The sequence below is a fragment of the Phaenicophaeus curvirostris genome, chromosome 34 (assembly GCF_032191515.1).
Source record: "Phaenicophaeus curvirostris isolate KB17595 chromosome 34, BPBGC_Pcur_1.0, whole genome shotgun sequence".
In the NCBI taxonomy this organism is placed as follows: Eukaryota; Metazoa; Chordata; class Aves; order Cuculiformes; family Cuculidae; genus Phaenicophaeus; species Phaenicophaeus curvirostris.
The window spans coordinates 194,924-265,667 of NC_091425.1; the positions used below are offsets into that span (position 1 = coordinate 194,924).

The following is a 70,744-nucleotide window of genomic DNA, read 5'->3' on the forward strand; positions in this document are numbered from 1 at the left end:
TCAGGGTCAGGAGATGGACACGCGGCCTTTCAGAGGCTGCTCTACCCGGGTGAACCGCTGTACTCCTGCTTCCCTCGAGGGAAACCTGCATTTGGAAAACTTGGTCGCTTGTCCTCCCTCTGACGGCCTCAGCGTGGTAGGGAGAGCTGGAGGAGCTCTGCCTGATCCCGTGGCAGGCTGGGGCCAGTCTGGCACAGCTTAGAGCTTGCTGGGCGCTGGGGTGTCGCTCGCAGTGGTGAGAGCTGCTGGGGAGGGGAGTGGTTCATTTAAAGCACGGTTACTTGGAGTTTTTTGTTGTAACAGCTCCTTGATTTTGCTTTGTCAGCAGGGAGAATCTGACAGGAGTACTGTCAACAAGAGCCCCTGCGGGATCCCGACCCCTCCACAGGGAGAGAGGGAGAAGCGACGTGGCGGTGCCCTGCAGGCCAGCAGCATTCGGGTACGTGGCTTTCTCGGGACTCGTCTTTGCTGATCACCGTTGATCAAGTTGACGGCGTGAGCCGGAGTGTTATCCGCTTAGGGTTAGCACGTGCCGGCATCGCGCTTACTGAATGCTGGATCGAGACAACAATACTAGGGTGCCATGGGCTTGGCCAGCCAAACATGTGCATGCCACATGCCATAAACATGCCACACACATGCCAGGCACACACCACACACATGCCACACATGCCACTGCTCTCGTGCACACGCCATGTACATGCTAGGCTTACGCCACAACTCATGCACATCCCATGCACACACCTTGCACCTGCAAGCAACATGGCAAACATGCCATGTGCATGTTATGTATATGCTGTGTACACATCATCCACATGCCACAAGCACTAGCGCACACCATGATTGTGACACACCATCCATGAACAGGCCACACGCACACCATGCACATGTGAGCAACATTGCACATGCTATACACATGCCATGTGCATGTTATGTGCATGCTGTGTACATACCATACACATGCCACGCACATGCTGGCACGTGCCATCAAGATGTCACATCAGCCATGGACAGACCACGCACATGCTCACACACGCCATGAAGGTGACCCACCATCCGTGCACATGCCTTGCACATGCAAGCAACATTCCACACACTGCACACACAGAACATTTGCATTTTATGTATGTGCTGTTTACATGCCATCCACATGCCACTCACACATTAGCACATTCAAAAAAGGTGAAGCACATGCCACGCACATTCCTTGCACACACAAGCAACATGCCACACATGCCATGTGCATGTTATGTACATGCCGTGTACATGCCATACACATGCATCCAACAGACTAACACATGCCATCAAGATGACATCCAGCCATGGACGTGCCACGCACACACCATGAAGGTGACACAGCAGCCATGCACATTTCTTGCACATGCTACGCACATACCTTGCACACACAAGCAACATGCCACATATGCCATGTGCATGTTACGTACATTCTGTGTACATGCTATACATATGCATCAAACACGCTAGCACACGTCATCAGGATGACTCACCAGCCATACACACGTCATACACATTCTAGGCTCACGCTATGCTCACCCCATGCACACACCACGCATGTGCCTTGCACATGTAAGCAACATAGAATCATAGAATCATAGAATAACCAGGTTGGAAGAGACCCACCGGATCATCAAGTCCAACCATTCCTATCAAACACTAACCCATGCCCCTTAGCACCTCATCCACCTGTCCCTTAAACACGTCCAGAGAAGGTGACACAACCCCCTCCCAGGGCAGCCTCTGCCAGTTCCCAATGACCCTTCCTGTGAAAAACTATTTCCTAATGTCCATCCTGAACCTCCCCTGGTGGAGCTTGAGGCCATTCCCTCTCGTCCTGTCCCCTGTCCCTTGGGAGAAGAGCCCAGCTCCCTCCTCTCCACAACCTCCTTTCAGGTAGTTGGAGAGAGCAATGAGGTCTCCCCTCAGCCTCCTCTTCTCCAGGCTAAACAACTCCAGCTCTCTCAGCCGCTCCTCGTAAAGCTTGTTCTCCAGCCCCCTCACCAGCTTCGTTGCTCTTCTCTGGACTTGTTCCAGAGCCTCAACTTCCTTCTTGTGGTGAGGGGCCCAGAACTGAACACAGGATTTGAGGAGCGGTCTCCCCAGTGCTGAGTCCAGAGGGAGAAGAACCTACCTGGACCTGCTGGTCATGCCGTTTCTGATCCAAGCCAAGATGCCATTGGCCTTCTTGGCCACCTGGGCCACTGCTGGCTCATGTTCAGTCGCTGTCAACCAACACCCCCAGGTCTCTCTCCTCCAGGCAGCTTTCTAGACAGACTTCTCCTAGTCTGTAGCTGCTCAGGGTTGTTGTGCCCCAAGTGCAAATTTCCATTCTAAAAGAACAAACTTGTGAACTTTATTCTGGGCTTAATCAATGTGCATCTTTGATTCTTGGAAAGTGTCCCCGGTCTCTAATCCTGGACCCAGAGGGGCCGGGGGTGAGAAGGGACCCGGAAGGAGGGGGGACCCGGGGTGGAGGGGCTGCTGCTCGCCCCAAATGTGCATTTGTTTGGGGTGGGCAGCTGCACATCTTCCTGCCATGATCGCAGCTTGTGTTTCCCTGGAGGTGGTCAGCGTGCCTGGAAAGGTCTTCTTCAGCACAGAGGCAAAGCTGGATGAGCTGAGGGAGCTCCGGTCTGGAGAGCGGCTGTTCCTGCGGCTTCACAAACAGCCCCCGCTCACCGTTTCTAGGGAGAAAGGTAAGGCCGGCACCAGCACCTTCTCTCGGGTGTACTTGGAATCGTGAACCCCGGTGGAAGTCATAGAATCATAAAACAATATGGGTTGGAAGGGACCTTAAAGATCATCTAGTTCCAACCCCCACACCATGGTCAGGGATACCTCTCACCAGATCAGGCTGCCCAAGGCCCCGTGCAGTCTGGCCTTGAACACCTCCAGGGATGGGGCTTCCACAACTTCCCTGGGCAGCCTGTTCCAGTGTTCCACCACTCCCATGGTGAAGAAATTCTTCCTCATGTCTAGCCCAAATCTGCACCTCTCCAGTTCATCCCCATTTCCCCTCGTCCTGTCATTACAAGCCTTTGTGAACAGTCCCTCCCCAGCTTTCTTGTCGGCTTCTTTCAGGTAGTGGAAGGTTCCTAGAAGTCCTGTCTGTGAAGTTAGTCTGTTATTTCTGTGCTGACAGCTGTGGTTCTGATGCACAGTGATCAGCTCTGAGGTATCTTTGGCCTAGGTGTGTTCCCAATGCTTTTTTTTTTTTGTATTGTGAAAATGCCTTTGAAAATGTTTTCAGTAGATACCAGCTTGTGTTTTGCTGGCATGGAAATTAATATTTTATTGGTTAACAGGATTTATGTTGATTCCAACAGCTGTAGTTGTAATTCACAGTAATAAATTCTGAAGTATCTTTTGCCCTGGTGTGTTCTCAATGCGGGACTATTTTGTGCTCAAAATGGTTTTAAAAATAGTTCCAGTAGATACCTTACCAGCCTCTGCAGTGCTGGCACTTTACCTAGATGTGTGTGAGTAACAACACAGCCACACCAAAATAAGATTAACGAAACGAGTCCAGTTCTGGACAGTTTGTGTGCATTTTTAAGGTTGAGTTGTTTTCTTTTAGGCAAAGTGGATCCAGGCGTGTCTCCTGTGTCGCTTATCTGTTAAGTACACAGATTTCTGGTAAATCTCAGCTACTCGAGTCACATTCTCTGCCAGTGTTGAATAATTTTGATAGGAATGGTTGGACTCGATGATCCGGTGGGTCTCTTCCAACCTGGTTATTCTGTGATTCTGTGATTCTGTGATAAGAACAAGATGGATGGAAATCTGCATGCAGGTTGGATTTTATTTGGGAGATCACAGGTGGCCCTGGGCTTTGAGGATCAAATTTAAGCACGATTCTAACAGAGTAAAGAAGTCCCTTTCTCCCAGTCCCCTGTGCCTTGACCAGTTTTGAGGTTTTGCAGTGAATTGGCCTCTATATTCCTTGTGTGTCCCTTGTCCTAGCTAGGTCAGGAGGGTTATCTCCAGGTGTAAGAACAGGCGTGTGTCGGAGACTTTGCCGGACTGAAGTCAGGTCGATAGTAGCGAAGAGATATTTCCATTCAGAAAGAGTAAATTTGTGGACTTTATTCTGAGCTGAATCAATGTGTGTCTTTGCTTCTTGGCAAGCGTCTCACATCTCTAATCCTGGACCAAGTGCTTTCTGGGGAGGGTGGCATGGTTGGCTGGCCCTCTGTCCCTGGGAATGGTCCAGTTTTTTTAGAGCTGCTGAGTTCTTCTGCAGAATACAATCCTTGCACAATTTCGTCTTGGTTCTGCAGAGCTTATAATCAGAGGGATGCCTTGGTCTCTGCTGGTGGCATGTGTGGGTACTGAGAGCTCAGTTGTGCCTGTGATGGCAGTGATGCCTGCTGCTGTGGTTCCAGGATTCACACACAAACAAAATTTGAACGGCGTCTGTTAACAGCTGTTCTCAATCTGTAGGAAAATCAAATTCTGAGACTGTAGTACTTATGCTGAAACTACTTTTTCTTCCAGGGAAAACGCTGCATGAGGTTAAAAGCCTTGTCACTGAGGAACCAAAGTCTTGGCTGGATGTAATCTCTGCTTGGAGAAACCTTCGTGGGTGCGAGGGGAAAAAAGATGTGTTTCAAGAAAACAGATTGCCTCTTAAGAGAAAATCAGAAGAAGAGACAAATATTGTAACTAAAAGGCAGAAAGCGGAACAAGTGAGAGAGTCTGAGGAATGTCAGGCAGAAGATGGAGAGAGTTATATGGTACCCAAGAGAAAGAGCGACCAGAACTGTGGGACTGAAAGCCAGGCTTCCTTAGAAGACCCTTCCAAAAGCAGCAAAGAGGAACCTGTTGCAAATGAGGAATTCGGCTTCAGTTTCAGAGTTTCTTGTCGCTGTAGTGGAGCAATTGCCAAAATACTTACTTCACAGGTATGCTCAAGTATCTCTGTTTTAAAGTAATTTACCAAAGGGGAAGGGAGATGTGTAGTTTCATTTGTAATTTCAGTTGTGTTGTATGTTTTAGAATAATAAACTGCAGGAGGTTTTTCTGTATTTTCTCAACCAAGCCCTTAATCTACATTTATTTTAAATAAGTAGAAATGCTAGAGTTGCTGTTAATTTCTGGGCTCTGATACCCTGAATATTTTTCAGATCAGTGCCTTTTATTGAGGATAAGTTGAGGTACTTGGGCTTGTGGAGCCTGAGAAGTGATCTGATACTAGCTTACACCTACTTAAAGGGCCCTTGCAAGGACTGTGGAGCCAGACTCCTCTCACTTGTGGCAGAGGGTGTAAAAGAGAAAGGCAGAGGCCAGAACTTGCAGGTCGGTGGGCTCTGACTGGGTATTGGGGAGAATTTGTTCCCTAGGAGGGCAGTGCAGGCCTGGGAGGTGTCACAGGGAGTGGATCTTGGCCCTGGAAGAGAGTAGTGGCGTAGAGGACTTCCAGGGGCCCTTTCCATCTAGCACTGATCCCATCTGTAATAACTTTCTGCTAGAAATAACAGCTCTGGAGCGCTGTTTCCGCCTCAGACAGCTGCCCACGGAGCATTCCCCCATGCTGGGAGCATCGCCCCCACGGCTGCGTTGCCAGGCAGGGCTCACCCGAGGAGTGCGCTGACCCACGGCTCCTTCGCCTGGTGTGAGCTGCAGAAAGCAGGGAAACAACCTGAGTGCCCCCGCTCTGCGCAGCCTGCGGGCAGAGATGGGGGCGAGCGCAGCCCTGCCCGTGGCAAGTGCCCCAGAGGCAGCGTGGAGCCCCGTGGGGCAGGACAGAGCCGCTGCCCAGTCCTTGCCGTGGGACGTGGCACCGGCACTCACGGGAAAGTGACCGCGCAGGAGCCGCGGGGCCAGACGAGGCCGAGGCAGTCGGTGGCCTCGCCTTCCTCCTCTTCAGCAGGGTCCCCGGCTGCCCGCTTCCCGCCGATCGGCACCTGCAACTGGCCCAGGGCCAGGCAGAGCTTCATGTGCAGGGCGCTGCCACGGCTGCAGAGAGGAGCGGCACGGAGCGATCTGGAGGTGGCCGAGCCCAGCGGCTCTGCTCCAGCATCCCCCCGCAATGGACAGGGCACTGTGGGCGTCCCTGCTCAGCAGTTTAGCTGGCCCATCCCATCAAGGCCACCGAAGTTCCGTGCGGGACTGATTGATGCTCAGGAGAGCAGCAAACAGCCAAAGCAAGGCACTCAACAAAGATGTTTTGGCTGAGCAGTGCTGCTGGTTGAGAGCTTGACTCTTGCCAGTGCCAGACGGTGCAGCCACGGCACCGTCTCTGAAGGCACTCGAGCCGGTGCCGGGGCCAGTGCCGATTGGCATTCAGTAAATTCAGCTAAGTCTAGGCCATAGCAGGTTTATCTGCTGAGCTCTCATCGAATCATCGAGTCATAGAACAACCAGGTTGGAAGAGACCCACAGGATCATCAAGTCCAACCATTCCTACCAAACATAACCCATGTCCCTCAGCACCTCGCCCACCCATCCCTTAAACCCCTCCAGGGAAGGGGACTCAACCCCCTCCCTGGGCAGCCTCTGCCAGGGACCAATCACCCTTTCTGTGAAAATTTTTTTCCTAATATCCAGTCTAAAGCTCCCCTGGCGGAGCTTGAGGCCATTCCCTCTCATCCTGTCCCCTGTCCCTTGGGAGAAGAGCCCAGCTCCCTCCTCTCCACAACCTCCTTTCAGGTAGTTGGAGAGAGCAATGAGGTCTCCCCTCAGCCTCCTCTTCTCCAGGCTAAACACCCCCAGCTCCCTCATGTTGTAGCATCTCATCCTATGAGAACATTGCTTTGCCTTTTACTTCCACTTAGGGTCCGATGGTACTGACGACACCAAGGAAAAGAGAAAGGATTGGCAAGCCGAAGTCCCTCTGGGACTGCTGAATGTCTCAGCTGACAGTGACGTCGCTTCAGTAGGTCCTGCTCTGGCTGGAGAGAAAGTTGGTAAGAAAGATTTGGGTTTTATTGATTGAACGTGGGAGGATGTTTGTTACTGTTGCTGTCACTTTACATACACTTTGATAGTTAGCTAACATACAACTGCAAGAATGTTTTCCTTCCTCTCCAGAAGGGAGATTAACTCTGTTGCTTCCAAAAGAAAAGAAGGAGAAGGATTCAGGATCATTCTGTGCCGCTGCTGTTGATGAGGGCAGACATGAGCCAAAAGCAGATGAGGAAGACATGTAAGTCAAGCGCCACACGACTGAACAGTTTTCACGAAATGACAGGTTGCATTACCTAAAGTTTTTCTTCTCTTCTTTCAAATTCACAAAGAAAGAAAACTCACCCGTTACACAGAGTCTGCCAATTGAACTTTCATTACTCTGATTTAATGTGTCACATGCCAATGTTGCCATTCATAACGTTACACAGCAGTACAAAACAAATGTCACTTGACACACTGATAAGGAATGGTGAGGAAATTGTGCATCCTCTCTACACCTCTGCAAGGTTCGTGCCGAGAGAAACAAATCCCTTTTCTTTCACCTCTGGCATCACCACAACCAAATGATTGTAAGGGTACAAAGGGCCTTATTTCTGTAGGCTGAAAGTACGTAGCAATTGTGGTACTGATGTACAAAATGACAAGAATAGTGCCTTGCTTATGCTTTCAGTACTCAAAATACTAAATCCTAGAGGAAGAAGAGATTTTCCAGGGTTTTAGATAAGATCTGTACATCTTCCCACAAATCGAGGTAAGCAAAGAAGTTTCAGAAAGCTTAAAGTCACAGGGAGGTGGTTGAGTCACCTTCCTGGAGGTGTTTCAAGCACGGGTGGATGAGGTGCTAAGGGGCATGGTTAAGTGTTTGGTCGGAATGGTTGGACTCGATGATCCAGTGCGTTTCTTCCAACCTGGTTATTCTATGATTCTGTGAAAGCTTCACCTGTGGCTGAAGCATAATTCACATCCTACATAAACATGGCCAACTGTGTAGCTTGGTCTCAGTGGGAAAAGGGGATGCGATGCTGATAAGAGTGCTGGGCTGTTTTTACAGTTAGGATGAGATATCATTTGCCTAGTTGTGGTTTGAGCAGAGAACCAAGCGTTCCAGATCTGAAAATGACCAATGTGTCCACCACAGCAGTGTAATCCTTGCTCACGTGGTTTGTGAGCCTGTGGTGCTCTGTTGGCACCATCCATTGCAACCTATTGCTGTGGTTATGCTTTGACTTTCTTCCAGGCTGTGGCTGCTTAAATTAGCACCTTTACAGCCCCAGAAAGCAGTTTGTGCCCAGCCAGATCAAGGCCACCAAGGGTAGGGACGGTCCCCATGGGCTCCTGGATGCTGGGCAGAGGGGGTGGGTGGGCGGGCAGTGCCCGTCCCCCCCCGTGTCACAGTGCCAGTGCCTGGCACCGCACAGTCACAATGCCCCAGGCAGGTAACCAGGGGCAACGTCCCCTTCCCTCTGTCAGTCTGCCCAGCCTCGCCACCAGGACAGCTGGGCTGGGGACAGCTCCGAGACATCCACGAGGAAGCCCTTACGGAGCCCGTGGAATTACTGGAGGGAGATAAGGGAGGAAGGCTGGAGGCTGGACAAAGCTGCCAGCTCCTCAGGAGATGAGAAGAGCCACCAAGCCCGGGAGGTGCTGGAGGCTAGGAGGTCTTTTCAGCTGGATAGGAGTGGTAAGACAAGGGAATTCCTTCTTGAGGAGCACTGGAGTGCTCCCTGTGTTTTTCTCTTGCAGACTGAAGGTCAGTAACAGCATGAAGCTAGGGGTTCCAGTGCTTTGGAGCACCCACTGGTGCCATACAGGACAGGAGAAGGGTTCTTGCCCCGAAGGCCCATCAGACTGGGAGCAGTTTGCCACTCTTGGAAGCCCCTGGGATGGCTTCAGGTTGAGGGAGAAGAAAGGTCCGGCATCTTCTGGGAGGCATGAGCAGCTTGTGGGATGAGGAGTCAGGTCTTGCTCACATGCTCAGGGAACAGCCGATCACCAGCTTTGGGGTCAGGAAGGAATTTTCCCCTGGGGCAGATTGGCACTGGTCCCCAGGGGTTTTTTGCCTTCCTCTGCAGCATCGAGCAGGACCACTAGTCAGGATTTCTTTAGCCCGGTTTGGCTAGGTTACTGCCTGCTGCTCCTGCCCCATGAAGATGGTTTCTCATGCCCTGCAGCTGCAGGGAGGAAGGCTTTTTTTCCCCCAGGGGGGATTGGCAAGTGTCCCTGGGGTTTTTTTTTACCTTCCTCTGCAGCAGTCAGCACTGCCCCTTGCCAGGTCTTCCTCTCTAGGTTCAACAGTCCCAGTTCCTTCAGCTGCTCCTCATAAGACTTGTGCTTTGTACACTTCACTGGTTTTGTTGGTGTTCTCTGGACACAGTCCAGCAGCTCAATACCTTGTAGTGAGAGGCCCCAGACTGAACACAGGATCTGAGGTGTGGCTTTTTGTTTGGAATTGGATGGGGAGAGAAAACTGGTGAGAAAAGCCGTGTTGATTTTGATGTGTGTGTGCAGCAGAAGTTTGTGCTTTGTCTGACAGTCCCCTTGTAATCACAGGTCACCGACATGAGAAAGAAGACCATCAAATACTTTGATTCTGTGGCGTCTCTCTTCGGAGGCTGCTCTCCCTTCTCAGCCTGCCAAGAACTTGGATTGTGACACCCAAGCGAAGAGATGATGTGTGGTCAATCAGGTCTGTTTCCTGAGTTGTGCGATGGTGAATGGATTGTCCCGCATGTCTGTTAGGATGGGTAACGTGTGCTGCTTCCAAACTGCCTCTCTTTTATGGTATTGGAAAATTCTGCTTCTTTGCATTCCTTAGGAAATCCCTCAGCACCAGAACGGAAGCGACTGTGGAGTTTTTGTCTGCAAGTCTCAACCTCACCCTCCCCTGGCATCTTCCAGCCATTCCATCAGGTCCCGAGTTCCGCAGCAGCTGCTGATTGTGCCTGGAGCAGGGATGGGGGTTCTATCCCTCGCTGTGGGGTTGGTGCGTGGCTGGTGGGGTTGGAGCTTCACAGTGGCCTCGGAAGGGCAGAGCTGTGTTCTCCATCCTTACATCTGGTGTCTGCTTCCTACTTCCCTACACGAGATGCCGCAGCTGGTGGGTTAGGGATACCTGGCCCTTATGTCTCCTGGAGAAGAGGGTTTCCCCCTGTTGATATTTGTGCATATTTTCTGCCTCGACTTCGTGTTTAAAGGATTTTTCCTTTTCTTTCCAGAGTGACATCCTTTACTTCCGCAAGAGGATGGTGTGGGAGATCATCCATCAGCAGCTGCTGTGAGAGATGCACGATGAGAGCAACACTGATCACCTCAGGGTGACTGATAAGGCATATAGTTATATTTCAAATAATTTATTTGGATAGGTAGTAGACACACAAATTTTCCTCTTTAGGCTACGCAGTAGTGGTTAAGGAGGGGTGGTGGTTTCCCCGTTATGGAGGCAGCAACTCTCACTGACATTAACTAAGGCACCTGATGACATACAAGCAGAACGGTGGCTGTGACGGGGAAGAGCCAGCACTGTCAGCCCCCGTCACTGAGATGCAGCACATGTGGCCACGTTACCGACAAAGAGGACTCTCACCCGCGGTGCTGGTGACCCCTGCGTTAGCTGAGCTCATGTGGGCTCCGTGCTTGGCTCCTCGAGGCGAGTTCCCTCTGTTTGCAGGATGGCTACGATCTACTTGACTGCTAAAAACTGGATTTGTGAGGCCCTTCTGCCACGGTTTAGCTGAGGACACCCTAGAGAGTGAGCACTTGCCACCTTCTGATTTTTGGCAGGGGGGGGGAGTTGTCTGGCCATACCTTGTGTGCACAACTTTCTGTGGTTGCTAATACGAAAATAAAAAAACCCTTCAGTTTGCTTTGACTTCTTCCCTGAAATGTGTAACTTTCACTCTCGTTCTCCAGCTCCCTCGGTGTTGCTCACATTTGTGTTTGTGTCCACGTGGTGGTGTTTTTCTAAGCTCTTCTGGAACTCCTCCAGGCTGCTGTACTAGGGGAGACCTGCAGCTGCTTCCCCCCACAGCCAGTGTCCAACTTCTCCTTTAAATCCAGACACTTCATAGATGCGAGAGATTAAATAGGGAGGTCAGAGCAGTGGCTGCTGGGGTCTCCAGTGGCAGCAGGGCCACAGTCAGGAAGGTGGAGGTCTCTGAGCTTGCAGCGCATCAGGAGGTGGAGAGGCTGGAGAGGCTGGAGAGGTGGCCGCTGGAGTGTTCCTGTGGCTGCACAAGCAGGTGGAGGTCACAGAGCTGGTCCCGCAGCAGCAGGGACCCCCACAAGGATCTCGGGTTGTCCAAGGGTCCATGTGGTATTAAGCTCTTCCTGGAGGCTGCTAAGCTGGTTCCAGTGCACTGGGGCTGTGGTGAGGCCACAAGGACCATTTCAGTGAGAGCCACATCTGGCAGCTGCACAGCTGGTTCTCCTTCATCTGGGACGAGCTGCTTGCAGAGCGATGACTCTCCAGGCAGGAGCGGGGGCTGCTGGAGCGGGTCCTGAGGCAGCAGGGCCACCACCAGGCAGGTCTCCGAGCTGGCATCGCAGCAGGAACCCCTACAGGGAGCTGGTGGGGGTTGGAGAGGCGGCAGCTGAGGTTTCCTGAGGCAGCAGGGCTGCTACAAGGCAGGTGGAGGTCATGGAGCTTGCACCACAGCAGCAGGGACACCCACATCAAGCTGGCTGATACGGCTGACAGGTCTATCCAGCTCCGGACGCCAAGTCTACCCAGCTCCGGACGCCAAATCTACCCAGCTCCGGACGCCAAGTCTACCCAGCTCCGGACGCCAAGTCTACCCAGCTCCGGACGCCAAGTCTACCCAGCTCAGCAAGTGGATACTGCGTAGACCTGGCGGCCGGTGCTGGGTAGACCTGGTGCCCGTCCCTGGTGCTGGTGTCACCTAACAGCCATCACTGTCTGCCCCCAGAGCGGAGCCAGCACACCCACTGTTGGGGCCACAACTCCCATTTGTAGGGCCAGAACACTGATCTTATCTGATTTTTTGGGGTCAGAATACCAACTTTTGACCGAAAACGCTAATTTTAGGACAAATGACCAGGTCTCACAGAGTACAGGGGCGGCTTACAGGTCAATCCCTCTGCGTCCGCCAGGTCTTCCCACCTCAGTTCTCCTGGTGTACCTAGCTCCGGCTCCCAGGTCTACCCAGTTCTAGCTACCAGGTCTTTCCACTGGCTGCCTGGGCTTACCCGCTCTGGCTGCCACGTCTACTCAGCTAAGCAGGTCGGCGCAGGGTAGACCTGGTGTCCGTCCCCAGAGCCAGGGACACCTGAGGGCTCAGAAGATGCCCCAAGCAGTGCACAGGTAGCCCAGGGACGTTGTGACTGCACCGCCCCTGGAGGTGTTCAAGGCCAGGTTGGATGGGGTCTTGGGCAGCCTGATCCAGTGGGATGTTCCTGACCACGACAGGTGGGTAGAAACTAGATGATCTTGAAGGTCCCTTCCGACCCAACCTATTCTATAATTCTATGATCTTAGAAGTGTCATAGAGGGCTCAGAGAAGAGCTGGGCTACAGAAGAGTAGAAGTAGGGTGATAGAAGAGGCAGGTCAAAGAAAGGCCATAGAAAAGTTGTATTATAGAAGAATATGGTTGGACTCGATGATCTGGTGGGTCTCGTCCAACCTGGTTATTCTATGATTCTATGATTCTAAGACTTGGATAATACAAGAGTCAGGACATAGAAGGGCCTGAACATAGAAATCTGGGTCATAGAAGTGGCCTTGTGGGCTGCACAGGGAGGAAACCGGCACCGGCAGCCAGGCCAGGCTGGACATGCTCCCTTGGGGAAAGGGATGTCCTTGGAGAAGTGCAAGGGAGCATTTCTGTGGCTGCAGAATCCACAAGAAAGATAATCCTCTTCCCGCAGGTCCTCGTGTGGGGCAGGCTGCTCTGCTGCTGAGCTCAGACTCTCGCCCTGGCCTGGGCAGAAGGGCTGGAACGGAACGGTGAGGACACGGTCTGTGGTGGCATCTGCTGGATTGAAACCAGGAGTCCTGGATTTCCGTTGCTCTTTGTGTCCAGCCTCTCTTCTTGCCCAGAGCTTGTCAGAGCCCAGAGCAGGGCTGTGTGCAGAGCCCAGCGTGGGACACGGCTGGGACCTCATCCCAGTCTTGAGCTTCCTCAAGGAGGGCAGTGAAGGGGAAGGCGCTGATCTCCTTTCCCTGGTGACCAGGGTAGATCACAAGGAAATGGAATGCAGCTGCATCAGGGGAAGTTCCAACTGGACATCTGGAAAAGGTTCCTCATGGAGAGGGTGCTCAGTCACTGGAACACCCCAGGGAAGTGGTGATGGCACCAAGCCTGTCAGAATTCAAGGAGCATCTTGACAATCATCTTAGTGATATGGTTCCATTTTACACAGTCGTGTGAGGATCAGGGAGCTGGACTCAGTGATCCTCATGAGCCCCTTCCAACCCAAGATATTCTAGAAGCCTGTGATCTTCAAGCTCAAAAAATAGTCTGCCCATCCACTACCCATCCCTTGACATTCCTTCTTCCTGACAAGTTCCTCCTTGTGACTCTTTCCTCTCCCAGACATCATCCTAGCTCTCCATATCGTTCTGTATTTGGGTCCTACCGGTACACTCCCTACCTGCATTTGCTCCTCTCTGCACTTGGTGCTTGATCGCAGGCTGCTTAACACCTATTTCTGCACATGGCACATCATCCCCAGACATCACTAAACCCTCATCCAGTCATAAATTTTTATAATAAAAGCAGATTTTGTGCCCATATAGAAATTTCCAGAAACTGTAATAACTTCATGCAATCCCTGTGGGCAGAAGAAATGTCAAAGGGCTCGAGGTGCCCCCTGACTGTAAGGGATTTGTGTCTGTGACGCTGCTGGGGCAACAGAAGGAACACAAGGGATTTGCCCCAGAGATGCTGTCAGCAGATCCTGGCAGGTGCCGAGGTGTGAAGGACCCGTGGTGCCCCCGTACCGTAAGGGATTTTCCTGGTGATGCTGCCAGCGTGTTCCTGGCCTGAGGAGGCTCCGTTGTGTTTTCCATCCGTCCCCAAGCCCTCTCCCTGCACAGGTCCTGTGGGGGCTTGGGCAGAGCTCCTTTCCCAGCCGTGTTCCTGCTGCTGCCCCGTCACCTCCAGAGACAGAACTGACCTCACCGTCCCCGTCACAGTCAGATGTTTCCTACTGGATTCTGAGTTTCTGAGACACAACTGACATCCTAACCCCCTACTCATCCATCACCTCCTCATGTCCTAGGACCTGAACAGGTAAAAGTACGCTTGCCCCACATCATGAAGAATGAACATGGGGACCTTGGTTCGTGGAGGGACATCCAAGTGCTATATTGAGGCGAATTCCCATGTCTTGTTACTTGCAATGAGAAGAGACTTCGAGGCAATATCTGTCCCAGAGATCTTCGTGGAAACGGAAGAAACTGCTCTGTCTACACATTCAGGTTCATCTCAGCTCACAGACATGATGTGTGCGCTCACATCTGATCCGTACAATGCCAAATTGGCCTTTGGTCTACTCAATCAGTGTCCTCTCATGGAAGAACAAAGAAACTCTCCAAGCTGGGGTGAGAGGCCAGTGCTGGGAATGGTGGTTGGCAGGGGTTTCACCAGGATTATTGCCTCTGGGACAAATGCTTGAGTCAGTTCCTGAGAGAAAGTTTAGAAGAAGCCCCAAGCCTTGAGGCTCTGCCCTGAGGAGGTCCCCTTGCTCTATGGAAAGGCTGTTCTGGAGGCAGCTCTGTCCCACAAGCAGCATGGCTGTGACCAAGCTCAGAGCCCTCAGGCCTTACAGCAAGGCAAGGGGGGAGAAGGAGAGTGTGGAAATGGAGAGAGAACAGCTCTGGGGGATCAAGTGCTGGTGCCTGGCAGTGCTGCCCTGCTGGGACTTTCTTCTTTTCCAGCCATGAGCAAAGGAATTGTTCCTGAAGCTCCAGAAAGCCTTGGAGGAAGGGTCAGAGGAAGAGACAAGGTGCTGCAGTGGCTTTATTTTGATTACAATAGTGTGGGTTGTCATTACCTAACCCACAACCAACTCAAAAAGAGTTGAAAACACGATCACAAGCTAAAAAAACAATAGAAATATAAAAATATAGAAGGCAGTAACACCAGCCATGAGTAACACCAGAACTGCTATGCAGAAGGTCAGGAATTTATTGCATCAGAGCTCTGTCCAGTTATAAGTTCCCGCAGCGCATCCTTGAGGTCCTTGTTCCTCAAGCCGTAGATGAGGGGATTCAGTGCTGGAGTTACCACTGCATAGAGAAATGACACAACTAAATTCATGGATGGGGAGGAGAAGGAGGGAGGCTTAAGGTAGGTAAACGTGTCAGTGCTGAGAAACAGGGAGACCACAGCCAGGTGAGGGAGGCACGTGGAGAAGGCTTTGTGCCGTCCCTGCTCTGAGGGAATCCTCAGCACGGCCCTGAAGATCTGCACATAGGACACCACAATGAAAACAAAACAGCCAAAAGCTACTAAGAAACTAACCACAAGAAGCCCAACCTCCCTGAGGTTGGCATGTGAGCAGGAGAGCTTGAGGATCTGGGGGATTTCACAGAAGAACTGGTCCACAGCATTGCCCTGGCAGAGGGGCAGGGAAAATGTACTGGCCGTGTGCAGCAGAGCAGAGAGAAACCCAGCGCCCCAGGCAGCTGCTGCCATGCGGACACAAGCTCTGCTGCCCAGGAGGGTCCCGTAGTGCAGGGGGTTGCAGATGGCAACGTAGCGGTCGTAGGACATGACTGTGAGAAGAAAATATTCTGTACCAAGGAAGAAAATAAATAGAAACATTTGGGCAACACATCCTGAGTAGGAGATGGTCTTGGTGTCCCAGAGGGAATTGGCCATGGATTTGGCGACAGTGGTGGAGATGGATCCCATGTCGAGGAGGGCGAGGTTGAGGAGGAAGAAGTACATGGGGGTGTGGAGGTGGTGGTCGCAGGCGATGGTGATGATGATGAGGTCGTTTCCCAGGAGGGCAGCCAGGTAGATGCCCAGGAAGAGCCAGAAGTGCAAGAGCTGCAGCTCCCGTGAGTCTGCGAATGGCAGGAGGAGGAACTGGGTGATGGAGCTGCTGTTGGACATCTGCTGCCTCCAGACACAGGACACTGTCATATGAGAGAAGGACAGTGACAAGTTAGGATAACCTCTGAGCCAAATCAAAGCCATTTCTCCTTCCCCTCCCTCCTGCTCACACCTTGTCACCTTTTTTCAGCCCTTCCTTCAGCTCTGAGCCTGGAGCCCTGCTCGGTGCCGGCTGAATGTGCCGGGAGGAGCAGAGCCTCTGCCCGCTGGCTGCGAGGAGTCAGCCCTGCTCTGCAGCAGGGGACATGGGGACGGTGGGGACAGGGGACACTGCTGGGGCTCAGCGTTGTCCTGGGGAACTGCTCCTGGTGCAGAAGGGCCTGTCAGCATCTGCACTGCCGGGGATGAGGAGCTGAGAAGGTAGCAGGCTTAGAGGTTTCGAATGCCTAAAGGTGTGACGGGACAGGTTTGCATCTGTGAGGGCAGCATAGTGCTTGCGAGGAAAACTCAAGAAAAGCCAAATGTCCTAACGAGGATATCTTAGTGCAGACGAGATAATTAATTCCTCAGGAATGCACTGCCCAAAGCCGCACAGAAGATCAGTGCCTGACTCTGCAACTCCCATCCCCAGAGAGACTGGCAGAGAGAACAAGAGAACAACAGCAACATCTCTGGTTTAAGTTTCCTCTCCATCTCTGATCCTATCCCTTCTCTCTGGAGGTTTTCCTCAATGGAGCTGATTCCCTGTCCCATGCCTTCTCCCTGTCAGCGCTCACAGATCCCATCTGACCCTCTCTGCATCCCCCTGGCCCTACACAAACATCTGCCCGGGTTAAGCTGGACGTAGGGTCTTGTTGATAAGCAGAAAAGGATGGAACAGACTGAGCCTGATGGGTCCAGCAGAGGTGATGCTGCTGCTGTCCATGGGCAGAGGACCAGCTGGAGACATATTCGGAGGCTCCTATCGGACCTGCTGACCGCTCAAGGGTACTGCTCAGGAGTCTCAGTGATTTGTTTAAGCATGAAAGGCTCTGGTTCCATTTCTCCCACCAAATTCCCCAGGTGCAGGGAACTGAAAACACAGAGTCTGGGAAGTTCCTTATCTTTAATGCAAGAGCCCTCCTGACAGATCCCACAGGCTGTGGCTGTGCCGGCTTTAGGAGATCCCTCCAGCAACCGCACCTGCATTGTCCTGCACTCAGAGACTCACCTGGAGAAGGGCTGTGAAGAGTTTTCTCCAAATGAAGCCTCCTCTCTCCTGCCACCCCACCTGCCTTTCCTCTCTCTCTGCTCCCTCCTGTCCCCTCGCTGCCTGCAGGCAGTGCCCTCAGCCCTGCTGGGCTTTGCAGAGGAGCTGCTCCCGGCCAGACCTGGCTCTTTTATGATCTCCTGTCTCATGATGAGCTCCCTCCCTGCCAGGAGCCCAGCCCAGCTCAGCAGCAGAGGAGCAGCCCAAGGCAGCGCTTTCTCTGCTCCCTCTGGGCTCCCTCGAGGTGTCCCTGGGGCTCCAGGGGAACATTCTGAGAAACAGGCTGAAGCCATCCCTGGTGCTTCCTTCATCATCTGGGCAGGCACACTTCTGTCCTGCAGTGTCATTGCTCCTGTTAGAAAAATAACAGGGAATGAGAATCAATTTCTTGTCGCACCATTAGACAGGACCTCAGAAAGGTGACAGGGAACGAAATCATTTCTCCAAAGTAGGAGGATCTGTCCCACGGAGTGAATTCAGGCATTTCATCCGAGGTCTTTAGACTTGGGGCTGGGAAGACACTCAGCTCCCTTTCCCCCAGACACATCTTCTGCAAAGCTTATGCACACACAGGGTCTTGAAACCCTTGGTCGTGGTTTCCTCATGGCAGGGATGAGTTTGCCTGGTGCCACAGCTTCAGGGCTTCAGCCCTAATGGACAGCAATGCCCTCAGCCAGGGGCACAGGCAGGAGGAGCTGGAGCCATTCCCATGGGAGACAGAGCTGGGACATGGTCACAGAGCTCAGGAGAGATGGTAGTCAAGGACAGCATCTTCCAAGCACTGCAAGGCTCCAGATAAACTGAGTCTCAGCTTGAAAGTCCATTCAAGGACCCATGATGAGATTTTGCTGCTTCAGGAACAGTTAAAGAAGAAAAATACCCTGCGTAGGCACTGCTGGATTTAGAAGGGTCAGGTGTCACAGATCTGAGGTTCACTGTGTCCTCTGTCCCTGTCTTCCCCATCAAGGTCTCACAGGGCTTTGTGACTCATGGTAGGACTCTGGAGGAGTTTGACCAGTAGTGGGTAGAGGTCAAGTCAGGGATCTCTTGGGCAAAAGGAATTCTTCGCAGTCTATGAGACAGGAGGGGCAGCATCGCAGGGAGCTGAGGGAACAGGAAGATGTCACAGTGTCTCCATCATCTTCCAGAGGTCATGGAGAGTGTTGGAACTCCCTGACCGCTGGTACCACTGCCACTTCAGAAATGGCCAGTGGATGAGTAGGGGAGCAAAAGGCTTTGCCCCAGAATTTGTCTAGTAGGATCCCATTTCTGGGTGTCTGAAAGAGAAGGGGATTTTATTTCCCTTGGTAGATTATGTCTCACCATCCTTCTATGACCCAACTCTTCCACGGTCTGATTCTCCCATGACCAGACACTTACATAAGCCACCTCTTCTAGGACGCAGGTTTTCTGTCACCTGAGCCCTCTTTGACTCTAGTGAATCTTCTATGACCCAAGACTTATATGACCCTTCTAAGACTTCTTTATGACCTGAATTTTTTTATGTCCAGACTGCTCTATGACCCTTAAATGACCCAAACTTTCTATGAAACTTTTATGACCAGACTCTTCTATAAACAGCACTTCTCTGTCCCTTTTATGACCTGATCTTTCTATAGCCCAAATCTTCTTTGATCCTTCTATGACCCAACACTTCTCTAAACCTTCTACAGTTGAATTCTTATATGACCCAACCCTCTATGACGCCAATCCTCTAAGATATGAGTCTTTTATGACCCAACACTTCTAAAAAAAGTCTTCTATGACCCAAGCCTTCTGTGACCCAACTCTCCTCTGACTCTTCCGTAACTTTCTATGACCTGACTTCTCTGTGATTCTTCTATGACCTGACTCTTCTATAACCCGACTCCTCTATGACCCGACTAATCTATGACACGGCCCTTCTATGGCCCAACCCTTTTGTGAACCGGCACTTCTATGACCCCTCTATGACCCGACTCAAGTTTCTATGAGTCGACTCTTCCATGACCCAAATATTCTATAACCCAAATCTTCTATGACTCAAATATTCTATGAGCTGACTCTTCTATGGACCATCTGTGACTGGGCTCTTCTATATCTCCTCTACGAGCCGACTTGTCTATGACTAAACTCTTCCACGACCATCTCTTACATGACCAGGTCCTTCTATGACTTAAGCCTTCTATGAACAAACCGTTCTATGACCCAGCTACTCTCTGACTCTTCAGTGCTGTGTCTTTCTCCGATCCAGGTCTTCTGTGACTCTTCTATGACATGAATCATTTATGCTCCAACACTTCTATGACCAATATATGACCAGATGCTTCTGTGATCTGACTCTTCTAGGACCCAACTATTAACAAACCCTTCTATGACCTGACCCCTCTATGACACTCTATGACCTGACTCATATGAGACGCTTCCTTTATGAACTGACAATTCTATGGCTCTATGACAACTCTATACTCTTCTATAATGTGATACTTCTGCAGTCTTTCTATATCCTGATGCTTCTACAACGCACACTTTCTGTGCCTCAATGTTTCCATGAAACTTCTATGAGCAAACTCTTCTATGACCTTTCCATGACCCAACACTGCCAATACCCGACTAAACTCTCACACTCGTATGACTTGACTCTTCCATGACCTGAGTATTCTATGATCCACAATGATTTGAACGTTCTATGAACCATCTGTCCTTCTGTATTGCACCTCAATGACTCGACTCCTCTCTGACATGATCTTTCTCACAAACGCATTTTCTGCCACTCTTCTACGATCCAACCCGTTAATAACCCTACCCTTCTATCCCCCAACTCTTCTGGTGCACGTGGAGCTGTGTGAGAGCCTTGGCATCTCAAGGAACCCTACAGGCCTGTATTTGGAATCACAAGAAATAACTGCTTCCACTTCAATTCAGCAATGTGAGAAGGCTCATGGCACCAACATCATTGCAGTCAAAGCCACATCTGCCTGCCCAGGGCCTGGGGGTCAGGGCTTGGACTTTCTGCTTCACCAAGTGAACCCAGGCTTTTCTCAGCATCACAGTCGCCTGCATGGCGCCTTTGTCCTCCTGCAATCATGGCCTCCAATTCTCGGCTCTAATGAGTCCCTGGGGAGCCTTTGTCACTAACGATGCTCACTGAGACCAACTAAGACTTCAAGAAACTTTGAGCTTTGCTTTTGACTTCTTGAGAGCTTTGTTCCATCTCCTCTCAGCAGCTGAGGTTCAAGGACTCATCAGCAATTCCATCCTGGATCTCATTAACCTACAGAAAGCCTTAATGAGCTCTTTCTCTTCCTGTTGTTTTCTTCAAGTCTTCAAGCCTCGCATGGCTCCTTGTAGTCATTTCCCAGTGTGGTTACAGAGGAAGATTTCAAAGTGCACCTAAGAAAAACGTTTTATCTGAAACTTTCTAGAACTTTCAAACTCATACAATGGTTTGGGTTGGTAAGGACCTTAAAGCCCATCCAGTTTCAACCCCCCTTCCCTGGGCAGGGACACCTCCCACTGGACCAGGCTGCTCAAAGCCCCATCCAGCCCGACCTTGAACCCCTCCAGGCAGGGGGCACACACAGCTTCCCTGGGATACCTGAGCCACGTCCTCACCACCTTCTTTGTGAACAATTCCTCCCTAATGTCTAATCTAAATCTTCCCTGGCCATAACACCATCCCGTCATCCTATCATTCCATGCCCTTGGAAAAAGTCCCTTGCCAGCTTTCTTGGTGACCCCTTCAGGTACGGGAAGGCCTCTATAACATCCCCCTGATGCCTTCTCTTCTGCAGGCTGAGGAAGTTCCAGGAGAAGATCAATATTTCTTTGTGAAATCCCTTTTGAAAGGGCATGGGATTGGTGGAGGTCTCTTGTTAGTGAGGAAGAGCAAGTGTTCTGGTGCCCACGTCCACCTCCTCAGGGCAAACTTCAGCTGGCCAGCTCTCTGTCCGTGCTTCTCCATGGAGATGTTTTTTCCATTTGAGGGCCGAGATAAAAATAGATTAATAGACGAAAGAAAAAAAGATAAAAGGAATATAAAGAGAGACCAAACCCAATGCAATTTACATCACTTCCCACCGCCTGCTTGGGGCAGCCTGCTAAGTGGGTCTCTATTTTATGCTCATAGACAAACCTAGGGAACAAGAGAGCTCAGTTTAGACGTCAACAGGGCACCGAGGCCACGATTGAAAGAAAGGACTTTGGCACTTGACGGCTCCATGAACGCAGCTATCACCTGGCCACGGCTCCTGTGACACCTGGGAACATCCAGCTTCTCGTCCAGAGGAGCAGGATCCTTCTGGGATGGACAGGAGGGGAAAAGCCTTGGCCGAGACTCCAGGGCAGCGGGGGATTCTGCACCCCTGGGGGTTCAAACTCAGCAGATTTGATGCCTCGGGAGAGCTCTTCAGCCTTCAGCACTATTCAGCACAATTTTTAAGGCACAAAGTCTGGTTTTCTATGTCCACAGCTTCCATGTTGGAGACAAAAGCCTCTAACAGGGTTCAAAAGCTCAGTTTTAGCTCCCAAATCCTCCTTTTCAGGCAACAAAGCCTCACTGTGAGGGCTCAAATCCTCTTTTTGAGCCTCTCAAGTCCCATTTTTAGGCTGAAAGCCATCCTGTTCACTACCATGGCATCTTTTTAGGGCAAAGAACCTGATGTCGGGGCTCAAAGATGCAATTTCAGTTTCAAAGCAACATTTGTAGGGCCCAAAGGCTCTTTTTGAAGCTCCAAACTCTCACATAAAGGATCCAACCTCCCCCTTTACAGCCTCAAGCCTCCATTGGAGCACCCAAAGTCCTGCAGTTTTGACCAGAGCTTCATTTCTTGAGGCAACAGAGGAACCAAGAGGTTTGTCTCCTTCGCAGGGACAAAAGACTTAACTTGTAGCACTGCACCCATCTCTTTAGTGCCCCAAGTCTCATATTTAGGGTGGAAATCCTTGATTTTAGGGTTTCAACTTGTCTTTTAACACTTATAGCTTTTCTTAGGAGGCCCATAGTTACATTTTGAGTCTCAACCCTCGTTTTTTAAGTCTAAAGACACATTTCATTGTCCCGGAGCATAATTTTTAAGGACCAAAGTTGATTCTGGATGTCCAAAACCTCAGTGTTATGGGCCAAAGCCTTATTTTTAGCTCCTTTCTAGCTTCCAGAGCTTCCTTTTCCGGGAACAAAGCTTAATTTTTGGAGTTGTTTGCAGTTGTAAAGGCCTAGATCCTCATTTTTAGCCTCTCAGGTATATTTCAAGCTGCAAAGCTGTTGCCTTTGGTACCACAGCTTCATTTCAGGGCATGAAACCCGAGGTCCGGGCTCAAAGCCTCAGTTTCACTTCGAAAGCACCACTGGTAGGACCCAAACCCTCCTTTTGAAGCTCCAGACTGTCATGGAAAGTATCCAACCCCCTCCTTTACGGCTCGAAGCCTCTACTGGAGTGCCTAAAGCCCTGCATTCAGGACCAGAGCTTCATTTCTTGGAAGCAAGAGGTTCTCCTCCCTTGAGGGATCAAAAGACACATTTGTAGCTCCACACCCATCCTTTTAGTGCAGAAGTCTCATGTTTTGGACTGAAATCTTCAATTCCAGGGTTCTAACCTGTTTTCTAGGACCCATAGACATTGTACTCCCAGCAGATATCAGGCAGATTGAAGTCTCCCACAAGAACGAGAGGCATTGATCTAGAGATTGACCGCAGCTGTTTATAGAAGAGCCCATCAGCTGCTTCTCCTTGGCTGGGTGGTCTGTAACAGACTCCCATCACAATATCTACCTTCTTATGGGCTCCTCTGATTTTGACCCACAGGCACTCAACCTCCTGATCGCCACACTCCATCTCAACGGAGTCCAAGTCCTCCCTTACAAAGAGGGCTACCCCGCCTCCTCTCCTACCCTTCCTATCCCACCTGAAGAGTTTGTACCCCACCATAGCCATACTCCGGTTATATGAGTCGTCCCACCATGTTTCTGTGATGGCAACGACATCATAGGCCCCTTGCCCTACGACAGCTTCCAGCTCTTCCTTCTTATTCCCCATGCTGCGTGCATTGGTGTAAATGCCCTTCAGCTGAGCTGCCGAGCCTTCAGCCCTCTTAGAGGGAACAGAGTTTGTTCCCAACTGCCTGGTAACTGGAGTAGCTAGCTCCAGAGTGCCTGTATCTCCTTGAGCACCCCGAGGTGTGTTCTCCCCCACTTTCTGGTTGGTGAGGTACTGGTGGTCCTCACCAGCACACCCTCTCCCAATCACCAATTTCCCTCGTCCAGGCTCGTTCCTGTCTAGCCTGGGCTCAACCCCCTCCCCCTTCACATCTAGTTTAAAGCTCGATTTATGAGCTTAGTTAGGTTTTTAGCAAGGGCATTAGCCCCCCTAGGAGGCCCACATGTCCCACCCTTAGCGTGAAAGCCTGGGGGTGCGTGAGCCACCCCATGATCAAAGAAGCCAAAGCCCCTCTCCTCGCACCAGGCTCGGAGCCAGGTATTAATCGAATTCTTCTTCCTGGCTTCCCGCTCCTCCCTATTTAGCCTTGGGATGGAGCAGAATACTACTTGTGCCCCAGAGCCCTCCATCATTCTCCCAATGGTCCTGAAGTCTTTCTTGATGGCTTTGGCCTTTTTGTTTGTTAGGTCGTCATTACAAGTTTGGACTATCAGAGGATAGTAGTCTGTCTTGTGGACCAGGGAAGGAAGTTTTCTAGCTCCCTCCTTCCCTGATGCCCCCGGTAAGCAGCAGACCTCTCTGTGGAGCGGGTCCGGTCTGCAAATGGGTCCCTCTGTTCCTTTTAGGAGGGAGTCCGCTAGAACAATCACCCTCCTCTTCTTCTTGATGGAGGATGTTTTTATCTTTTTCTGAGGATGGTGCAGCCTAGGGAAGGATTCTAGGCTGTGGGAACCATCATCCTCATCCTCAGGGTTAGATTCCACCTGCAGCAGCTGGTACTTGTTCACCAGGGGGATCTGGGGCTTTGCTGTCTGGGTGAGGGGAGCAGGTTTCCTTCCTCCGGCAGGAACTTGCTGCCCTTCCCCATCTCTTGTTCCCCCAACCGTGCAGTTTGCAGGTGGATGATGTTCGGACACAACAGCCCCAGCAGCCCCTGAGTTAGTGAGAGGGCCCTGCTCCACTGGTCTATCTCTCTCTCGCACTCCCTGACGGACATAGAAGGGCCTGAACATAGAAATCTGGGTCATAGAAGTGGCCTTGTGGGCTGCACAGGGAGGAAAGCAGCACCGGCAGCCAGGCCAGGCTGGACATGCTCCCTTGGGGAAAGGGATGTCCTTGGAGAAGTGCAAGGAGCATTTCTGTGGCTGCAGAATCCACAAGAAAGATAATCCTCTTCCCGCAGGTCCTCGTGTGGGGCAGGCTGCTCTGCTGCTGAGCTCAGACTCTCGCCCTGGCCTGGGCAGAGGGGCTGGAACGGTGAGGACACGGTCTGTGGTGGCATCTGCTGGATTGAAACCAGGAGTCCTGGATTTCCGTTGCTCTTCGTGTCCAGCCTCTCTTCTTGCCCAGAGCAGGGCTGTGTGCAGAGCCCAGCGTGGGACACGGCTGGGACCTCATCCCAGTCTTGAGCTTCCTCAAGGAGGGCAGTGAAGGGGAAGGCGCTGATCTCCTTTCCCTGGTGACCAGGGTAGGTCACAAGGAAAAGGAATGAAGCTGCATCAGGGGAAGTTCCAACTGGACATCTGGAAAAGGTTCCTCATGGAGAGGATGCTCGGTCACTGGAACACCCCAGGGAAGTGGTGATGGCACCAAGCCTGTCAGAATTCAAGGAGCATCTTGACAATCATCTTAGTGATATGGTTCCATTTTACACAGTCGTGTGAGGATCAGGGAGCTGGACTCAGTGATCCTCATGAGCCCCTTCCAACCCAAGATATTCTAGAAGCCTGTGATCTTCAAGCTCAAAAAACAGTCTGCCCATCCACTACCCTTCCCTTGACATTCCTTCTTCCTGACAAGTTCCTCCTTGTGACTCTTTCCTCTCCCAGACATCATCCTAGCTCTCCATATCGTTCTGTATTTGGGTCCTACCGGTACACTCCCTACCTGCATTTGCTCCTCTCTGCACTTGGTGCTTGATCGCAGGCTGCTTAACACCTATTTCTGCACATGGCACATCATCCCCAGACACCACTAAACCCTCATCCAGTCATAAATTTTTATAATAAAAGCAGATTTTGTGCCCATATAGAAATTTCCAGAAACTGTAATAACTTCATGCAATCCCTGTGGGCAGAAGAAATGGCAAAGGGCTCGAGGTGCCCCCTGACTGTAAGGGATTTGTGTCTGTGACGCTGCAGGGGCAACAGAAGGAGCACAAGGCATTTGCCCCAGAGATGCTGTCAGCAGATCCTGGCAGGTGCCGAGGTGTGAAGGACCCGTGGTGCCCCCGTACCGTAAGGGATTTTCCTGGTGATGCTGCCAGCCTGTTCCTGGCCTGAGGAGGCTCCGTTGTGTTTTCCATCCGTCCCCAAGCCCTCTCCCTGCACAGGTCCTGTGGGGGCTTGGGCAGAGCTCCTTTCCCAGCCGTGTTCCTGCCGCTGCCCCGTCACCTCCAGAGACAGAACTGACCTCATCGTCCCCGTCACAGTCAGATGTTTCCTGCTGGATTCTGAGTTTCTGAGACACAACTGACATCCTAACCCCCTACTCATCCATCACCTCCTCATGTCCTAGGACCTGAACAGGTAAAAGTACGCTTGCCCCACATCATGAGGAATGAACATGGGGACCTTGGTTCGTGGAGGGACATCCAAGTGCTATATTGAGGCGAATTCCCATGTCTTGTTACTTGCAATGAGAAGAGACTTCGAGGCAATATCTGTCCCAGAGATCTTCGTGGAAACTGAAGAAACTGCTCTGTCTACACATTCAGGTTCATCTCAGCTCACAGACATGATGTGTGCGCTCACATCTGATCCGTACAATGCCAAATTGGCCTTTGGTCTACTCAATCAGTGTCCTCTCATGGAAGAACAAAGAAACTCTCCAAGCTGGGGTGAGAGGCCAGTGCTGGGAATGGTGGTTGGCAGGGGTTTCACCAGGATTATTGCCTCTGGGACAAATGCTTGAGTCAGTTCCTGAGAGAAAGTTTAGAAGAAGCCCCAAGCCTTGAGGCTCTGCCCTGAGGAGGTCCCCTTGCTCTATGGAAAGGCTGTTCTGGAGGCAGCTCTGTCCCACAAGCAGCATGGCTGTGACCAAGCTCAGAGCCCTCAGGCCTTACAGCAAGGCAAGGGGGGAGAAGGAGAGTGTGGAAATGGAGAGAGAACAGCTCTGGGGGATCAAGTGCTGGTGCCTGGCAGTGCTGCCCTGCTGGGACTTTCTTCTTTTCCAGCCATGAGCAAAGGAATTGTTCCTGAAGCTCCAGAAAGCCTTGGAGGAAGGGTCAGAGGAAGAGACAAGGTGCTGCAGTGGCTTTATTTTGATTACAATAGTGTGGGTTGTCATTACCTAACCCACAACGAACTCAAAAAGAGTTGAAAACATGATCATAAGTTAAAAAAAAAAAAAGTAGAAATATAAAAATATAGAAGGCAGTAACACCAGCCATGAGTAACACCAGAACTGCTATGCAGAAGGTCAGGAATTTATTGCATCAGAGCTCTGTCCAGTTATAAGTTCCCGCAGCGCATCCTTGAGGTCCTTGTTCCTCAAGCCGTAGATGAGGGGATTCAGTGCTGGAGTTACCACTGCATAGAGAAATGACACAACTAAATTCATGGATGGGGAGGAGAAGGAGGGAGGCTTAAGGTAGGTAAACATGTCAGTGCTGAGAAACAGGGAGACCACAGCCAGGTGAGGGAGGCACGTGGAGAAGGCTTTGTGCCGTCCCTGCTCCGAGGGAATCCTCAGCACGGCCCTGAAGATCTGCACATAGGACACCACAATGAAAACAAAACAGCCAAAAGCTACTAAGAAACTAACCACAAGAAGCCCAACCTCCCTGAGGTTGGCATGTGAGCAGGAGAGCTTGAGGATCTGGGGGATTTCACAGAAGAACTGGTCCACAGCATTGCCCTGGCACAGGGGCAGGGAAAATGTACTGGCCGTGTGCAGCAGAGCAGAGAGAAACCCAGCGCCCCAGGCAGCTGCTGCCATGTGGACACAAGCTCTGGTGCCCAGGAGGGTCCCGTAGTGCAGGGGGTTGCAGATGGCAACGTAGCGGTCGTAGGACATGACTGTGAGAAGAAAATATTCTGTACCAAGGAAGAAAATAAATAGAAACATTTGGGCAACGCATCCTGAGTAGGAGATGGTCTTGGTGTCCCAGAGGGAATTGGCCATGGATTTGGGGACAGTGGTGGAGATGGATCCCATGTCGAGGAGGGCGAGGTTGAGGAGGAAGAAGTACATGGGGGTGTGGAGGTGGTGGTCCCAGGCGATGGTGATGATGATGAGGCCGTTTCCCAGGAGGGCAGCCAGGTAGATGCCCAGGAAGAGCCAGAAGTGCAAGAGCTGCAGCTCCCGTGAGTCTGCGAATGCCAGGAGGAGGAACTGGGTGATGGAGCTGCTGTTGGACATCTGCTGCCTCCAGACACAGGACACTGTCATATGAGAGAAGGACAGTGACAAGTTAGGATAACCTCTGAGCCAAATCAAAGCCATTTCTCCTTCCCCTCCCTCCTGCTCACACCTTGTCCCCTTTTTTCAGCCCTTCCTTCAGCTCTGAGCCTGGAGCCCTGCTCGGTGCCGGCTGAATGTGCCGGGAGGAGCAGAGCCTCTGCCCGCTGGCTGCGAGGAGTCAGCCCTGCTCTGCAGCAGGGGACATGGGGACGGTGGGGACAGGGGACACTGCTGGGGCTCAGCGTTGTCCAGGGGAACTGCTCCTGGTGCAGAAGGGCCTGTCAGCATCTGCGCTGCCGGGGATGAGGAGCTGAGAAGGTAGCAGGCTTAGAGGTTTCGAATGCCTAAAGGTGTGACGGGACAGGTTTGCATCTGTGAGGGCAGCATAGTGCTTGCGAGGAAAACTCAAGAAAAGCCAAATGTCCTAACGAGGATATCTTAGTGCAGACGAGATAATTAATTCCTCAGGAATGCACTGCCCAAAGCCGCACAGAAGATCAGTGCCTGACTCTGCAACTCCCATCCCCAGAGACACTGGCAGAGAGAACAAGAGAACAACAGCAACATCCCTGGTTTAAGTTTCCTCTCCATCTCTGATCCTATCCCTTCTGTCTGGAGGTTTTCCTCAATGGAGCTGATTCCCTGTCCCATGCCTTCTCCCTGTCAGTGCTCACAGATCCCATCTGACCCTCTCTGCATCCCCCTGGCCCTACACAAACATCTGCCCGGGTTAAGCTGGACGTAGGGTCTTGTTGATAAGCAGAAAAGGATGGAACAGACTGAGCATGATGGGTCCAGCAGAGGTGATGCTGCTGCTGTCCATGGGCAGAGGACCAGCTGGAGACATATTCGGAGGCTCCTATCGGACCTGCTGACCACTCAAGGATACTGCTCAGGAGTCTCAGTGATTTGTTTAAGCATGAAAGGCTCTGGTTCCATTTCTCCCACCAAATTCCCCAGGTGCAGGGAACTGAAAACACAGAGTCTGGGAAGTTCCTTATCTTTAATGCAAGAGCCCTCCTGACAGATCCCACAGGCTGTGGCTGTGCCGGCTTTAGGAGATCCCTCCAGCCATCGCACCTGCATTGTCCTGCACTCAGAGACTCACCTGGAGAAGGGCTGTGAAGAGTTTTCTCCAAATGAAGCCTCCTCTCTACTCCCACCCCACCTGCCTTTCCCCTCTCTCTGCTCCCTCCTGTCCCCTCGCTGCCTGCAGGCAGTGCCCTCAGCCCTGCTGGGCTTTGCAGAGGAGCTGCTCCCGGCCAGACCTGGCTCTTTTCTCAACTTCTGTCTCATGATGAGCTCCCTCCCTGCCAGGAGCCCAGCCCAGCTCAGCAGCAGAGGAGCAGCCCAAGGCAGCGCTTTCTCTGCTCCCTCTGGGCTCCCTCGAGGTGTCCCTGGGGCTCCAGGGGAACATTCTGAGAAACAGGCTGAAGCCATCCCTGATGCTTCCTTCATCATCTGGGCAGGCACACTTCTGTCCTGCAGTGTCATTGCTCCTGTTAGAAAAATAATAGGGAATGAGAATCAATTTCTTGTCGCACCATTAGACAGGACCTCAGAAAGGTGACAGCGAACGAAATCATTTCTCCAAAGTAGGAGGATCTGTCCCACGGAGTGAATTCAGGCATTTCATCCGAGGTCTTTAGGCTTGGGGCTGGGAAGACACTCAGCTCCCTTTCTCCCAGACACATCTTCTGCAAAGCTTATGCGCACACAGGGTCTTGAAACCCTTGGTCGTGGTTTCCTCATGGCAGGGATGAGTTTGCCTGGTGCCACAGCTTCAGGGCTTCAGCCCTAATGGGCAGCAATGGCCTCAGCCAGGGGCACAGGCAGGAGGAGCTGGAGCCATTCCCATGGGAGACAGAGCTGGGACATGGTCACAGAGCTCAGGAGAGATGGTAGTCAAGGACAGCATCTTCCAAGCACTGCAAGGCTCCAGATAAACTGAGTCTCAGCTTGAAAGTCCATTTAAGGACCCATGATGAGATTTTGCTGCTTCAGGAACAGTTAAAGAAGAAAAATATCCTGCGTAGGCACCGCTGGATTTAGAAGGGTCAGGTGTAGACAGATCTGAGGTTCACTGTGTCCTCTGTCCCTGCCTTCCCCATCAAGGTCTCACAGGGCTTTGTGACTCATGGTAGGACTCTGGAGGAGTTTGACCAGTAGTGGGTAGAGGTCAAGTCAGGGATCTCTTGGGCAAAAGGAATTCTTCGCAGTCTATGAGACAGGAGGGGCAGCATCGCAGGGAGCTGAGTGAACAGGAAGATGTCACAGTGTCTCCATCATCTTCCAGAGGTCATGGAGAGTGTGGGAACTCCCTGACCGCTGGTACCACTGCCACATCAGAAATGGCCAGTGGATGAGTAGGGGAGCAAAAGGCTTTGCCCCAGAATTTGTCTAGTAGGATCCCATTTCTGGGTGTCTGAAAGAGAAGGGGATTTTATTTCCCTTGGTAAATTATGTCTCACCATCCTTCTATGACCCAACTCTTCTATGATCTGATTCTCCCATGACCAGACACTTACATAAGCCACCTCTTCTAGGACACAGGTTTTCTGTCACCTGAGCCCTCTTTGATTCTAGTGAGTCTTCTATGACCCAAGACTTATATGACCCTTCTAAAACTTCTTTATGACCTGAATTTTTTTATGTCCAGACTCCTCTATGACCCTTAAATGACCCAAACTTTCTATGAAGCTTTTATGACCAGACTCTTCTATAAACAGCACTTCTCTGTCCCTTTTATGACCTGATCTTTCTATAGCCCAAATCTTCTTTGATCCTTCTATGACCCAACACTTCTCTAAACCTTCTACAGTTGAATTCTTATATGACCCAACCCTCTATGACGCCAATCCTCTAAGATATGAGTCTTTTATGACCCAACACTTCTAAAAAATGTCTTCTATGACCCAAGCCTTCTGTGACCCAAGCCTTCTGTGACCCAACTCTCCTCTGACTCTTCCGTAACTTTCTATGGCCTGACTTCTCTGTGATTCTTCTATGACCTGACTCTTCTATAACCCGACTCCTCTATGACCCGACTAATCTATGACCCGGCCCTTCTATGGCTTAAGCCTTTTGTGAACCGGCACTTCTATGACCCCTCTATGACCCGACTCAAGTTTCTATGAGTCGACTCTTCCATGACCCAAATATTCTATAACCCAAATCTTCTATGACTCAAATATTCTATGAGCTGACTCTTCTATGGACCATCTGTGACTGGGCTCTTCTATATCTCCTCTACGAGCCGACTTGTCTATGACTAAACTCTTCCACGACCATCTCTTACATGACCAGGTCCTTCTATGTCTTAAGCCTTCTATGAACAAACCGTTCTATGACCCAGGTACTCTCTGACTCTTCAGTGCTGTGACTTTCTCCGATCCAGGTCTTCTGTGACTCTTCTATGACATGAATCATTTATGCTCCAACACTTCTATGACCAATATATGACCAGATGCTTCTGTGACCCGACTCTTCTAGGACCCAACTATTAACAAACCCTTCTATGACCTGACCCCTCTATGACTCTCTATGACCTGACTCATATGAGACGCTTCCTTTATGAACTGACAATTCTATGACTCTTGGATAACTCTTCTATAATGTGATACTTCTGCAGTCTTTCTATATCCTGATGCTTCTACAACGCACACTTTCTGTGCCTCAATGTTTCCATGAAACTTCTATGAGCGAACTCTTCTATGACCTTTCCATGACTAAACACTGCCAATACCCAACTAAACTCTCACACTCGTATGACTTGACTCTTCCATGACCTGAGTATTCTATGATCCACAATGATTTGAACGTTCTATGAACCATCTGTCCTTCTGTATTGCACCTCTATGACTCGACTCCTCTCTGACATGATCTTTCTCACAAACACATTTTCTGCCACTCTTCTACGATCCAGCCCATTAATAACCCTACCCTTCTATCCCCCAACTCTTCAGGTGCACGTGGAGCTGTGTGAGAGCCTTGGCATCTCAAGGAACCCTACAGGCCTGTATTTGGAATCACATGGAATAACTGCTTCCACTTCAATTCAGCAATGTGAGAAGGCTCATGGCACCAACATCATTGCAGTCAAAGCCACATCTCCCTGCCCAGGGCCTGGGGGTCAGGGCTTGGACTTTCTGCTTCACCAAGCGAACCCAGGCTTTTCTCAGCATCACAGCTGCCTGCACGGCGCCTTTGTCCTCCTGCAATCATGGCCTCCAATTCTCGGCTCTAATGAGTCCCTGGGGAGCCTTTGTCACTAACGATGCTCACTGAGACCAACTAAGACTTCAAGAAATTTTGAGCTTTGCTTTTGACTTCTTGAGAGCTTTGTTCCAACTCCTCTCAGCAGCTGAGGTTCAAGGACTCATCAGCAATTCCATCCTGGATCTCATTAACCTACAGAAAGCCTTAATGAGCTCTTTCTCTTCCTGTTGTTTTCTTCAAGTCTTCAAGCCTCGCATGGCTCCTTGTAGTCATTTCCCAGTGTGGTTACAGAGGAAGATTTCAAAGTGCACCTAAGAAAAACGTTTTATCTGAAACTTTCTAGAAGTTTCAAAATCATACAATGGTTTGGGTTGGTAAGGACCTTAAAGCCCATCCAGTTTCAACCCCCCTTCCCTGGGCAGGGACACCTCCCACTGGACCAGGCTGCTCAAAGCCCCATCCAGCCCGACCTTGAACCCCTCCAGGCAGGGGGCACACACAGCTTCCCTGGGATACCTGAGCCACGTCCTCACCACCTTCTTTGTGAACAATTCCTCCCTAATGTCTAATCTAAATCTTCCCTGGCCATAACGCCACCCCGTCATCCTATTATTCCATGCCCTTGGAAAAAGTCCCTTGCCAGCTTTCTTGGTGACCCCTTCAGGTACGGGAAGGCCTCTATAACGTCCCCCCGATGCCTTCTCTTCTGCAGGCTGAGGAAGTTCCAGGAGAAGATCAATATTTCTTTGTGAAATCCCTTTTGAAAGGGCATGGGATTGGTGGAGGTCTCTTGTTAGTGAGGAAGAGCAAGTGTTCTGGTGCCCACGTCCACCTCCTCAGGGCAAACTTCAGCTGGCCAGCTCTCTGTCCGTGCTTCTCCATGGAGATGTTTTTTCCATTTGAGGGCCAAGGTAAAAATAGATTAATAGACGAAAGAAAAAAAGATAAAAGGAATATAAAGAGAGACCAAACCCAATGCAATTTACATCACTTCCCACCTCCTGCTTGGGGCAGCCTGCTAAGTGGGTCTCTATTTTATGCTCATAGAAAAACCTAGGGAACAAGAGAGCTCAGTTTAGACGTCAACAGGGCACCGAGGCCACGATTGAAAGAAAGGACTTTGGCACTTGACGGCTCCATGAACGCAGCTATCACCTGGCCAAAGCTCCTGTGACACCTGGGAACATCCAGCTTCTCGTCCAGAGGAGCAGGATCCTTCTGGGATGGACAGGAGGGGAAAAGCCTTGGCCGAGACTCCAGGGCAGCGGGGGATTCTGCACCCCTGGGGGTTCAAACTCAGCAGATTTGATGCCTCGGGAAAGCTCTTCAGCCTTCAGCACTATTCAGCACAATTTTTAAGGCACAAAGTCTGGTTTTCTATGTCCACAGCTTCCATGTTGGAGACAAAAGCCTCTAACAGGGTTCAAAAGCTCAGTTTTAGCTCCCAAATCCTCCTTTTCAGGCAACAAAGCCTCACTGTGAGGGCTCAAATCCTCTTTTTGAGCCTCTCAAGTCCCATTTTTAGGCTGAAAGCCATCCTGTTCACTACCATGGCATCTTTTTAGGGCAAAGAACCTGATGTCGGGGCTCAAAGATGCAATTTCAGTTTCAAAGCAACATTTGTAGGGCCCAAAGGCTCTTTTTGAAGCTCCAAACTCTCACATAAAGGATCCAACCTCCCCCTTTACAGCCTCAAGCCTCCATTGGAGCACCCAAAGTCCTGCAGTTTTGACCAGAGCTTCATTTCTTGAGGCAACAGAGGAACCAAGAGGTTTGTCTCCTTCGCAGGGACAAAAGACTTAACTTGTAGCACTGCACCCATCTCTTTAGTGCCCCAAGTCTCATATTTAGGGTGGAAATCCTTGATTTTAGGGTTCCAACTTGTCTTTTAACACTTATAGCTTTTCTTAGGAGGCCCATAGTTACATTTTGAGTCTCAACCCTCGTTTTTTAAGTCTAAAGACACATTTCATTGTCCCAGAGCATAATTTTTAAGGACCAAAGTTGATTCTGGATGTCTGAAACCTCAGTGTTATGGGCCAAAGCTTTATTTTTAGCTCCTTTCTAGCTTCCAAAGCTTCCTTTTCCGGGAACAACGCTTCATTTTTGGAGTTGTTTGCAATTGTAAAGGCCCAGATCCTCATTTTTAGCCTCTCAGGTATATTTCAAGCTGCAAAGCTGTTGTCTTTGGTACCACAGCATCATTTCAGGGCATGAAACCCGAGGTCCGGGCTCAAAGCCTCAGTTTCACTTCGAAAGCACCACTGGTAGGACCCAAACCCTCCTTTTGAAGCTCCAGACTGTCATGGAAAGTATCCAACCCCCTCCTTGATGGCTCGAAGCCTCTACTGGAGTGCCTAAAGCCCTGCATTCAGGACCAGAGCTTCATTTCTTGGAACCAAGAGATTCTCCGCCCCTGAGGGATGAAAAGACGCGTTTGTAGCACCACGCCCATCCTTTTAGTGCAGAAGTCTCATGTTTTGGGCTGAAATCTTCAATTCCAGGGTTCTAACCTGTTTTCTAGGACCCATAGACATTTTGGGACCCACAGTTACATTTTGAAGGTCTAAACTCTCGTTTTCTGTGTCTAAAACCCAAGGTTAGGAGCCTCTATTTTAAAGCCCAAAGGTTAATATTGGAGTTCCAACACCTTAGTTTTAGAGGCCAAGCCCTTATTTATAGGTTCTAAAACTCATTTCTATCTTTTAAAGCCTCTTTCAGGGATGTCATCCTCTGTGATGCTGCCCGGTGTCCTAGGAGACCTCTCTGCTGTCCAGGACAAGCACCCTCTGGACTCACTCTCCAGCAGGATCTGGAGGAGGCAGGTGGTCTCTCCATCGGTCTGCTCCTTGCTCTGTGTGTGAGATTGGGAGATCTTACGCATCCTAGGATTGGGAGATCCCAGGATTCCTGCTTATTTTCCACGTGGGAGATGTTCCCAGCCCAGGTGGTCCCGTTTTTGTTTAACTGTGCCAGCCTTGCCCCCTTCTCCTTCGCTCAGATCGGATTTGTTTCCCGAGTGCTTTGTCACTCACTCCAGGCTGTGTACGGAGCCATCCTGGCCTGGATGCTGAAGTTCTGTTCCAATTTAGCTGCCTGCTTGTTTGTCCCCTCCACCCATGACCACAGGACCTGTTCCTGCAGCTCCAGAGAGGCCTTGGGGGAAAGAACTCAGGAAAACAGAAGCCAATGAAGGGTCCTTTATTTTGCTTAAATACACAGGATCTCAGCTCCTTATTCAAACAAACACCCAGTCAGCAAAAAAAGCAGAAAGTGAATAAGAAAGGGGGTAAAGATTTTAGAATTAAGAAACAAACAACAATTAAATAAAGACTGTCTTTGCCTGGGAGGAGTTACATGAGAACTGCTAGGCAGAAGCTGAGGAGCACTTTATTGCTTCTTAGGAACATTGAGTCATGAATTTCCAGACTACATCACTGATCTCTTTGTTCCTCAAGCTGTAGATGAGGGGGTTCACTGCTGGAGGCACCACTGTGTATGGAACTGCCACCACCAGATCCAGCGATGGGGAGGAGATGGAGCGAGGTTTCACGTGGGCAAACCCTGCAGTGCTGACAAACAGGGAGACGACAGCCAGGTGAGGGAGGCTCTTCTCCCAAGGGACGGGGGACAGGACAAGAGGGAATGGCCTCAAGCTCCGCCAGCGGAGGTTTAGGCTGGACATTAGGAAAACATTTTTCCCAGAAAGGGTCATTGGGCACTGGCAGAGGCTGCCCAGGGAGGGGGTTGAGTCCCCTTCCCTGGAGGGGTTTAAGGGACGGGTGGACGAGGTGCTGAGGGACACGGTTTAGTGTTTAATAGGAATGGTTGGACTCAATGATCCGGTGGGTCTCTTCCAACCTGGTTATTCTATGATTTTATGAGCCAGCGGTGGCCCAGGTGGCCCAGAAGGCCAATGGCATCTTGGCTTGGATCAGACATGGCGTGACCAGCAGGTCCAGGGAGGTTCTTCTCCTTCTGGACTCAGCACTGGTGAGACCGCACCTCGAATCCTGGGGTCAGTTCTGGGCCCCTCACCACAAGAAGGATGTTGAGGCTCTGGAGCGAGTCCAGAGAAGAGCAACAAAGCTGGTGAGGGGGCTGGAGAACAGGCCTGATGAGGAACGGCTGAGAGAGCTGGGGGTGTTTAGCCTGGAGAAGAGGAGGCTGAGGGGAGACCTCATTGCTCTCTATAACTCCCTGAAAGGAGGTTGTAGAGAGGAGGGAGCTGGGCTCTTCTCCCAAGTGACAGGGGACAGGACAAGAGGGAATGGCCTCGGGCTCCTCCAGGGGAGGTTCAGGATGGACATCAGGCAAAAATGTTTCCCAGAAAGGGTCATTGGGCAGTGGCAGAGGCTGCCCAGGGAGGGGGTTGAGTCACATTTCCTGGAGGGGTTTAAGGGACGGGTGGACGAGATGCTGAGGGGTCTGATTTAGTGACTGATGGGAATGGTTGGACTTGATGATGCAGTGGGTCCTTTCCAACCTGGTGATTCTATGATTCTATGAAATACAGAGAGCATGGGTTGCTGTTTACTCAGTTACTTGGTTACAAATGGAAAGAAGAGAGTGAATTAAAAAGGTGATGAGAATGTAAACTTAAAAAAACCCAACACCACCATCAATAAAATAAGGCAGTGTGCACCTTTAGTGAGTCACATGATAACTGCAGTGAAGCAGAAGTTCAGCAGTTCATTGCTTCAGTGTAAAATCCAGTTATCAGCTTCCACGTTGCATCCTTGAGCTGCTGGTTCCTCCAGCTGTAGATGAGGGGGTTCACTGCTGGAGGAACCACGGAGTAGACAAATGACACCACCAGGTCGAAGGATGGGGAGATCGAAGAGGGCTTCAGGTCAGTGAAAGTGCCCGTGCTGATAAACAGGGAGACCACAGCCAGGTGAGGGAGGCACGTGGAGAAGGTTTTGTGCTGTCCCTGCTCTGAGGGCATCCTCAGCACAGCCCTGAAGATCTGCACATAGGACACCACAATGAAAACAAAACAGCCAAAGACTATTAAGATACTGACCACAAGAAGCCAAGCTTCCCTGAGGTAGGAGTGTGAGCAGGAGAGCTTGAGGATCTGCGGGATTTCACAGAAGAACTGGTCCACAGCATTGCCCTGGCACAGGGGCAGGGAAAATGTACTGGCCGTGTGCAGCAGAGAAGAGAGAAACCCAGCACCCCAGGCAGCTGCTGCCATGTGGACACAAGCTCTGGTGCCCAGGAGGGTCCCGTAGTGCAGGGGTTTGCAGATGGCAACGTAGCGGTCATAGGACATGACTGTGAGAAGAGAAACCTCTGCTGAAATGAAGAAGTCAAACAGAAAGAATTGGGCAACACATCCTTCATATGAGATTTCTCTGGTATCCCAGAGGGAATTGGCCATGGATTTGGGGACAGTGGTGGAGATGGATCCCATGTCGAGGAGGGCGAGGTTGAGGAGGAAGAAGTACCTGGGGGTGTGGAGGTGGTGGTCCCAGGCGATGGTGATGATGATGAGGCCGTTTCCCAGGAGGGCAGCCAGGTAGATGCCCAGGAAGAGCCAGAAGTGCAAGAGCTGCAGCTCCCGTGAGTCTGCGAATGGCAGGAGGAGGAACTGGGTGATGGAGCTGCTGTTGGACATCTGCTGCATCTAGGCATTGGGCACTGTTGAGGGAGGAAAGGACAGTGACAAGTTAAGGGAGCCTTCTCTAAGCCAAATGAAAGTAATTTCTCATTACCCCCTTCCCCCTACCCCCGCCTCCATCAGCGCCTCTGCTGCACTCAGAGAGATAAGAGGGAGTCCTGCGAGGTGAGAGCATTGTCTGGCTCAGTGCAGAGGGAGGGGAACTGCTCTGTCCTTGCTCTTGTTCCCAGCTGCCCTGGGCTTGCACGTTTCTGAGATCGAGGGGAATCACACTCCCGTGTTACCCTCAAACCACTCAATGTCCACCTCACACCACTCAATGTCTCACCCTTTCCTAAGGTCTCAGCACCCACTTTCATCCTAGGACACACACAGCTCATTCACACGCCCAACAGCATTTTGTGTCTCATACCATCTCTGTGCTTCTCTGAAGGGCATCTCTGTAACACAGGATGTAAACTCTCCCTCCCAGAACCTTTCTGGCTTTAGTTTCTCCTCATTCCCTGATCCTATCCCTGCTGCCTGGAGGTTTTCCTCCAGTGATGTGTTTCCCTGTCGCACGTTTTTTCCCTGCTCACAAACCCCATCCCAGCCCCTTGGCACTCCCCTACACAAACCTGCCTGTTTGCAGGGCATTGCCTGGGCACGTGGTCCTGTTTGGAGGCTCCAGAGGGAAGAACAACTTGGTGGGGCCAGCAGAGGTGATGCTGGTCCATAGGCAGAGGAGGGGCTCAAGGTGGTTTGGGAGACTCCTATCCCAAATCCCTTCCTTGTCCTTTCCACTGAACAGTCCATTCAGTTTTTCTAAGGTGATTTGGAATGGTCCTGATCGACGCAGCAACCTCTGGACAGCAAAATACGCTCTCCTGCAGGAGGTGCCTCTTGCACCCACAGCTTCTCCCTGCAGCAAAATTGTCCTGCACCCAGACTTACCATGTCAAGGACTGTGAAGATTTCTCCTCCAGTCAGCCCTCAGTCATCCTCCTGACCACCTTTAAGCTCCCTCTGCCTTGCTGGTCTCTCCATGAGAAACCCTGGGAGTTCCCTTCTCCCTGCTGTCTTTGCAGAGGAGCTGCTCCTCGCCAGAGCTCGCTCTTTGTAGCTCTGTCCACTTGCCCTGAGCTCCCTCAGTCCCAGGAGCCCAGCCCAGCTCAGCAGCAGAGGAGCAGCCCAGGGCATTTTAATGACCCCTCTGGTGGGTTGGATGCTGAGTCCATGAATCTCACACCCTGAGAGGAAGTAGAACAAACCTTTCAAGAAGTAAAACTCACATTCAAGCTCCAAGGTTTCTTGTAGTGTTAATGGGTCCCACTGAGGGCACTGCTGAGAAAGCATCTCCAGGGCCCAGTTAGAGCAGAAAACTGGAGGCAGTGATGAAAAGCAAGGTAAAGGTGTCTCTAACGCTGAGTCAGCCTGGATGTGTTTCATTAATCCAAAGGACCAAGCCCTGACCCCATTAACCAAGTGGATAAGCCCTGACCCCCAGACCCTGGGAAGGGAGATCCTGTCCCTCTCTCATTCCTTAGGACTCTTCCTGAGCAGTGGGATGTGAGAACGGGCAATGCCAAGGGTAGGACTTTGGAAAAACACTTGCATGGCTCCTGGGTGGGGGTTAGGAGGCTGTGAGAACCTGGTGCTGTAAGAGTGAGGTGTTTCCTCCTCCACAGTGCAGTGAGTGCAAGTAGTGATTTGGCATCCGTCCAGCAAGCATCAATTAGCAAGCATCCATCATTGAACAGCATCCTTTTGAAGAACAAGAAAGATGATCAAAATCTGTGCTTGGAGTAGAAAGCTCTTCAGTTCCATATCAAAAGGAGCTGAATTTGTGGTGACAAAAGTCTGATAAAGACCTGACAGCGAAGAGCTTTGTCAGTACCGTTTTGGGCTGATACATTTTTGCAAGGAAAGGAATTCAACTTGGTGGAGAAGAAATTAAATATTGACGAAACCAATGTGCTCTTTATGGAGATGGGGGAGAGGGTGAGGGCCTCCTCAGAAACTCAGATACAAACTTAAATCCTCTCTGGAACCCTCACTTGAACCGAAACCCAAACTCTGACTAACCCACAACTGGCCCTGACCCTACCCCATCTTCCCACCTCAACACCTGTGTGATCACACGAGTCATTTCATAGCATTCCAAGGTTACCACGGCAAAAGAACCAGAAAAAACCAAATGTGGTTCTAGAGGCAGCACAACCGGGACTGATGAGCATCCTTCTATAACCTTGTCATACCAGTTGAAGACTTGGGAGCATAAGGGACTGCCCACTGCTTCCTTGTGTTCTGGAGGAACGTCTCTGTGCAGCCCAAGTCAGACTTTTGGGTCAAATGAATCACTTTCCATTTCTTATCGACACTATTGATTGTGACTGAGATACCCAGGCTGCAGACGGGCAGTTCCTCATGCAGTAGCTCCTCTGTTTCTCCCCACACGGACAGTCCTACGTGTCTCACCGAAGGAATCATCCCACAGTGCCTGGATTTGCCCACGGTTGCTTCAACTCATGCTGTTGCTTCTCTGTAGTTTTTCTGCTTTGGGGATGCTGGTGGGAAAAGGCCTCACTGTCCTGATCCTGACTTTGTTGGACGCTCTAAAAGGACTGACTGTAGGTTGCTGGGTTCAGAGTAGGAAATCAAGGACCGCCTGAGCCTCACCCAAGGGCAGGAAGGGTTGTTTGCGTTAGTGGCTATTGCTGAAGGTTTCCTTGGTCAGAATCCAGTGTTTTAGGCACAGGGTCCACACCAGTACAAATGCAGATCCCCAGAGTGGATGGATGCGACTCAGTGCTTTTGCCTCTCCATGCATCTCCATCCTAAGCTTTCTCTCCATGCTCTTTTCTGAGGTGCTCTGGAGCACAAACAGCACGAGCAGTTGGTGTTTGACCTCTCAGATCCACCTCCCTCTTTGCGCTGTCATTGGGCACAGACAAGGGTTGGGACCCATGGAGGGGGAGGTGCAGGGAAGCCTTTTCTGCTCCTGTAAATTAAACACTGATGGAATTTGCTTATTTTCTGCTCCTCTCCTTGCTCCCCACCCCCAAACAAGTTTTGAATTTTCCTTTGAGCCACCAGCTGTGGTTTCTCAATTTCTCTTCTTGCTACAGTCACCGTTATTATGGAAGTTGCTCAGATACTGCCAACCACGCTTGATTAGAAGCCTCCGTCGGCACAAACTGGTGACTCCTAACTCAATCCAGGCCCCTTTGGAGGAAGGGTCCAGCTTGGAAGTGCTGCACCAGGGAGATCCCACTGTATTACAGAGATGCTGCGAGACAGGCCAGCTCTGATCAGCGTCAGACACGCTTCTGTAAGGGCTCCACCTGCACAAAGTAGGTGCTCACCTGACACCCAGTGACACAAGTGCAAATAGTTCTGTACCAACCATAATAACCACGAACTGGTGGATGACGTGACTGAGAGCAACTGTGCAGAGAGGGGCTTGGGGTGCAGATTGATGAGAAGCTTGACATGAGCCAGCACTGTGTGCTCGTAGCCCAGAAGGCCAACGGTGTCCTGGGCTGCATCCAAAGCATCGTGGCCAGCAGGGTGAGGGAGGGGATTCTGCCCCTCTATTCTGTTCTTGTGAGACCCAGCCTGGAGTCCTGTATGCAGCTCTGGAATCCCCAGCATAAAAAGGACATGGAACTGTTGGGACAGGTCCAAGGAGGCCATGAGGATGATCAGAGGGCTGGATCACCTCTGCTATGAGGACAGCCTGAGAGAGTTGGGGTTGTTCAGCCTCTGGAAGACTTCAAGGAGAACTTACAGGGGCCTTTGGGTACCTGCAGGGTGCTCCAGGAAAGCTGGGGAGGGAATTTTTACAAGGGCATGGAGTGACAGGATGAGGGGAATGACTTTAATTTGGGGGAGGAGGGGAGGTTTAGATTAGACATTAGAAATTCTTCCTGATGAATATAGTGAGATATTGGCCCAGGTTGCTGAGGGAAGCTGTGGATGCCCCTTCCCCAGAAGAGTTCAGGCCATGTTGTATGGGGCTTTAAGCAGCCTGGTTCAGTGGGAAGAGTCCCTGTCCATGGCAGGGAGGTTGGAACTGGATGATCTTTAAGGTCCCTTCCAATCCAAACCGTTCTATGATTCTGTGGTTGCAGATGAAGTCCTTCACCCCACGGCAGGCTGGGTGCTGGAGTCCGTCATCTCTGAGAATGCTGGGAGCTTGGACCTTCACCCCATGGTGTGCTGGGAGCTGGAGTCTCTCACTCCGTGGCATCCTTTTCCCATGAGGAGCTCCCATCCCCTCAGCTGGCTTTGTCTCCCAGCCCCTGACTTCAGCTCAGAGCTTTGGCTGCACATTTGACTGATCCCTGGAGCCCCAGCTGAACAATCTTCTCCAGTTCAACCCAGGGGAGCCTGGGAGAAGGAGAGACAGAGTGATGCGGAAGGGTCCTCTGTACCACGATGGGCACTGGGGCTGCAAGGACAAACTGCACGCTTCCCAGACACATGCCGGGAGAGAAATGGAGAAAGAAACCCCAACAATCAAGTAACTGCTGCTCAGGAAGAGTGTTCTGAGCTCTGGTGCCCTGTAGGGTATTTTCTGAGGGCTAGTGAGAACCATTTGGGGGCATCACAGGAGAGTTCAGGGAGGAAAGGGAATCCCTGCAGACATGGCAGGGGCATTTCTCCACAGCAGAAGGGAGAGAAATCTTTCTGTTTCGGTCAGATCAGTTGGGTGGGCTGAGATTTGAGGAGCATCTCAAGAGAAAAGGCACAGCCACGGACCCGGACCCAGGAGGGTGTTACAAGAGATACCAAAAATCTAAAATTTTCCCACTATATCAGTCAAAAAGAGATGGAAAATTGCAGAGGGCACAACAAACAGATTCCCGTGTGGCATCAGCAAAGCTTCTGCACTTATGAATGAAAACCCAGCACCATCCATGAAAGGAATCGATAGACGTGTTTATGCCTTGGGTTCAATGTCTACTGCGAGTTGAACCCAGCACAGCTGCACAATGAGGTGCCGAGTCTTTTCTGGATCTCAGGATCACATGCTCAGGGAGGTGCCTTTTCACACTTGTAGGGAACTCAGCACCACTTCTGTTCCCCTGTGAAACCCCAGGTGGGTGTCACTTGTGGAGACACAGAGTTCTCTTCCACTGGAGACCCTTAGGTCCTCTAAAGAGTTTTCAGGTTACTGAATTTTGGGGAAAGGATGGGATTTGAGAGAAAAGGCCCCCCAGGATTTAGGAGCAGCTCTCTCCAAGCCAGCCCCCAGCAGCACCGACTGCATCTCCTCGACAGCCACCTGGCACGCTACAAACCGATGTCCGTGAATTTGGATCTCGGGCAGAGCCAGCGTGGAGGCTACACAGCAGATTCCGAGACAGGGAGGGGATTCAGTGCCCCAAGACTAATTGCAAGGGGAGACCCTGATGAATTCTCTCACTCTCAAGCTGGCTGCACACAAACAGCTCCCACGACCATGGCAACTCCAGAAGAACGTCCAGAAGTCTTTGAAAGTGCCCTGCTTGCAACAGGCCAACGTTGTGCCAGTGAGCATCTCCCAGTTTACAAGAGCAGGGAATCCCATTCCCTTGCCTGGGCGCTGTTTAACCTTCCAGCACAAACGTTCCCAAATCCTTCTAGCAGGGGTGTCTGAATATGCTGGATCCTCGTGCTATGAAGCTCTTGTCCAAATATCCTTGACACCCTTGAGGGAAGGGATGCCACCCAGAGTGACCCTGGCAGGCTGGAGCAGTGAGCTCGTGTGACCCTCATGGGGTTCAACAAGGGCGGGTGAAGGGTCCTGCACCTGGGTCAGGGAAAACCTGGAGTTGTTCAGGCTCAAGAAGAAAAGTCTCCCAGGAGACCCTATTGCAGCCTTTCAATATCTGAAGGGGCTTTTTATGATAAAGATGCTAAAACACTGGATCAGGTTTCCCAGAGAAGCTGTGGATGCCCCATCATTGGTAGTGGACGGGGCTTTGAGAATCTGATTGAGTGGAAGGTGTTGGTGCCCATGGAAGGGAGAGGTTGGGCCAGATGGATGTTTGAGGTCCCTTCCAACCCAAAATATTGTTCTGTCCGTGGCCTCAGTGATGTCGTCCTCTGTGATGCTGCCCTGTTTCCGAGGAGACCTCTCTGCTGTCCAGGCCAAGCACACTCTGGACTCACTCTCCAGCAGGATCTGGAGGAGGCAGGTGGTGTCTTCACTGCACGTGTCCTCAGGGCAGGGTTTTGCTCCCTCCCAGCCCGACTCCTGATCAGGACAGGAGCTTACGAGCACCCACTGAAGCTATTTTTTTCCGGGAAAAAAGCCGTCAGGGGAAAAAAACAGCTTGGTTGAACAGAGAGGTCTTGAGTGATATCAAGCAGAAGAGAAACGTTTATGGGCTCTGGAAGAGGGGACAGGCCTCTTGGGTGGACTACAGGAGGGAAGTGAGATTGTGTAGAGAAAAAAATCAGAAGGGCTAAGGCTCAGCTAGAAATCAGATTGGCAAAGTCTGTGAAAGATAACAAAAAATCCTTCTATAAATATATAAATAATAAAAGGCGGACTAGGGAGACCATACAGTCCCTACTGGACGCAGAAGGAACAGCAGTGACAGGGGATGAGGAAAATGCTGAGGTACTTAATGCCTTCTTTGCCTCAGTCTTTAATTGTAAAGAAAGTCGTTCCGTCTGTGTACAAACCCAGGAGCTGGAGGAGCCAAAGGAGGCTCCCATGATCCAAGAGGAGGTGGTCAGAGCCTTGCTAGCCCAACTAGACACCCACAAGTCTATGGGGCCGGATGGGATTCACCCAAGGGTATTGAAGGAGCTGGCGGATGTGCTGGCCAAACCCCTTTCCATCATCTTCCAAAAGTCCTGGAAGACTGGGGAAGTCCCACTGGACTGGAGGCTGGCTGATGTTGTGCCCATCTACAAGAAGGGCCACAGGGAGGATCCAGGAAACTCCAGGCCTGTCAGTCTGACCTCAGTGCCAGGGAAAGTCATGGAGCAGGTGATCTTGAGTGCGATCATGAAGCTCATGCAAGAGAACCGGGGGATCAGGCCCAGTCAACACGGGTTCACAAAAGGCAGGTCTTGCCAGACTAACCTGATCGCCTTCTATGACAAAGTGACTTGGCTGCTGGACGAGGGAAAGGCTGTGGATGGATCTTCCTGGACTTCAGTAAAGCCTTTGACACAGTTTCTCACAGCATTCTGCTTGGGAAACTGTCAGCCTCTGGGCTGGACAGGCGCACACTCTCCTGGGTGGAAAAGTGGTTGGATGGAGGGCCCAGAGAGTGGTGGGAAATGGAGTTAACTCCAGCTGGAGGCCAGTGACAAGTGGGGTTCCCCAGGGCTCAGTGCTGGCTCCAGCCCTGTTCAATGTCTTTATCAATGATCTGGATGAAGTCACCGAGTGCACCCTTAGCAAGTTTGGGGACGACACTAAGCTGGGTGGAAGCTGGATCTGCTGGAGGGTTGGGAGGCTCCAAAGGCATCTGAACAGGCTGGATCCGTGGGCTGAGACCAACGGGATGAGGCTTAACAAGGCCAAATGCCGGGTCCTGCACTTGGGGCACAACAACCCTGAGCAGCTCCAGACTAGGAGAAGTCTGTCTAGAAAGCTGCCTGGAGGAGAGGGACCTGGGTGTGTTGGTCGACAGCGACTGAACATGAGCCAGCAGTGGCCCAGGTGGCCAAGAAGGCCAATGGCATCTTGGCTTGGATCAGAAACGGCGTGACCAGCAGGTCCAGGGAGGTTCTTCTCCCTCCGGACTCAGCACTGGTGAGACCGCACCTCGAATCCTGTGTTCAGTTCTGGGCCCCTCACCACAAGAAGGATGTTGAGGCTCTGGAGCGAGTCCAGAGAAGAGCAATGAAGCTGGTGATGGGGCTGGAGAACAGGCCTTATGAGGAACGGCTGAGAGAGCTGGGGGTGTTTAGCCTGGAGAAGAGGAGGCTGAGGGGAGACCTCATTGCTCTCTCCAACTCCCTGAAAGGAGGTTGTAGAGAGGAGGGTGCTGGCCTCTTCTCCCAAGTGACAGGGGACAAGACAAGAGGGAATGGCCACAAGCTCCACCAGGGGAGGTTTAGGCTGGACATTAGGAAAACATTTTTCCCAGAAAGGGTCATTGGGCAGTGGCAGAGGCTGCCCAGGGAGGGGGTTGAGTCCCCTTCCCTGGAGGGGTTTAAGGCACGGGTGGATGAGGTGCTAAGGGGCATGGGTTAGTGTTTTATAGGAATGGTTGGACTGGATGATCTGGTGGGTCTCTTCCAACCTGGTTATTCTATGATTCTATGATTCTCCTCCTCCTCACCTTCTGAGGAAGCTGCAGACCACGATGAGGTCTCCCCTCAGTCTCCTCCAGGCTGAACAGACCCAATGACTTCAGCTGCTCCTCACACAGCTTCTTCTCCAAACCCTTCACCAACTCCATGCCTTCCTCTGGATGCTCCCCAGGAGCTTCAGATCCTTGTTATCCCATGGAGCCCAAGCCTGCACGCAGTGCTCAAGGAGGGACACTTGGGGCGCTCCCATGAGAAGTCACTATGGGACGCAGCTTGTTCCTCAGCTTTATTAAAGACAATATATATAGGAACGCATCCACTCTGGGAGGACAACTCGGTCTCTCCACGGTTCAGAAGGGCCACCAGCGCAGCCACTGCAGCCTCCATCTTGGAGTGGGCCTCTTTCTCGACAGCATGTCTGAGGTCTCAGTTGCCTGGGAGCTGACCGAGGGATCTGGGTCCTCCTTCAAGGGCAGGAGGGCTGCAAGGGCAGGAAGCAGAAATCAGAGAATCATGGAATGGTTTGGGTCAGAAAGGGCCCTAAAGCCCATCCAGTTCCTCCCCCCTGCCATGGGCTGGGACACCTCCAGCTGGTTCAGCCCCATACAACTTAGCCTGAATGCCTCCAGGGATGGGGCAGCCACGACTTCTCTGGGCAGCCTGGGCCAGGGCCTCTCCACCCTCACAGGAGAACATTTCTTCCTAAGGTCTTGTCTCAATCTCCCCTCTTTCAGCTCAAAACTGTTCCCTTCATCCTATCCCTGCACTGCCGGAACAAGAGCCCCTCCCCAGCTATCCTGGAGCCCCTTCTCATGCTGGAATGTTCCTCTAAGGTCTCCTTGGAGAGGAACTCCACTGCCTGCAGAGACCCCCAGGAGTCTCCCCAGACCCTCCCAGCCCTGGTCATCTCTTTTCTTGGCCAGGAGGTGCAGCTGAGACAGAGGGCAGCTGGAAGCTCGTGCTGGGGAATGGCCCATTTGCCCCTGACACGTTCCTCTGCCCCGAAGCGTCTCCCTGGAGCAGAACCAAGCATGGCAGCTCTTCCCAGGCTCTGCCCCTGCCCCACCAGCCCAAGCCCTGCCCCACCAGCCCAAGCCCTGCCCCTCCTCACCATCGCAGATCTCCAGCAGATCCTCTGAGCTCCAGTTCTTAAGGCACCGTGCGGCCAGACCTGGAAAGAGAACTTGGTCACACCTTCTGCTCCCCAGCACTCCCCGCTCCCAGCCCCAGGGCAGGGTGATCCCGGGAAGGGCAGTGCCCAAGGTGCTGGGATGCAGCTTGCCTCCCAGTACCACCGGCATGGTGGGTGCTCCTTGGGGCAACCAGGGCTCTTGGCAGTCATCGGGCTGTCCCGTGCTGCCAGTGCAGAGGTGGGGACTGGTGCCAGGCTGCCAGGAGAATCACAGAATGGGTTGGGTTGGACGGCCCTTCAAAGCCTATCTAGTTCCAACCCCCTGCCATGGGGAGGGACACCTCCCACTGGATCAAGTGGAGCCAAATCCAGCTTGGCCTTGAGTATCTTCAGGGATGGGATCTTGGGGGTTTAGTTGATGGCAAGTTAGAATGATGGAGCCGTAGAATGAGTTGGGTTGAAAGGCACCGCAAAGCCCATCCAGATCCACTCCTCTGCCGTGGGGAGGGACACCTCCCACTGGACCAGGCTGCTCAAAGCCCCAGCAACCTGGCGCTGAACATCTTCGGGGATGGGGCAACCACAATTTCTCTGGGCAACCTGAGCCAGGGCCTCCCCACCCTCATCGTGAAGAATCTCTTCCTAAAGTATGATCTACATTCCTCCCCGCCCTCCAGTTGAAAGCCATTGCCCTCATCCTATCACTCTGTGCCCTTGGAAAAAGTCCTAGAAGCATGGAATGCTTTAGGTTGGAAGAGACCTTAGCGAGGACAAAGATTGGAAAGGGACCCGGGGTTGTGGCTCACCCAGGAATGAGATGGCCGTCACACGCAAGGTGGCCTGAGGGTTCTGCAGGTAGGGCAGGCTCTGGTGCAGGAATTTATCCACTCGGCTCCTGTTGCAGTCCAGCTAGGTGGAGCACAAGAACACAGGGCTGGTCGAGATGCTCCGCAGCTGAGGTTCAGAGAGAGCCTGGGTGTGCCCAGACCCCACACCCTCCATCCCACCCCCAACCCCCATCCCACTGCCAGAGCTGGGCTGGGCCAGCATCTCCTTCGGCATCCAGGACAAGAAGGGGAGTGGGGCTGGAGAAGAGCCCGTGGGGTCTGTGTGCTCATGGACAGGGAAGGAGGAGGCAGGCACTGGCTCTGGGCTCACAGGCATGGGGGACAGCCCAGCCCGGGGATTTGGGGTTCTCCTCACCAAGCACTTTCCCATCTCAGGGTTCTGATATGTCTGGGCCAGGCGGCTGAGCTTCCTCCATCCCAGGAACTCTGAGCAGACCAGGAGGGTGTCCTTGGAAGCCTGCAGAGAAGCAAAAGCTGGAAGATTTTGGCACAGCCCAGGGAAGGAGACCTGGCATCCTCCTCCTCCTCTCATCTGGGTTCTGAGCTGTTGCCAGCAGGGTCTGAGCCAGAACTGGGTTCCGTGCCCAGGGTAGGAACATGGGGCAGCCGCCACCTCAGGCATCTCCCACCGCCGGCCATCAGAACAGAGATCCTAGAGAGCTGCAGAGCTGCAGCCAGGGGTGGGGGCAGGCTGAGGAGCAAAGCCATGTGAGCCCAGGGCTGGAGTCCTGTAGATACCAGGGCAGGACGGAGCCAGCAGCACCTCCCATGTATCACAGAATCCTAGAATCCCTAAGTGGAAAAGACCTTTGAGATCATCAGGACCAACCGTACCTATCCACTACTAAACAATATCCCTGAGCACTTCATCTGCCTGGCGTTTAAACACCTCCAGGGAGGGTGACTCCACCACCTCCCTGGGAGCCATTCCAGTCCCTGAGAGCCCTTTCGGTGAAGAGGTTTCTCCTAATGTCACACCTGAGCCTGCTGTGATGCAGCTTGAGGCCATTCCCTCTCATCCTATCACCTGGGAGAAGAGACCAACACCCACCTCTCTACAACCTCCTTTCAGGCAGTTGTAGACAGTGATCAGGTCTCCCTCAGCCTCCTCTTCTCCAGGCTAAACTACCCCCAGGTCCCTCAGGTGCTCCTCGTAAGATTTGTTCTCCAGCACCTTCACCAGTTTGTTGCCCTTCTTTGGACGTGCTCCAGGACCTTCTTGTCATTCTTGTAGTGCAGGACCCAGAACTGACCCCAGGATTCGAGGGGTGGCCTCACCAGTGCTGAGTCCAGGGGCACAATCACTGCCCTGGTCCTCTTGGCCAAGCAGTTTCTGATCCAAGCCAAGATGCTATTGGCTTTCTTAGCCACCTGGGCCACTGCTGGCTCATCCTCCAGCAGGACACTTGGCTGTCCCACTCCTTCATTCTGTGCTGCGAGTGGGCCGAGCTTTGATCCTGGGACGCAGGGTGGGTCCCCCTCTGGCTCTATCTCCCTTCCAACCGCTCTCCCTGCCCCTGGCTGGGGAACAAGCCGGCTCTCCTCACCCTGCTGGAGGAGGCAGGGCAGGGCTGGGAAATGTCTGTGCCAGGGACTCCAGTGCTGCTGGGACCCTGGCTTTGGGCTGGGGGAGGGCAGAATGGGGAGAGAGGGGCTGTGGGGGGACCCCAGCTCCTCACCCTCCGCTGCAGCCGGCCATGGTGGGACCAGCACAGGGAACGAGGGGAGCGGTGGGACCCTGGGGGGACATATTCCCAGGCTCTGACATCCAGCAGCCCTTGACCCGCACACCAAGGCCACCCCAGTGGTGTCCACGTGCCCTTCCCCGCCGCCCTGGTCCCTGCTCACCGCACCTTGGCCACGCTCTCCATCTCATCGTTCATGTGGAAGAAGAGCGGGATCAGGGCCCTCTGCACATTCTTCTTCATCTTACTCTTGCGCCTCCCCTCCACTGCCTTCACAGCATCTCCGAAGAGCATGATGGAGAGCCGCCGCACCTCGCTGTGCTCCTGCAAGGGAGGAGGACAGGGGAATTCAGCCACAGCCACTTCTTGCCCACGGCGAGCGAGGGTGTTAGCGCGGCGGCTGCAAGGGTGGACACTCCGTGGCCGGATCCCCAGCACCAGGGCTGTGGGGCAGAGCTGCAGCTGAGGCTGAACAGCCCTGAGCCCCGAACGGCCCCACGGGAGGAGCGAGGAGAGTCCTCCTGCCCGTCTGCTGCCGCCTGGGCCGCGCTGAGGGGCAGCGTCAGTGCAGAGCACCCTGCGGGGCTGAGACCCCCACGGCTCCTTACGTCGTCAAAGAGGGGCAGGAGCTTCTCCGTCAGCGGCAGAGCCATGGGCCTGGCCTCCTCCTTCGGCATGGGATCCATCACGTTCCTGAGGAGCTGCAAGGCCTTCATCCTGTCATCGCCGCTGGTGTCCTGCAGGTTCTCCATCACATCTGGAAGCAGGACCGTCATTTTTCTGGCCTGTGTGCAACGGTTTTCTTGTTGTGAAGGGGGAAAAGACCACACTGGCAAAAATAGCCCCGAGCAGCTGCCTGCTGTTCAGCTTCCCCACAGGTGGGACAGGAGAGGCTGCAGCACCTCCTGGCAGGCAGTGGCTGCTGATGGGGATGCGGAGAGAGCTCGAGGACTGGAAGGGAGTGCAGGAGAGCTGCTCAGCCACCCCACTTTCTGACCAGCCCGAAGGGGCAGATGGATTTGTTTCCCTCTGTCACCCACCATTGTGACCCCCAGCCCATGCCGAGCCAGCACATTCCCACCGCCCCGGGCCCCAGCCGCCAGTACGGCTCCACTTGGCTGCATCCCACTCACCATCTGGGGATTCTCTGAAAGCATGACGAGGGCTCTGAGCGCCAGTGAGAGCATCACTGGGCTCGGATGCCTCAGGTGTCTCTGGGCTTTATACAGGGCAGCAAACTCCTCTGCTCCAACGTCATTGCAGACCAGCCGCTGAAATACAGAGAGCAGTGAGAGGAGCAGAGCCTGCTGGGCTCCCTGCGCCTCTCTGGCACGAAGGAGGCGCGAGGCACGGGCGGAGGCTTGAAGCCTCCTCAGGCTGTGCTGAAGGCCTGGCCCCAGCAATCCCTCTGCCCCTTCCTCTGGCCCGGCCTCAGGTGTCCAGGCTGCAGATCCGCGCAGGGGACGCCGCAGGAGGGAAGCAGAGGGGCTGTGTCCATGTGTCCCCCAGGAGGTGCCCGTCTGGAAACAGGGAGGAGGGGAGGGGCTGTGCCTCTTTCCCAGGAATGCAGGCACAGCCCTGCAGGGCGCACGGTCACTCACAGACAAAAGGAAGATGAAGCCGTCCTCCGTGGCACAGCTGAACACCCTGCGCACCCTCTGGTCCTGAAGCACGTCGAGCAGCTCCGTCAAGACGTTCCACAAAGTCTTCGGCAGGGAGATCATGGCCCCCCACATGGCCAGGGCAGCGCTGCAGACCCAGAGCGCTGGCTCAGCATCGCTGCTGCAGCCCTGCCCCATCCCACCCCATCCCCTGGGGGGCCGGGGGGCCCTGCCTGGGCAGGGAGGAGGGGCAGGAGGGGGGCTCCCCCTGTGGCAGGGAGAAACGTGGTGGTGGGGCTCTGGCTTGGGCAGCTCTCCATGCTGTCACGACCAGTACCTGTCACACATTGGAGAGATCTCCAAGAGGCTCCTGACTGCTTCCCTGGGCCTCCACTGGGTCAACAGGAGAAGGAGCTGGACCAGGATGTGCCAGGCTTCCTCCCTGTGGATGTACTCCATGTTTTTGTGGATTCCCCTCATGATGTTTGGCACCTGGAGAGGACACAGAGAAGGATGCTGCTGCCACTGGAGTGCAGCCATGCCCAAACATCCACTGCAGCTGCTGCCCTTCCCATCCCTCCGCTGCCTTGGAATGGCTCCAGGTGCCCCAGAGAGCTGGGTTAGAGCAGGAGGGAAGAACCGGGCCTGACGGGGCTGGTGGGGAGGGTAATCCAGCCCCGGGGCGCTTACATCTGTCAGACAAGACTCAGTGTCCCTCAGGGCCATTTCCAGCATATTCCTGCCCATCTGCCGTACAGAGATTTCATCTGCAGTCAAGTTGTCGATGCCCTCAAGGAGAACCTCAATCACCAGGGCAGAGTGGATGGATTCTCCAAACACCTGTGGGAGGAAGGAAGGGAGGGAAGACATGTCACGCTGAGCACCCTGACGGTGCTGCTTGGCTGAGCAAGGCGAGCGGCTCATGCAAGAGACGCCCAGCAGTGCTGGCAGCAGAGCCCACAGGAGGGCAGGGAGCAGGGGTGCACTTTCTGCAGGCGAAGGATGAGAGCAGAGGGTCCCCAGGGCAGCAGAAGGAGGGCTGGGCTCGTGGACACCATCTGTTGGCCCTACAGCTCACTGGTGGCCAGGAGGTCTGGAGCTGCTGCTGGGACACTGGAGTGCTGCCCCCAGATTGTCCCTGCTTGGGGACAGTAGGAACCCTCTCCCCGGGGACAGTGAGGCTGTGCCAGCCCCACTGGTTCTGGGGCCCCTTGCTCACGGTATCTTCCTGGCAATGCCATGGATCCAAGTCCTGGGAACTGCTCGTGTTGCTGCTGAAGAGCCCAGAAGGCAACAAGGCGCTCCCAGGATCCCATCCGGGTTGGAGCTCTGGGTCCTCTGGATTGTTCTCCGGCAGAGTCTCGTCTACAGGGAGGGCAAACACAAATGAGTTGGTGGGACACAGCATCCTTGCCAACGAGCTTCCCAAACCGGGAAAAGGGCTTTAAGCATGGCATGGCTGAGGATGGAGGCTGTGCAGGGGTGGCTCCTGGCCCCCAGCAACCCTGGCATCCCAGTCCTGCCGTGCCCCATGCCCGTGGGGCTCCTGCTGCTGCTGTGCTGAGGAACCAGGAGCCCGGCATTATAGAATCCCTAGGCTGGAAGAGAAATTTCAGATCCTCAAGCCCAACCATACCTTTCCACTACTAAACCAGATCCCTGAGCGCTTCATCGGCCCAGCTTTTAAAAACCTCCAGGGGTGATGACTCCACCACCTCCCTGTGAGCCGTTGCAGTGCCCGAGAGGCCTTTCGGTAAAGAAATGTTTCCAAATGTCCAACCTGACCCTGTCCTGGTGCGACTTGAGGCCATTCCCTCTTGTCCTATCACTTGGGAAAAGGTACAAACAGCCAGCTGTCTACAATCTCCTTTCAGGCAGTTTAGACACTGATAAGGTCTCCCCCTCGGCCTCCTCTTCTCCAGGCTAAACCCCAGGTCCCACGGCTGCTCCTCCTAAGACTTGTTCTCCAAGCTCCAGCCCAACCCCACCCTCACTCACTGGGCTGCAGTGGCTGGATCATGGTCACCGCAACGGGCTCCAGCCGGGAGCTCATCTGGGGTGCCCCCACCTCCTCCCAGGCCGCCCTGGGGCAGCTGGGGGGTCTCTCCGCCATCCTGTGGGATGGAGGAAATTGGGAGTGTGGGGAGATGAGCTGAAGGGAAATGCCTCAGCGCCGTGGGGTTGCTGGGGCGTGAGGGAAAGACGTGGGCTGCGCTCGGAGTCTCCTCGCTGGCTCCGTGCTCCTGCCCTTTCCCGTTGCTGCCTGGTCAGACACTGACGGGCTGAGGCTGCATCGGCTGTGAGGTCACAAAGGGCCCCCCTGCCACTGCTGCTCTGGCCGGGAGGGGCAGGAGCTCCACTGGGAGGGGTGGGAGCTGGGTCATAATGGCCCGTGGGGGCTCTCAGGGTGTCCCCAGGCCCCATCTACCCCTGTGTCCCCTCAGCTCCTGCCACTGCCCTCGTCCCAGAGCCCTGTGTCCCTGGCATGGTCCCAGCACTTCCCTGGGAGATCCCTGCCTCACCTTTGGGGCTGAAATCATCATTTCTAACATGTCTTCTGGTACCCAGAGCATTTTCTTAGGGTCCATAGTTTCATTTTGAAGGCCTAAATCCCCATGTTTTTGGCATAAAGCCTCTTTTTAAGTTCCAAAACTACATTTCTAGTGTCCAAAGCCTTATACTACTTTCCAAAGTCTTGGTTTGGGCTCCAAAGTCTTATGTTTTGCTTCCGAAGCCTCATTTGAGGCTCCAAAGCCTCGTGTTTATGGGTCAAACTGTTATGGATTTACACGCACTGGCTACTGAAAAGGCAAGGTCAGAGTGAAGGCTCCAATACTCTTTTAATCGTTCTCAGGTTCCAGGTGGTGCTCGGTACCTCCAGAGAGGGACCTCTAGGCCTGATCACACCCCTCAGTTGTTCCCACGCCACCCATCGCCCCATCCCCAAGTCTAATCACTTCATTCTGGTCACTTGCTTTTCTCTGTCGCTGGGCTGGCCACCTTCTGAGGTTCATTCCCTCTTGGAATTCTTCGTTAGCAGCACTTGTTTTACCAAGACGCTTCCGTGGAGCCTGCTGAGGAAGGTTCGCTGTGCAGAGAGCGGTGCCTCCTCCTGAGGAGCTCCGTTGTCCTTTCTGTGCATGCTGGCCCCCAGACGTCCTTCCCGAGGCTGGAGGGAGCAGAGCCCTTCCTGGAGGCATTGGTTGCACTGGCTGAGCCCGTGCTTGGCTGCATTTTAATTCATTCCTGGCACTATGCCTGGCACATTTAGGTCCTGGCGCCAACCCATTCTCCAGCACCATCTGGGCTGGTGCCACCATCCCCAAATGCCTGGGATCATAGAATCAGAGAATCAGAGAATCACAGAATCAGAGAACCACAGAATCATAGTATCATCGAATAGTTTGGGTTGGAAGAGACCGTAAAGATCATCCAGTTCAAAGACCCCTGCCATGGGCAGGGACACATCCCAACCTGGCCTTGAACACCTCCAGGGATGGGGTATCCACAACTTTCCTGGACAACCTGTTCCAGCTCCTCACCACTCTCATAGTGAAGAAATTCTTCCTTATGTCAAGTCTAAATCTGCGCTTTCTAGTTTGTACCCCTTCCCCTCGTCCTATTAAGCGTTACATGCCTTTATAAACAGTCCCTCCCCTGATTTCTTGCAGCCCCCTTAAGGTTCTGGAGGGTCACTATAAGGTCTCCTCAGAGCCTTCTCTTCTCCAGGTTGAAGAAGCCCAATCCTCTCAGCCTGTCTTCATATGGCAGAGGCTTCAACACTCGGATCATCCTTGTAGCCCTCCCCTGGACCTGTTCCAACAGTTCCATCTCCTTCTGCTGAGGGTTCCAGACCTGGACACAGGACTCCAGGTGGGGTCTCACAAGCGCGGAACAGAGGGGCAGAATCCCCTCCCTCACCCTGCTGGCCCTGGTTCTTCTGATGCAGCCCAGGATTCATCATTAGCCCTCTGCTTGAAAGGCCACTCTGGATGCTCTGGTGGGAACAAATCCTCATCCATTTTGTTGCCTTTTGCTGTCCCTGCTCAGCCTGGTGCAGAAAGTCCCTGGTCTGTGTGCTTTGCAGAGCACCCCAGGCCATTTACAGTAACATCTAATTGTTGTTACTATTATTATTATTGTTATTATTATTATTATTATTACTCAATCTAGCAAATAGTTCAAGATGCCACTAAAACTCTTAGTGGTGTCCCTCGCTGTGCAGTGATTCATCTGAACAGAACTGTCTCTGGGCAAGGAGAGAGAGTGGGCACAGATGGAGACTGGGAGCTCGTCCAAGGGTGTGTGCATGTCCTGCCGAGGGGCAGAGCGTGGCTTGCTTTAATTGAAATTATTTTATCTCATTGAGCTATAGAAAACCAGGTTGTGTGTTGAACTTTCCGTTTTGGTTTGAATAAGTTGATTCATCACCTGTGGAAAGCAAGTCGTGTGATTAAAGTGCAATCAGAGTGTGCTCAGCTTTGTAGACACCAAAGAATTTGAGGTCTTTTTGCTGTCAGATCTTTGGCAGCAGAAGCGCAGCTTTCTCTGGGAAATGCGTGTGTGCACAGGAGCACTGGGGCAGGGGGGCACTGCGCTTGTGGAAAGCTGTAGAACGCTTTGGTGCAGTCTCAGGCCGAGCTGCAGCACCTGGAATAACAAGGAGAGACTGAAAAAGGCCACAATAATGGAGATGCATCAGCCTAAATATTTAATGAACCATCCACATTGCTCGTGGTTAATCCAGAGTGGTAAAACGAAGGGGATGAAAATGTTTCCTCTAGGTGAAGTGAGACATAGAGCACAAACGCTGGCACTGGGTTGCCCAGTGAGGCCACTGGTTTGCCCATGGGTAGAACTTGGTTGCCCGGGGGACACGAGGATGCCCAAAGGGCTGCATGGCGTTGCCCAGTGAGGGCACCTGGGATTTTCCAGGAGCGGAAAGGAAGCTGCGTTTAGCTCTGGTCCATAGCCAAGGGGTTTTCCTCCTTTTTGGTCATAGAATTGTAGAATTATGGGATGGTTTGGGCTGGAAGAGGCCTCAAAGCCCATCCAGTTGCACCCCTCGGCCATGGGCAGGGGCATCTCCCATTGGATCAGGTTCAAGCCCCATCCAACCTGGCCTTGAACACCTCCAGGGATGGGGCAGCCACGACTTCTTTGGGAAACCCAGGCCAGAGCCTCCCACCGTCACCATGAAGAATTTCTTCCTGATGTCTAATCTAAATCTTCTCCCTTCCAATTTAAAGCCATTCTCCCTCATCCCATCACTTCATACTCTTGGAAAGGGCCCCTCTCCAGCTTTCCAGGAGCCCCTTTCAGTACTGGAAGCTGCTCTAAGTAATCCCTTGAGCCTCCTCTTCTCCAGGCTGAACAGCCCCAACTCTCTCAGCCTGTCCTCATACACAAGGTGCTCCAGTCCTGGGATCATCTGCCTGGCCTCCACTGGACTCGCTCCATGTCCTTTCTGTGCTTAGGACTCCAGAACTGGGTGCTGGACTCCATGTGGGTCTCACCAGCACGGAGCAGAGGGGCAGAATCCCCTCCCTTGCCCTGCTGGTCCCACTGCTTTGGATGCAGCCCAGGGCATGATTGGATTTCTGGGGTTGGCTTTGTGCTGCGAGCTCCATTGCTGGATCACGTCAAGCTCTGTGTGTGTCTGTCGGTATCCGAAATGGAGGAATTTATTTGCAGGTCTGGGAGCCAGGGCAGCACCTCCCAGTGCCAGAATGCTGTTTCTCAGGTATAAATAGTTGACCGAGAGCTCAGGGAAGTGCAGTCGTTTATCCCTAGCAGGGACAAAAGGGCTGAAGGGACTGGTTTGTGGGAGCCAGCATACACAGTGGGTTTTTGTTAGACCTGAGCACAGACATTTCATCCTTGGTTCTGCTGGACTGGCTTGGAGGGTCGTGTTTGCAAAAGTTTTTTTACTATATTAGATGGTGTGAATTTCCTGCTGCCTGGCTCCTGGGGCCAGACTCAGTGCCCACAGCGATGCTGCTCTCCAGTCAGGTACTGGGGCAGCGCATGCCAGCATGGCCAAAATTGGACAAGGCCTGAAAACACAACCCTCCAAGTTCAATGATTTTGCAGCTGCAGACTGTGTAGTTCCACCCTCTGACACATTGCTATTCTTTTCTCCAATGACCCGTTATTCTCCTGTATTTCTTGTTCATTTAATTAATAGCTGCATTTTGAGTCACTGTCCGATGCATCAAACTGTTACTGGCACTGGTGGTGCAAGGTGTGTCTTAGGTCACCTTGTTCCCATGGATGGATGTTGGGAAACAGGCAATTTACAAGCTGTGCTTTCTGCTCGTGGAGTCATGGAGTAGTTTGGGTTGAAGGAACCTCAAAGCCCGTCCAGTTCCACCCCCCTGCCATGGGCAGGGACACCTCCCACTGCACCAGGTTGCTCAAAGCCCCATCCAAGCCAGCCTTGAACACCTCCAGGGATGGAGCAGCCACTGCTTCTCTGGGTGGCCTGTGCCAATGCCTCACCACCCTCACAGGAAAACATTTCTTCCTAAGATCTCATCTCAGTCTCCCCTCTTTCAGTTGAAAGCGTTGCCCCTTGTCCTGTCCCAGAACTCCCTGATCAAGAGCCCGTTCCTGGCTTTCCTGGAACCCCTTGCAGTACCAGAAGCTGCTAGAAGTTCTCCTTGCATCCTCCACTTCTCCAGGATGAACAACTCCAACCCTCAGCCTGTCCTTTGATAGGAGGTGCTCCAGCCTTTCTGAAGGAGGCGATCAGCTTTGTGACTTCCTCTGGACTCGCACCAACACTTCCATGTTCTTCCCATGCTAAGGACTCCAGAACGGGATGCAGTCTGGTGCCTTTCCCTGGTGGTGAGCTGATTGTCCCCAGCCCACTGTAGAGGCGTGTGTCTGCAGGGCACATCCATCCCGCCGAGAGGGACGCGCCTCAGAGGGTCCATTTCTCTCCCCTCTCCGGGAAGGAAGCACAGCCCTCTGCTTTCAGTTGGATGCCAAACATCGAGAGGGTGAAAGTGTGTGGACCTAGCCTGGCATGGCTCAAAGCAGAGGGATGGACCCCAGCCTCAGTAGCGAGGCCAGAATGCTGGAGAGCACACCTGGACTTGTCTAAGCAGGAGGGACACGCCTGAGGCTGTTACCTGTCCCCCCCAACCTGATCAGGTGAGGGGCATGGGCAGAGGGTGTAAAAAAGCCCCAGGAAGCTTTGAATCTCTCTCTCCACAACACTCTGTGCAACTCTTTGTTTGTTTGTGTGTCTTGTGTGTCTCTGTTTATCTGTTGTCTCTGTCTGTTTTCTCCCTCTCTCTGCAACTCTCTCTCCACTCTCTCTCTCTGGGTCTTTGTCTGCTTGTCCCTCTCTGTCTTGTCTCGTGTTTGTGTGTCGGGTGTGGACACTCACCATCTTCTGGACCAGCCAGACAAGGAAACACGTGCTGCGACATGTGGAGCTCCTAAGGTGGTGACCATCTCTCACCTCTTGCAACTATTGGTCTCTTGTAACTCTTTTCTCCTTTCCTATCTTTTCTCCTTGTCTTCTTTTCCCCTTTTCTCTTTGCAACAGCTGCAGCTGCAGTGGGCAGTAGCAGGCGGGTTGGGTTTGATTTTGGGTTTGACTCCGGGAAACATCAGGGCTCTGGGTGCTGTTTGGGGCTCAGTTCAGAGATTTTTACAGCGCTGCGAAGCGTCGCTGCTGACGGGCTGTTTCGGTCACTTTGTGGCTGCAGCTATTCCTGTCTGTGCTCTGGCCCATGGGGGTTGTTTGATTGTTTGAATCCAGTGTTTTAAAGGCACGCATCTTGTTTAGTAAAAGATATCGTGTACACCTATTCCTCAGAGTGATTTTGAATTACTCGAGGCCGTGCTGGGAAAAAGTACTCACTTTCTTTTAAAGTGGGCCACGACACACTTCACCGCAAGAAAGAAATTGGGGTCCTGGAGCGTGACCAGAGAAAAGCACCGAAGCTGGTGAAGGGGCTGGAGAACAAGTCTTAAGGTTGAACCGGGGTTGTTTAGCCTGGAGAAGAGGGGGCTGAGGGGGGACCTTATCACTGTCTACAACTACCTGAAAGGAACTTGTAAAGATGGTTGCTGGTCCCTTCAACCAGGGGATAGGATGAGAGGGAAGGGCCTCAAGGTCCACCAGGGGAGGTTCAGATTGGACATTAGGAAAAACTTCTTCACCAAAAGGGTTATCGAGCACTGGAACAGGGTGCTCAGGGAGGTGATTGAGTCCCCATTCCTGGAGGTATTTAAAAGATGGATAAAGTAAGGGCTTAGGGATATGATTTAGTAATCATAGAATCATAGAATCTCTAGGTTGGAAAAGACCCACAGGATCATCACATCCATCCATTCCTATCAATCACTAAACCATATCCCTCAGCACCTCATCCACCCGTCCCTTAAACCCTCCAGGGAAGGTGACTCAACCCCCTCCCTGGGCAGCCTCTGCCAGTGCCCAATGACCCTTGCTGTGAAATTTTATTCCTAATGTCCAGCCTGAACCTCCCCTGGTGGACCTTGAGGCCATTCCCTCTTGGCTTGGATCAGAAGTGGCGTGACCAGCAGGTCCAGGGAGGATCTTCTCCCTCTGGACTCAGCACTGGGGAGACCGCACCTCGAATCCTGTGCTCAGTTCTGGGCCCCTCACCACAAGAAGGATGTTGAGGCTCTGGAGCGAGTCCAGAGAAGAGCAACGAAGCTGGTGAGGGGGCTGGAGAACAGGCCTTATGAGGAGCGGCTGAGAGAGCTGGGGAAAAAATCTTCCCAGAAAGGGTCATTAGGCACTGGCAGAGGCTGGCCAGGCAGGGGGTTGAGTCACCTTCCCTGGAGGGGTTTAAGGGACGGGTGGACGAGGTGCTGAGGGACATGGTTTAGTGATTGATGGGAATGGTTGGACTCGATGATCCGGTGGGTCTCTTCCAACCTGATGATTCTACGATTCTATGATTTGTTGGGGGGGGGTTTAGGGGGATCGTGAGGGTCCTGTGGGTGTTTGGGGGTCAGGGGGTTTTAGGGCATCTTGTGGAGGGTTTATGGGGTCTTGAGGGGGCTTAGGGGAACCGACATATTTCAAGCATCCATCTGGGTGGGTAGAACTGAATTAAAATTCCACAGTGGTCACAGAGAACCCACATAGATGTAAATCTGAAAGAAATCGACCTACAAAAATTTATCTGGATTTTCTTCCTATGAAAAAAAAAACATTGAAGGGCTTAGGAACACCCTGGAGGACAAAAAGAAGGGCTCACAAACACAATTTATTTTACAAACATGTTGAAGGGAACTGTCCTCTATAACCTAAACCCAGGCTAAGCACACTTCTTAACCCATGAGATCGTTTCCTCCATCCCAGATGTGACGAGTGAGCACAGCGCAGGGTTTGGAACTCATGTCAGCAACAGGGAAACTGCCCAGATAACAAGTTCTGTTTCTTTCCTAAATATTTGTATGATCTGTATTGCAGGGAATATCTGAAAATGTCTCAAGTCAAGTGGAGGGAGAAATGCCATCTGTTTTTAAGTGAAAATGGTGTATTTCTAGAAAAAAAATAAATTCCCATATAAGCATTGTAGGTTGGATTTTGGGGGTTGAGGGGTAGGGGTTGGTTTGGGGTTTTCTTGAAAGTTTCTTTTCTTATTATTTTTAACAGATAAAAGAAGGGAAAATGCCTTGGTTTTAAATCACTATTTTCAGTTTTAAAAAAAAACAACTCACATCTTTAAATGAAAAAATATTATTAACAAAAATAAACCATCACGAGAACAAATTTTTACACTTGAATTCTTTATTTTTGTATAAAAAAGAGCCTGAAACTTTGAAAATAATGAAAATTTTCCACCAAAATCCTCTCTTTATTTTCACTCTCTAAAGCCCATTTTGATTCAAAATATAAATTCAGCAATAAAAACTCTACAAGTTCTCCACAAATATTTAAAAATTGGAAACACTCTTTCATCTTTCCCACACTGAGAAGAAACAGCTTAAATTTTAAATTAAAGCAGGGACTATCGCATGGGTCTCTGTGTGAGGAAATCATTGAAGGGAAGTCTAAGAGAAGAGTATTGAGTCGCATTTTAATTTTGAAAGTAATTTGGTTTGGGGGTATTTTTGCCTTTTACAGGAGAAGTGCTATAATCCATTGCACCCTTGTCAGGCATTTACCCATTAAGTGTACCTCCCAGCAGGCCACGCTTCCCACTGCTTCAGTTTTCAAAGAAACTCTTCAGATTGAAGAAGGAAAGCCAGAAAGATTTTGCTGATCCATTTTTTCAGACAAAATTATTTAATCCAAGAATGCTGGTTCGAGCACATGGAGGTTTCAAACCCCTGGGGCAGCAGCATTGCTGAACAGGGGCCACACAGAGGTTTGAAGAGGTTTAATTTGAGAACTTTGCTCAGTTCAGCTCGACCTCCTTGAATGTCAGCAAAGTCTCAGGCCATTCCTGATGACGCCAAGATGAGTTCTCGGTACTGGGAACAGAAATGGTGAACAAGATACTTCAAGAGCAGGAAGTGTGTAGGTTGAGTGAGGCACAAAAGTAATGTGCACTGGACAAGTTATCTAACCCTAACCCTAAACCGAACCCTAACCCTAACCATAACCTAGTGATCCTAAACCAAATTCCCCCAAATTCCCCCCCCAAATTCCCCCACCCAAACCCCCTAGCCCCAACCCAACACCATAACCCCCACCCCAACCCTAACCCCAACCCCAACCCCCAGCCCCCTAACCCTAAACCTAACCCTAATCCCCCAACCCCCTAACCCTAATCCCCCAACCCCCTAACCCTAATCCCCCAACCCCCTAACCCTAAACCGAACCCTAATCCCCCAACCCCCTAAACCTAACCCTAACACCCAACCCTAAACCTAACCCCTAACCCTAGCCGCAACCCCCTAAACCTAACCCTGATCCTAGCCCCTAACCCTAACCCTAATCCTAACCCACTAAACCTAACCCTAAACCCCTAACCCCCAAACCCTAAACATAAACCCTAACCTTAACCCTAACCCTACCCTAAACCTAATCCTAATCCCTTACCCTAACCCTAGCCCTAACACAAATACTAACCCCAAACCCTAACCCTAACTCCTAATCCTACATCTAACCCATACCCTAACACCTAACCCCTAACCCTAAATCGTAACCCAAAATCTAACCCTAACCCTAATTACCATAACCCTAAACTTAAACCTAACCCTAACTCTGACTCCTAATCATAAATCTAACCCTAACCCCTAACCTTAACCCCTAACACTAAACCTAACCCTAACACTAACCCAAACCCTAAACCATAACCCTAACACTCACCTTAACCCTAAACCTAACCATAACCCAAACCCTAACACTAACCCTAAAACTAACCCCAAATGCTTACCCTAACCCCTAACCCTAAATCTAAACTTATATTCTAACCCTAATACTAAACCTTAGCCTAATGACCCTAACCCTAAAACTCTTAACGTTAACGCTAATCCTAGCCCCTAACCCTTACGCTAACCACAACCCTTAACCCTACACCTAAACCTACTCTAATCCTTAACCACAACCCTAACCCCTAAGCCTAACCCTAATGTCCACAAGCCTAAACCAAACCCTGACCACTAACCCTAATCCCAACCCTAACAATAACCCTGACCCCAAACCCTAACCTTACAACCTAACCCTAATGACCCTAATACTAACTCTGACCCTAACTCTAATCTTAAGCCCTAACACTAACCCTAACACCTAACCCTAACAGCCCTAACATCTAACCCTAACCCCTAACCATCATCCTGACCTCTAACCCAAAGCCTAAGCCTAACGCTGAACCTAACCCCTTACACTAACCCTAACCCCTAACCCAACCCTAACGCTGACCCTAAACCTAACCCTAATCCTAACCCCTAACCCTAATGACCCTAAACCTAACCCTAATCCTAACCCTGACCCTAACACTAACCCTAACCGCTAACCCTAATCCTAACCCTGACCCTAACACTAACCCTAACCGCTAACCCTAATCCTAACCCTGACCCTAACACTAACCCTAACCGCTAACCCTAATCCTAACCCTAACCCTGACCCCTAACCCTAATCCTAACCCTGACCCTAACACTAACCCTAATCCTAACCCTGACCCTAACACTAACCCTAACCGCTAACCCTACCTACCCCCCTACCCCCCACCCCCCCCACACCCCCATAACCCCCCCATACCCCCCCACACACCCCTCACACCCTCCCATACCACCCCTTCCCCCCCATACCCCCCCCATACCCCCCCCATTAACCCCACCCCCCACCATTAACCCCTAACCATTAACCCCTAACGCTAACCATTAACCCCTAACCTTACCCTAACCCCTAACCCTAACCATAACCCTAGGGTTAGGATGCCATTCGGGTTAGGGTTATGGTTAGTGTTAGGGTCAGTGTTTTGTTAGGGCGCCATTAGCGTAAGGCTTAGGGTTAGGTTTAGGGCGCCACTAGGTTTATTTTCTGGGTTAAGGTTTGAGTAAAGGCGCCATTAGATTTAGGGTTAGGGTTATGGTTAGCGTTAGGGCTCCGTTTGTCTCAGGGTTAGGGGTACGGTGCCATTTTTGTAAGGTTAGGGTTGGGCTTAGGGGTAGGTTTAGGCTTAGCCTCAAAGCCCACCCAGTGCCACCCCTGCCATGGGCAGGGACACCTCCCACTGGACCAGGGGCTCCAAGCCCCATCCAGCCTGGCCTTGAACATCTCCAGGGATGGGGCAGTCACCCCTGCTCTGAGCAACCTGGGCCAGGGGCTCCCCATCCTTACATCTCCTCCCCAGGCCCAGGGGAGAATATCTGGGAAGCTGAAACTTCTTTAACCTGAACGAAGAAGTGAAACTTGAAGCCCACATCAAGGTGCTTCCTCTGCCGCCGGCCGTGGGATGGGCAAAGGTGGCCAGACGGTGGGTGGGGGCTGCTGGGACGCTCCCTCTGCTCTGGGGACGTGGAGCTGGGCATCACCCAGCACCCCTGCTCGCCACGAGGGAAAACTTCTTGCGGAAATAAGGCGTGTGACTCTGGAAAGAAAAGGAAAAATCCTTTAAACACGAAGTTGAGGCAGAAAATATGCACCAATATCAACAGGGGGAAACCCTCTTCTCCAGGAGACATAAGGGCCAGGTATCCCAAACCCACCGGCTGCGGCATCTCGTGTAGGGAAGTAGGAAGCAGACACCAGATGTAAGGATGGAGAACACAGCTCTGCCCTTCCGAGGCCACTGTGAGGCTCCAACCCCACCAGCCACGCACCAACCCCAGAGCGAGGGATAGAACCTCCATCCCTGCTCCAGGCACAATCAGCAGTGCTCTTTGCTACTAACTCATAATCATCAAATGGTTTGGGTTGGAAGGGGCCTCAAAGCCCATCCAGTGCCACCCCTGCCATGGGCAGGGACACCTCCCACTGGACCAGGCTGCTCCAAGCCCCATCCAGCCTGGCCTTGAACCCTCCAGGGATGGGGCAGCCACCCCTGCTCTGGGCAACCTGGGCCAGGGCCTCACTGTCCTCATCGTGAGGAATTTGGATTGGACATTAGGACAAAAATCCTCCCCCTTCCAACTTAAAGCCACCCCCCTTGCCCTATTGCTCCATGCCCTTGGGAAGCCCCTCCCCAGCTTTCCTGGAGCCCAACTCAGGGAAACACCCGCTCAACCCTCTGCTTTGTCACACACCAGGACTTGTGCTCCCAACAAGAATAATCATCCCAAATTCCAAACCATTTCCAAAGCCTGTGTTCTCCAACAAGAGCTAAACGGATTAAGTTTGTCTTGGGAAGTGGGGGCAAAGTCAGATTCACCTGAACACGGCAGACTAATTCAAAAAAATGAAGCCTGCAGCCAGCAAGGAGAGGTCATGCTGAAAGATTTCATCCCAGCATGGTTAACACCAGGTTGGATGGTGCTTTGAGTAAGCTGGTGGGGAAGGTGTCCCTGCCCCTGGCAGGGGCTGGAACTGGATGGGACCCAAACCACTCTGCGATTCCATGGTTTCCTGGGTCAGCTGCGGCCTAAGGTGGCACCGAAAGAACATGAGATGCTTACGGCTCTTTTCTAAAAGCTTGGACTTAGAGAGTGTCAAGACCTCTAAAGAGAAGGAGTTGAGAGTTCACATTTTGCATCCCAGTAGTGCTCACGTACACGCGTCCTCATGCTGTGAAGTGTTCGCTCTGATCAATCCAGCTCCAGTTGCTTTTTTTCCTGGCTTTTTTCTTGCAGGTATTTGCTGTTGAAAACAAAGCAAAATCACTCTTTGCCTCAAGAACGTAGGTCAACAAAATTTCTCATGTCGGTGACGTGTGATTACAAGGGGACTGTCAGACAAAGCACAAACTTCTGCCGCACACACGTCAAAATCAACACGGTTTTTCTCACCAGTTTCCTCTCCCCATCCAATTCCAAACGAAAAGCCCGTTTGACTCACCACCAGAGTCCAAAGGTTTGTCAGGTGGACAGGGACAAAGACAACATCCTGCTTGAAGAGATCCGCACCTGTGGTCCAACTCCTCACTGCTGCGTAACCCCAAGAACTTAGTATTTGATAGAAGAAAGCAGGAAAAGCATGAACTGCTGGATATCCTTCCTTCTTACTTCTTTCCATCACAAGGTTCATGTAGAAATTCATGATCTATAACATAAAGAGTAAGCTTGAGATGTAAAACAAGACGCTAGCTTACCAAAAGAATGAAGCAGCAACAAGGGCCACGAGGCTTCTCGCCGAACGATGATATCGTCACGCTGCGGCCAGTTTTACCTCAGAATTGAGCCAGCAATATTTCTGCAGCGTGCAGACGTCACCACGAGTGATGTTCATTTGGAAGGCACCGCTAACGATGTCATTTGGCTCCCCGTGGCTAAACGCAGCCTTGATCTCTCTCTCCATGGCCTAAACCAAACAATTAAATGGGGAAGGACTCGTGAAATGGAGCAATGAGCATGCTAACAAGCTTTCAGCTGCAAGAACGCCTGCAATGAAGCTCAGGTACCAGCTTTTTGCTAAGTTGGTAACAGCACTTCATTGTTGGTTCAGCACCCCAACTTTCAACTTCACAGCCCAGCTTTGCCCTGGTTTGTTTCCACAAAAGGAAGCCGATAGCCAACATGTGGACACCAAACACACTAAAGCAGCTGAAAACTTAACAGAAGTGGAGCAACCCCCTTTCCCGTGGGACGCTGCAGCCCTTGCCACACTGAGGGTTAAGGAAGGGAAACTGGTTCCATGAGGCATTTTACCTACAAGAGAAGTGCATAAGCTCTCAGTAACTATAAAAGAAATCCATTTCCTGTCAGAAGCTTCACAAGAGGTAAGTTATTTTTTGTTACTTTTATCATATTAGCACTTCTGGCAACAGAGCGCTGCTCCCTTCCAAGACTTGGTGCACGTGAGAGCAAATAAAGCACTAGACACTGATTTCCCAGCAGCGTTGCTGCAGCTTCTTTAACTACATCCACGGGGCTGTTACCAGCGGCCACCTGGGCGTTTACACACAGCCGGTTGTCTCAGTTCAAAAGGCACCTTCACCTCTTCAGCAGCACAGAAGAACCTCCCCATCCTCCTGGCTCGCGACGCTGCAGGCGCTGGCACAGCGGCTCCTTCATGAGCGGCCTCGGAGTCAAGATGCCTGCAGAGCAGGCTTGACGTGGGTTGTGCCGTTCCCGTCTGCACTGAAAACAGCGACAGCAAAAGACGCCACATCAGAGAAAACTCAAACACGCACCTTTGCCTCAAGCTCCACCAGCAGCTGTTTTGAAAAACACACGCACTGGTGATGGAGTCGGACACGAGGTGTTTGGGGCCCTCAAGTAAAGACCTGCTGTCTCCAACTGGCCAACGGGAAAACAGAGAGGACTAAAAGTGCAAATTGGAGCGACTGCCTCGAGGATGAACTGTTGTTCAACCTGCACACGTTCTGTCCGTGGAGGCCAAGCCCCGAGTCACAGAGAAGCCTAAAGAACCGTGCAGGTACGTTATTCACACCAGCAGGGGCTTTGAATCCCCCGGGGCAGCGCGAGGTGTCCCTGCCCGGGGCAGCGGGTGGGACTCGATGGGCTTGGAGGCTCCTTTGAACCCAAACCGCTCTGCGATTCTACGATTCCCTCCCTTCAGCTGTTCATACACATCAAGGAGACCCCCTGAGCCTTCTCTTCTCCAGGCTGAACACAAGAAGAGGTTGTTGAGGTTTTTGATCTTATAAAACATCAACTTATTTTTGCTCTTTCCAATTAACTATTTAGGACCTTTTCACAAGCATTTCTGGTCTCAGCCTCTTCTCAAGTTCAACAGTTCATCCTACCACACACCTTTAACATCTATTTAATCTCTCGCATCTAGGAAGCGTCTGGATTTAAAGGCAAAGCTGGACACGGGCTGGGGGGAAGCAGCTGCAGGTCTCCCCTCGTACAGCTGCCGGGAGGAGCCCCAGAAGAGCCTGGAGAAACCCCTCCCCGTGGACACAGACACAGACGTGGGCAACACCGAGGGAGCTGGAGGAGAGAGTGAAAGTTACACATTTCAGAGAAGTCAAAGCAAACAGAAGGGTTTTTACCTCAGTCGGGCAACGGGCTCGTGATAAAGGGTCCGTGTTTCCTTGTTCAAGCAAGTGCTGGTTCCACGAGGCCTTTTCCCTACAGGAGAAGGGGATGAGGCCACGGAGACCCCGCCCCCTGTATTCCCATATATAGCCACACACCCTTAGCCACGCCCCCTCCCCAGAGGCCACGCCCCCTGTATGCCCATATATAGCCACACACCCTTAGCCACGCCCCCTCCCCAGAGGCCACGCCCCCCGTATGCCTATATATAGCCACACACCATTAGCCACGCCTCCTCCCCAGAGGCCACGCCCCCTGTATGCCCATATATAGCCACACACCCTTAGCCACGCCCCCTCCCCAGAGGCCACGCCCCCCGTATGCCCATATATAGCCACACACCATTAGCCACGCCCCCTCTATCCCCATATATGGCCACAGCACTCCCGTCCCTCAGCCATTTTCCCTACAGGAGAAGGGGATGAGGCCACGGAGACCCCGCCCCCTCCTCTCCCCGGCTCCCCCCCTCCATCCCCATCTATGGCCGCTCCCCGCCCCTCCTCCCCCGCCTGCGGCCGCCGCCCCCGCCCCCTCCCTCCAGCTCCGGCCCCGGTCGCTCCCCCGGCCCCGGCCCTCGCGCCACCCGCTCCGCTCCCTCCTCCTCCCCGGCCCCGGGAGCCCCGGGACGCAGAGGGGGCTGCGGGCAGGAGCCGGCGGGGCCGGGCGGGTCCGAGCTCCCCGGGGACCGCTCCCCCCGCTCCCCGGCGCCGCCGCTCCCCGCCCTCCCCGCTCCCGGCGCTCACTGAGCGCTGCCCGGCGCCGCCGCTCCCACAGCCCGACGAGCGCCCGGGACCCGCCGGGGCTGGGAACGGGGCAGCTGCGCCTCGGGGGGGACCCCGAGCGGCCATTTTGGGGCCTCGTGAGCGCCTCGGGGGGGACCCCGAGCGGCCATTTTGGGGCCTCGTGAGCCCTCGGGGGGGAAGGTGTTTGTGTCGATCGGTCGCCCCCGGGGGCTTGAAGTTTGGCCCCAGAGCCGCCGGCTCCATGTCCCCAACAGTGTGAAATCCAGGTGTCCCGGTCATATTCTCATAGGAGGATTTAGCAGAAAGGGTGTTTCAATTAGAAATCCTCCAGGGCTTCGTTCACAATCATTTAATGCGTCTCTGGGGTTTCACTGTCTTCCCGTGAAAAGAGAATTTCCAATAAAATGCACAGTAACAGACAGAGATTTCCCTAAACTTTTAGTAACTTTTTTCATAATGTGTGCTAGGAATATAATAGTTTATAAATTCTGTATTTGAACCCATTAAACATCATCCTCTTAGTGCTTTTATTTGTGAGCAGAAGGACTGTTCGCTCCTACACAGAACCGTGTCGTATTTGTGGACAATGAGAGAAATTCCTTAGGGAAAGGAATATTCTGGAATAAAAGAATTAGTTATGGTAATTCCTGGTTGGTTGGTGAATAACAGAACAGTGAAGTGCGAACAATGAGGTAGAAAGTGCAGTCCTTGTTCAGAAATTGGATCAAACAGAAGGTTCTTAAGGACCAGAAATGTTTATGGGGTTCTTGGTTTCATTTGGGTTTCATGAAGGTCCAAGGAAAATCATTCTTTGCCTTCAAATCTTTTCTGCAAAGGGTGAAGAAGCTTTGGGAGTGGGAGCCTAATAGAAACGCTTTTGTACCCCTAAATCCTACCTGAATTACAATGTTCAATCACAAGGGGGCAGTTAAGCTTCACAGGTAATTTCTTTACTCTCTTTGCTGTTGATCCAGCCTCAAAAAATGTCACCGCGTGTCTCCTGCCTCAGTTCATCCTTTTGTCCTAATGAATAAGCATTCTTCACGTAGCTGAAAGAGGACGGCTTAATATATTTACTCTACTTCGACCCTGTAGACTATTAATAAAAGTGAGGTTACAGAGCTTCTTCATGTTCTTTTCCTTTAGCTGCAATGCGTACTGTGAACTTTCATCAAAGTGATTTATATCAAGAATTACTCAAGTTGTTCCTATTGGTGTCTTTAAATTTTGGCTACAAGCAAATTATCTGTTTATCTTATCTGAATTTGGATATTTTTATATTATCATTATTTAAAACTGATACTGTTGGAAGTTTTTAACAGGATCTAAGTTACAGGTGTACAACTACCTCCTGAGGATCATTTCGTGCTCACCTCGAGTTCCTACTGGAAACAGGGACCTGGGTTACCAGCTGCTATTGCAGGAGCTGTTCTAGGGTGTGTTTGCTCCTCAATCCTTCTCAGTCGTTTATGAGTTAAAAATGTTGTGATAATTGTGTGGCTGCGTTGGCTTCTTCTTGATTTGGGGTTAATTTGCTTCATTTCTCACACAGAAGTTGGTTTGCTGTGGCTTTCAGACCCAGGTTTTTCTTTTGGATTCGTCTGTGTCTGCATTTTGAGTGAAGAGCCAAAATCGACAGAAGCTTCTTGGAGCTACCCTATGGAATAACATGCGACTGGATCCTGGACACCTCACTCAGAGGCAGAGAGAGCTGAAAAAGTGTAATGTTGTCGGTTTAATTTTCTCCCCTGAAGTTGGCTTTGGACCGAAAAAACTCCTGTAAGAACATCAACAGGAGAGAGTGCAGCAGCTTTTGACCTTGTTCCTCCACCCCTTGTTGTCATTTATCCTTTTCTGAGTATGTATAGAGAGTAAATGCTTTAATTTATCTTCTCCAACCTGCATCATCTTACTACTTGATTTTCTCATGAGCAAAATGGCCAAACCATCCCTTTTGGTCTTTTGTGGCTCCGGCTGATCCCATCTGCTGCTTCACTTTGGCTGCTTTCCATCATGAGCATCTTCAGTGTCTCTGATGCACGACTGTGATTTAAAAATAAATTGAATTGGCTTATTGAAGACTCGACTTTCACTCCTCCCTTTCCCTGGGCAGACTTGAAGATGCTCTGTCCCAGCGAACACCTAAAGGAGAATGAAAACTCCTAAATTTTCCTCCTGTTGGTCACTGCTGGAAAATGGCAAATATCCTGAGCCCTTTTGAAGGTTTGTTCTTGCATCTCCCTGGTTTTGGTGACATCAATTTGCTAATTAACTTTTATTACAACAGTAAGAAATTCCAATGATGTCT

At 51.9% G+C, this 70,744-nt stretch overlaps 2 protein-coding genes across 2 annotated transcripts; both read right to left on the reverse strand.

The window, feature by feature from the left end:
* Positions 1 to 26,750: 26,750 nt before the first annotated feature.
* LOC138732595 (olfactory receptor 14A16-like) lies at positions 26,751 to 27,692 on the reverse strand. The gene has a single exon (XM_069879235.1). It carries the CDS (start codon positions 27,690 to 27,692, stop codon positions 26,751 to 26,753), a length of 942 nt encoding a protein of 313 aa, XP_069735336.1.
* Positions 27,693 to 36,636: 8,944 nt separating this feature from the next.
* LOC138732596 (olfactory receptor 14A16-like) lies at positions 36,637 to 37,650 on the reverse strand. Its single transcript, XM_069879237.1, has one exon. The coding sequence runs from the start codon at positions 37,582 to 37,584 to the stop codon at positions 36,637 to 36,639; it is 948 nt and encodes a 315-aa protein (XP_069735338.1). The 5' UTR covers positions 37,585 to 37,650.
* Between the last annotated feature and the right edge of the window lie 33,094 nt (positions 37,651 to 70,744).

Bases quoted from the DNA above. Each gene is read 5' to 3' on its own strand.
- LOC138732595 (XM_069879235.1), bottom strand. From the start codon at position 27,692: ATGTCCAACAGCAGCTCCATCACCCAGTTCCTCCTCCTGGCATTCGCA.
- LOC138732596 (XM_069879237.1), bottom strand. From the start codon at position 37,584: ATGCAGCAGATGTCCAACAGCAGCTCCATCACCCAGTTCCTCCTCCTG.